Below are 70,711 nucleotides of genomic sequence, written 5' to 3'. Positions count from 1 at the left end.
ACTTGATGATGGAGTTGGATCCATGTACAGGTCTGCAATCGTGGGTGAAGAGGGAGTAGAGGAATGGGCTCAGCACACAGCCCTGTGGTACGCCTGTGTTGAGTGTGATGGTGGTTGAGCTGGTGTGTCCTGACCTAACATGCTGGGGTCTGTCAGTCAGGAAGTCTTTTATATTTTATATTTGAACATTTGTTATGTTTGGCTAAGGCTGGTATCAGCAACGAGGTGTTAAACATCACATGACTGCAGTGTGGGGTACAAACCAGTAAAGGCACAGCAAAATTTTACCAAGAGCTAAAATGAACAAAAGGACTTTATTGATTTTTAGCATGAAATGATAGTCGCCAGTCGCCACTTACTAGATTTTGTAATGAAGTCATTCATTGGTTTTGTTGGCGCCAATTTTGAACAGGAGTGCCTCCAGTGAACACAGGCGCTCTGATTTTGGGATCTATGGATTTCATAGTTATTTTTTTACAATATCAAAATCCATAAACTGGATTTTTAGGATTGGAGGCTCCACTTCTTAACAATATGTTATGAAATGCATGTGTGCAGGTAGTGAGGCTTCTCCTCCAGTATGGGTCAAATGCCAGTGACAGGAATGTTGGTGGCCTCAGTGCACTAGACATCGCAGAGGAGGAGAATATCAAAGAGCTGCTCTTAACTTTCCAAGAATCTCCTGTAATGCATAAGCAGTCTTGTGAGGCACCTGCACAATACACACAACCAGGTGAGCTACCTTCCAAATTCCATGCTGGACCTCAGAAATCATTTTTACTGTAGAGTAAATGTGATTGGAGCCTTTTCTTTTAATAATAAATAGGCTAGTTACAGCTCAGCAAATGCATCATATCTTATCATATGTTTTACTTAACTGACATGTTTTGAGTATAGAAAATGAGCACTATTATATTTTCATGTGTTATGCAATCGGTTAACTTGGTGTCCCTTGGCTATAACAGGGAACAATCATTACCACCCCATTAGGGTCTTATGCATGTACGTCTCAGCTATTTTTGAAGTTATTAGTTTAGATTAATTTTACAAAAAGTACAATTGCAAGCAAATGTAATGAATTTTTTTAAAGCAGTGCAGATATTCTGAGATTTTTAAAGCCTTTAAGTATGCACTAGTTTCTGAGCTGCAGTATCCTAAAAAAAAATCATTCAAGATAAAAAAAAAATGTTGATGATGATGTAAGAGATGAGTGACAGAAGTGGATGGATGTTCTTTTAATGCACAAGATATGATTACTTGATTGTGACAACTAGCAAAGTTGTAACTGACAAATTTATTTTGTTACATTTATTCAATTAAGTTGACACTTGATATCTGAAAAATGGATGTGTAAATTGTCTTGGATCTATTGGTTACTTCAAGGTTAGAAAACCTTAAGACTTTGAATTTCATCCTCAGAGACTCACTCCCACATACGGCTCTCCTGCCAGAATACCTTTAGCCCCAGTTGCAATGACACAGCAAATGTACAGGCCAGAGATTCAGATGACAGAGATGGAGCCAGAGAACCTGATGACATTCAGCTAAGAAAGAAGGACACCCTGACTGATAATGTGAGTGCACTTAACACTTACTATCTGCCTACCTAATACCTTTAGACTCAACCGTGCATTCGTGTCAGCTGAGGCTGGATTCAATGTACATAGAGAAAAAAGGTCTTTTTAACTATTTATGTTGCAGTTATAATCATTTGATGTTATCCTTCTCTTTAGGAGACATGCAGCATCACTTGATTGAAAGCTTCACTGGTTTTACAGTTTTGATGTAATACTGAATTTTTTTCACAAATGAACTTTTTTTCATAGCTGACTGATTCAGGGGCCATGTTATTGGAAAAGATGAGGAGGAAACAAACAGAAATATCAACTTGGCCTCTGACAGGTCCGGAGGATGCAGGTAGAGCAGCTACAAACAGTCCAGCCTGTCAAGTCAACTTAATTTATATAGCCCAATATCACAGTTAACAAATTTGCCTCATGGGCAGTGGTGGAAGAAGTGCTCATATCTATTACTTAAGTAAAAGTTTTAATACCACATTTTGTAAATTCTCTGTTATAAGTAAAACAGAGTTTTTATGGTACATAGTAGTACGTACATGTTGTAGTAAAAGTACAAAAGTATAGTTAAAGTTCCAAAAGTAAAAAAAGTAATCGTTTTTCAGAATGGTACATTTAAGTATATTTGTACATATGTACATTTTAGTATATATTACCCTGTTGTATAGTAATTATTATGCATGAATGGGTTCTTCACTTTAATGCTGCAGCTGGTGAAGGTGGAGCTCAGTTTAGGTTATTTATATATATTTTGTATATTACTTTACATACTGCTGGGTGGTTTATAATTATCCCCATGTGTACCAATATTACCTTATTGATTTAGTAAACCATCCATTGTCTGTACCGCTTATCCTTAAGGGCCGTGGGGTGGCTGGAGCCAATCCCTGTTGACGTTGGGTGAGAGGTGGGGAACACCCTGAGCTGGTCGCCAGTCAGTTACAGGGCCAACACATAGAGACAGACAATCATTCACATTCACATTCATACCTACAGACAATGTGGAGTCTCCAATTAGCCTGCATGTCTTTGGACTGTGGGAGGAAGCGGGAGTACCCGGAGTAAACCCACGCAAACACAAGGAGGACATGCAAACTCCACACAGAAATGCCCACCTACAAACCGCCAGCCAGCAGCTGTAAGGCAACAGTGCTAACCACTTCCTTGCTACCCCTGATCTAATAATATCATAATTTTACTGACTATATTTTATATTGTTAATGTGAATCTTCAAAGTAACTTAAGATGTCAGATAAATTAAGTACAATATGTTTATATTTGTTCCCTGTTAAAACAGGGAACAAATGGAGCAACAGAGGAGGGATTTTTTTCCCAGATAGACAGACATAATATTGGTAGACCAGTGTTTTAAACAATCAAGCAATCAGAATAGCAACATTATACATAAATTGCAAACATATATGAAGAATATCGATCTGGGAGGACATTGGACAGACCTGAGTCACATGACCTCTTGTCTACCAATATTATTGCTTCTGCTTCACTGGCAGCAGCAATGATATTCCTTTTACATTTGAATGCTTTAAGTAAATGCGAAGAGAATTATACACCATAATTAGCCAGTTGGATCACAGCTCATCAAGTGTGATGATATGAAAAACAACTACTACTAGTAGAGTACAACTACTGAATTTGTATTATTTACTGTAGTTGTGCTGTTTTTCAGGAAGATATCAAGCAGCTCTAACACAGATCCAGAATGTGCTGATTGAGGTGCTTGCCAAACAGCATTTGGAGAAGGATGATGTTTCCCAAAAATACAGGTCAGTTCAGGGACTTGTCTCATCCTTGACAAGTGAAGCTTTGTGAGCCAGAAGCAAAGGATACTGTCCTTACACAATGGTTTCATTTTCAGAAAATGGCAAAATGACATAAGTGAACTACTTAGTTATACTGTACAGTATATGCATGCAGTAAATAATTCCAAATAAAATGAAAACCTTTACCTGACATATTTTAAAAAATATCAACAAGTACACAGTGATAATGCTACCTGTCACAAAGCTGTTTACAACCACTGTACTGATTATGATATATTTGTTAGACTAAGCAAAGCGGTTGGTGTTAGTCAGACTACATCTGTCTGATTCTCAAACAGAAAATTGCTAATTTATTTACATTCATTTATTGCATTCATTTATTACTTGTAGGAATGCATGAGCCATTCCAGTTATCCTTTATAGATATTGCCAATGATACATTTTATGTATAGAGCACTATTCAAGTATATTTTACGTAACAAATTAAGTAAGTGAAAAAAACTAAAACAATATTTGGACAGCATGCCCAAACAGAAGTCTCAAAAAACTGAGCCCTTGGGCAATTTTTCACAAACACATGGTTTTGAAAACCATCAGCTTTTGAATAATGTAACAAGTTTGTGTCCTGGTGTCTCTTTAGCCTGAGGCAAGTGCTATATAATCTAAACAATTACAGGGCTATCACAACATGGCAGGCAGGGCTATCACAAAATGTCACTAATGTCACGCAAAGCCTGCCTCTACTGACATGTAGACTTTGTACTGTGTATATTCCTTTTATTCTATTTTATTCTTATTCTATTCTTATTTTATTCTTGTTACTATTTTCGCACCAATTGGAGTAGCACTCCTAATTTCATTGTACACACGCAATGACAATAAAGGCTCTTGATCTTGATCTAATGGTGAACAAAAATGTACCTAGCCCACATGTGTTTGGACTGCAGAAGGAAAGTAGAGGAGGACTGAACTGGACCTTGAGCCATTATGCCACCCCTCTGTACAAAATGTTCTCAGGGCAGTTCCCCTTAGTTAAACAATTTTCTTGAAATGAGTGTTAGTATTGTAACACAAGATAGAATAGGGCAGATTGCTGCACTAGGATCAGAGAAATTACACTTTCATTTGATTTTTGAGTGAAGTTTTAGGACTCAGTAATGTGCAATTCATTTTCTGAAACATTACTTCTTGACCGATTCCATTAAAATTTTAACTCACAAAAGTCATTGCTGACATCTGAGGAAATGGTGACTGTGCTAACCATAGCACCACAGCAGTGTGTACAGTTAAAGCACAAAAGTGGTCAGATAAGTTTAAAACAAGCCCACAGTTTAACCATGTTATCTAAACCACTGATGTGGAGGTGGAAGTGAGGAAAAGCTAAAGGCAAATTGAAGTTGTTCATGTGCTTTACATCTTGAAGATACTTGCAGAACATTTACTACCTGATTCAACTGATCCAGCTGCCATTACCATAGTTTTGCACACATCCCATGCACAATTTCAAAATGCAATGGATGATTGTTGTGAATGTAAATGTTTTAGGTGTATTAAGGCTTATTTTTACTTCCAAAAAGTGGTTTAAATAATGGTGTTAAACTGGGGATTTATTAGAAGTTGCATGATTCCATAACCAGATCTCTGCAAATGGTGAGTGCATTTTTAGAGTAAGAGGTATGAGCTTAGCCAATATTAAAACAAAACCCAGTGCTGGGTAGAAAACTACAGTAAAATGATGACGTGTTTTTATTGCTTTTTGCCTTCTTGCCGTCTTACTTACTTCTCTATTCACTTTCATCTATCCAGTACAGTTAAAAACACATTGAAGTTAGTTTCATGCTTTGAAAATCATTGTGTTTGCCATGCATTGCTGTAATGCTGTCTGTCTTTAAATAAATGCTGTTTGATTATCTGTGCAGGAGTGTGTCTGACCCCCTTCAGCAATGTTTGCTAAAAAGTCAACTCTTCTCCCTTGCTTCACGTCAGAGGAAATTGGTGGAGATCTTCCAGAAGCAAATGCTTTTGGTTGAGGTGTACATAACTACAAAGGCCAACCTGTCCACTCAGCCTCCCAACCATCAAACCAGCACAGTAGTGAGACAGCAGCCAGATGACTTCTCCACTGCAGCTTCCAAACTCTCCTGCTCTAAGGCTAGAGAAACACACTGTTGTAATTAAGAAAGTCAAAGAAAGGAAAATCATAGACCAATTGCACAGGCCAGTCTGTTAAGATTGGCATCTCCAAAAAATTCCAAGGTCCCTAGAGTGCCCATGCCTCCTTCTCCTTTACTTAACCAGGGGAAGACGGCTCCCACACACACTGAAGTGTGGAAATGGGAAATGGGAAAGCCTGTAGCTGTCAGAGCAGCACCCCACAACCTGGAGATACTTTACAACACTTTCAGATGAAAGGAAATAATGCACTAGTGCAGACAAGAGCTGAAGACAACAGCAAGCATCTCTCAAAACTCCTACAGAGGGGAGTGATGCCATCTGGAAGTACTCTACATCTGTTGTTGAAAGTTAGGCAAAACATTTCTCATAAAATTGAATCCTTGTGTAACAGCATGCTTTTGTCTTCAGATACACATTGCTAACAACAAGAAAGGTGATTACACTTTCCATGGGTGTGGGTACAGGCACTCAAAGTCTAGGAAAATTATTTCTCCATAGGCGCTTATGTGTGGAGCTTTCACATTTGATTGTGGCATAGCAGGTCTGTCTGGTCTGCAGTGAGTGCTAGTTGCAACCAGTACTACATTTTATGTATCAGTCGGGACCTGGTCATTGAGTACTATGTACTTTGTTCTAAAAAGGGAACAAATCATTGACTAATGAAACTACTGTCATCCCTGATTGCTACAGTATATGTGTTAGTGCAGTACAGCAGTACGACTTGTTGCTGTAGTAAATTAAGAAAACAACCTGTTTGTCTTGCCTCTGCAGGTGCTAGGTGATGACTCAAGAAAGGACAGGAAAGGCAAGTTGCACGTAGCTCCCGAAAAGTGGCGGGAGTCTATCTTTGGTAACAACATCCCTGTCAACTCAGCATATGCTTGGGACAAGGTTAGACACCAGGCCTTAATCTTATCACAACATTCAAACAAAAGACAGAACACAAAATACTCTTTTCCTTGTAACTCACATAAACAGCCGTAGGCCATGTTCAGAGTCTCTTCATTCATTGAAGACTGTGAGGTTATTGTTGCAGGGAAAAAAACCTTTAATCTGTTGAGAAGGAGGACAAAATGATTGATAACTAAAGGTAAAATCCTGCCCTGTAGTATTACCACTGAGCAGTGTTAAGGCAACAGATACAGTTTTGAGTACACTCAAAAGCTGTGTTCATGAACAACTCAAACGAACAATTTAAATAGCTCAATACAACTAATATTACAGGTAATTTCTCCAAACTCAACACGATCTCGCACTTTTAATGACTACTGCAGTCTCAAAATGAGTCAACCCCCTGAATAGAATCCCTCATAAGAGCACTCATTTGCAAATGGTAAATGGTCTGTATTTGTATAGTGCCTTTCAATTCATTTCTACTACTCAAAGTGCTTTTACATCACATCCTCGTTCACCCATTCACACATCATTCATACAAGAATCTAAGTTAGAGGAGACTTCACACATATTTCGCCCAGGCACTTAATTTGCAATGAGGTTGAAAAATTTTAAGTGCAATTGTAAGCTTTCAGACTTGTGGATATGTTTCTTGGACTGGCCTTCCTGGATTGAATTTCATTGTCTGACAACCAGTACCTGAAACAGCAAAATCACACCATTTTATAAATTTGATCTTTTAGTATTTTGGAGGACATTTTGTCTTTACTCATGTCATGAAAGTCTAGAATCAAAGAAAGGACATTGTAATCATAATATTTGATATGCATCTTAACCACAAGGCCATCAAGATACCCTGCATTTTTTTAAAGCTCCACTATTTATGGACTCATAAAGGCTAATGACCAGCCAGTCAGTTTGTCCTTTTGCACAAGACTCTGGTTTAGAGCAAGAGGCAGTGTATTGGAAACCGTCACCGTTACCGATCACTGTTGTCGCTTTATTGTGGATATTTTTATTTCCCAAGAGGATGAATCAAAATGTTCTGGTGACTCTATGACATTTCCTTTTAGTCCCACCATCCAATCACAATCAAGATTTGTCATCTTTGGATTGACATTTAATGCAACTTATTTTCCACAAATGTTTATAGTTTAACTTCTATTAGTTATTATTCTGGAAGGATTTACTTGACAGTGAAGAATCGTTTGCTTCCTTATCTGTTGATGTGGTCTGTTCACATTTCTGCTGTTTCCTGCCTGCCAGTAGGGGTCTGTGGAGACAAGGCAAGACACAGCATCTCCATATCTTCTATCTCATTAAGAACATTGAAAAAAGCCATAGTGTTACAGGGGCCTGTTTAATGGCTGCATGGTCCAGAGTACTGCTGAAAGATATCCGATAGGTCCTCTAGTGTCATGTACCCCACCCAGGATACTTTGACACCCTCATTAATAAGTCTTTATTTGTAAACAGACATATCAGATGTGTTTCTAATGAACTTGTTCAACTGTTCTTTCAGGTGATTTTCAGGGACAAATCTTTGTCTTGTTATGTATTGAACATCGAGGCTGAAGAAAACACCCCACCGACACGTCCTGAGGATGAGATTCAAAACTGCAGAGAGACCCTAACCAGAGGTTTGTTGTTCCTGTCTGCTGACATGCCTAACCCCTGCCTCAGCTCCACATGCATTGTTTAGACATTGTTTTTGCCTTATTGCTTTATTTTTTGCTTTATTCAAAGGAATAAAGAGGGAAGGCAGGCAGCCATGTTTTTTTTCTGTCAGTAATTAATGATCTGCCTCATACGTCTCCCACCCGGAGTTTCTGAACACTGTTGCAAACAGTAATTAAAATGAATTCTAATTTATATTGAAAGGGACTTAATATGTCAATTTTGAATGTATTTTGAAAGCCTTTTCTGTTTTTGCAGAGGCAGCAAGCCTAAAGCGAGTAATGGAAATCAATATGATCAATATGGTGGATGATGTGGAACTATTGCCCAACGCTATGATGGACTGCTACTGGGAGAAGTTCTTGAGGCAAGAGAATGCAGAGTCTAAAGACTGGGGGAGTGAATTGTTATAATTATCACATTCTGCCCATTACTCAGTTTTACTTATTCACTCAATTAATGATCAATTTACTGCACTCATTGTGACGGTAAGTAAAGGGGTGCAATGTGACTTCCACTCAGTGATCATATTAAACTCAAAAAACACCAAAAGGCATGAAAGGTATTTCAAGTTGTTCTCGTTGTTTCCCATATCACACAAGTTCGTTATTCTTATGTTTTTGTACTTCATGCTGCACTGTCAGTTTTGTACTGTCACGTTGTAACTGTTTACATGAGTTTAAAAGTACTCAAGCTCTGTTTGACAACGTGAACGTTGGTTGTAGTCGATATTACGTGGATACACTATATTCCTACATGCTCATTTCAGTGCTTTCCATTTATTGTATCTGAGCATTGTTCAGATACTTATAGTGTACACATTGTTAAATGTGGCATTTCTAACAATAAAGATAACACGTTTTATAAAAGTGGCTGTGGTTTTGGTGTGTGGTTAAAGGATTCTACTGACGGGTGGGAGCTGTCAGTATGAAAGCTAAGGGCCTGCGCCCCAGAACTACTGCACACAAACAAGAGTGTCCATGGAGAAACTGCTGGGGAAGTGGAGAGAAACCCTGCGCCTTGCCTCATTCTTGGATTTTGCATAGTTATGCAGAAGAGGGTTAACCATTAGTGAGTGGGTGGTAAATGTATCGGGTGGTGGTGATGTGCTGGATGTGCAGTGGGCGGACTGCTGCCGTATTTTTCTGCCCCTACCACTGCTCACTGAACAGGCGCCGCACTCCGTGATGGAGCCCCGGATATAAGCAGCTCTAGCGAAGCGGACTGTCTTTACGCATGTGGTGAGTTTTCTGCTTCCTCGCCCTCTCATGTGCTGTTCGACAAACTGGTAATAACGAGGACGTATAGTGATGTATAGAAAGTATTACAGGATAGACTGTGTGCCACATCATGTGATCCCTTTTGGAGAAAAGTTCATTTTGTCTTTTTCAGACGCTAAAGTGAGGCGCGATGCAGAAAACGTGAATGTGACAGCATTGTGTCTTTATTTGATTTTATTTTACTCTCTGTTTTTGCCCTTACACTTAATGAAGAAATGTTTCTCATTATGTTAAGGTTTTTATGTGGAAGTGTGGCAGAAGTTTGCATGGCACCAGAGCCACTCACAGTCAACTTTAGACAGCAAGGTAATTTAGACTAGACTCTACAAAGTATTCATCTCATTTCATTTGTTTAGTTTGACTTCTTTTCTATGCACAATGTGTCAATCTGTCAAGTGAGTTGATGTGTTTAAGTAAATTATGTTTTTTTGAAGTAAATTCTGTGAGAACAAGTTAATAGTGCTGTGTCCCATGACTCCCTCTGATTTAATCAGATACCCTTTAGTACACTGTTAACATTCATCCAAGAATTTCATGAAAATCAACAAAAATTAAAATATAACTCAAAGTTTATTAAAGTTATAGAATAATGAGCATTCAAGTGATAATGTTTTTTTTTATGTCTAAATATGTAACACTTAATGTTCTTCTCACAACTACCTTCAGCTGTTAACTACTTAATATAGCCTGATTACTCATCTCATGTCTTTTTTTGTCCTAGAATGAAAATAAGATGTGCCCACTACACAAATAGATTGAGACACAGGTGCTTCCTGTTTTCTCTGACTCTGCTGATGGTCTGTCTACTCAAGCTGCTCTACGTTAAGGTGGCCGTGAGGGACAGCATCTACTTTGAGCCCTATGGAATTACTGTTAGTTTATCCAGAAACCACAACCACAGGTATGATGTCAACTGCACTGCCATCTACGAGCTCGACCCGGTGGAGATAGGCAAGGCTCTTGAGATAAAACGGAAAGTCATTGTTGAAGTGGGCGATGATAGCACTGTGAGTTTAACTTCAGACTGTCAAACATTCATCAAAACAAGGGGTTACAATGAGGTTCCAGTATCGGATGCAGAGCGGAGCTTCCCATTGGCTTACTCCCTGGTGGTGCATAAGAATGCACCCATGGTAGAACGTATTCTTCATGCTATCTACGCACCTCATAACATCTATTGCATTCACTATGATCAAAAGTCCTCTCCAGCATTTATAAAGGCTCTTAAAAACCTGGCTCAGTGTACTAGAAATGTGTTCATTGCCTCGAAATTGGAATCTGTAGAATATGCCCACATCAGTAGGCTTAATGCTGACCTAAACTGTCTCTCTGACCTACTAAAGACAGTGGTCAAGTGGAAGTATGTCATTAATCTGTGTGGCCAGGATTTCCCCCTCAAGTCAAACTATGAACTGGTAATGGAGCTAACGCAGCTGAATGGCAGTAACATGCTGGAGTCCAGCCGTCCAAGTGAACTGAAGAAACAGCGCTTCAGCTTTCAGTATGAGTTGAAAAATGTGCCTTATGAGTACCTTCGCATTCCTGTCAAAACCACTGCGGCCAAAGATGCCCCTCCCCACGGTATTGAGATGTTTATTGGTAGTGCATATTTTGTCCTGTCATGGGATTTTGTGAATTACATTAGTAGTAATCAGGTGGCGAAGGATTTTCTGGCATGGTCAGCTGACACATACTCACCAGACGAACACTTTTGGGCCACCCTTGTCAGGGTTCCTGGGGTGCCTGGACACATTCCCAGGTCAGAAGCAGACATTACAGATCTCAGCAGTAAGACACGACTAGTCAAATGGAACTATTTAGAAGGAAATCTTTACCCAGCCTGCACAGGCACACACATGAGGAGTGTTTGCATCTATGGAGCTGCTGAACTTCGCTGGCTCCTCAACTATGGCCACTGGTTTGCTAACAAATTTGACCCCAAAGTGGACCCAATCCTGATTAAGTGTTTGGAGGAGAAGTTGATGGAAAAACGTCAATATGTGCAAACATGATATTGCAAAGTAACAAAGTAACAAAGTTCTTCTACTTCAAATACACAATGTTAATGACTATGAATGTTGCTAGCATAATGTTAGCTTTCTGGCTCATAGCGGAGCCAAAGGGTTCTATGAGCTGAATGGACTAGAAATACCTCCCTTTACTAATGACTGTAAGTACAAGTATGAGATGCAAACATTTGAGTATTTTCATTTGTTGAACTATACAACCTATTTCATTGGAATATATTAGACTTACTAGTATATGACATTCTCATAGCTTCTTATTTCTATGTAGATTAAGAAACACATCAGGTCATAAAATGTGCATTCATATAATGTAGACCACCGACCACTAAATGGAGAGGCACCATCTGAACCACCTGCAACATCAAAACACTGTATCAATAATGCATCAGCAATTGAAGAATGTGAAAAGGATCATTCTTCAAAATGACCTCTTTTAGGTTTTTGTTGCATGTTGCAAATATTTTTAAATGTTGATTGCTGGACCTTGTTCTAAATATTGTCAGTCTGTAACATTCACTGAACACCAAAGGCAGGAACAGTAATCAGTAACAGAAGGAAATCAAAAAAAGTACCTATGTCCAAAAGAATAATGGTTTATTTCAGGGAATGTCATCCTAAAAACAAATACCACTTGATATCACATCCAAATAGTGTCCATGCTGCTCTTGAGTTTGACTCAAGAACAACATGGACACTACGGTGACTCATGTTGTCATGTAAGTTTTTTTGTCATGATGATACAATTGATTTGAAAAAGTTCTGATGATTTTGTAATCTCTGTTTTATTTATTCCTGGCTAAATGTACGATGCTTCTTATGGGTTGTTTGACCTGTAGTTGTGGTCTCAGGTGACCATGTTAACAATAATCTATTTAAAGAGTAACAAATGACTTTTCACACAGCTTACCCATTCATTTAAAAGTACACTGTATTTATTGACCACAAGTGGTACTGTAGAGGTATGTCTTACAAGTGTGGGGGATTGATGGGTGTCATATGAGGGAGGTGATGACAGTGTGTGACAATAATATACCTACCAAACCTACCAAATAGATATATTCAGAGACACAATAGAGATTTATCAAATGAAGGATATTATGCTATGTTGTTTCTGCAGAGATAGCTACATTTTCAACATCTATTTAGTAGGTCATTACAGACAATGTTGCACATTGACCCATATACATGACATGACAAAAAATTGTGCTGTATAGAAAGAGATGAGACACGGTGAAATCTACAAATGAGGATCACTGTGCCCTCTCTCAAACAGCCTGTATTTGAAGGCAGTCATGGTATAGCTCTTTGGTACAGCAGTTGTAGTGATGGGAGTCGTTGTGAAGAATGAAGAAAGCTAGAGAGAGAAGTTAAAACCCTACCTGCTTCCTTACCTCCACACACTACTAATAAAACTGGCTGTGCTTGTGTGATTGTCTGTCAGCTGATTCTGCCCTGAGACAACAAGCTCTTTGTTTGAAGCAGGACTACTTTGTAGTAATAAAGGATTGAAGGTATCTCTACGGTATATCTTGATTTTTCGCATTTAAAGTGACTGCATTAACCAGAAAAAGACGCTCCTTCACAGAAAGAAGAGGTGACAAATAGCTAACTTTTTAGCTGACTTTATTATAATAGAAATTTGTGTGAACTGAAACCTTGAAAGACCAGGCCTTCAGCACCACTCTATGGACCTTGTCATTTAGTTGTTCAGTTATTTGGATCTCAGAGACTTAGAGCCTCAGGTACAAAATTTCTGTAAAAATCATGCACTTCATCCAGATATTGATGCTAAACCATCACAAAACCAATAAAATAAAAATAAGTCTTGGGGTCCATGTAGGCACATTTCTATTTAACCATTGGTTATTGAAGAGCAATACCCCTTTCCTTAGTATTTTTAGTGCCATATTTATATAGTGTGAAAATAATTTCCGTCCTAAGTTTCTTCTTTCCTGTCTGGGACTACACATCACAAGCTAGTTGTCTCACAAGTCAGGTGAAACCTAGGATACTGGTAGTCTGTTTCCATTCTAATAAAACATGACATGATGCTTACCAATTGATGTATAAATGTTAACGTTATTGTTATGATTTCTTTAATTCAGAAAAGGTCCAAGATAGGACGCATCCATAAGTTTAGGAATTGCCTCTGTAAGAGGAAGATAAAACTTTTCCTCTTTTTTGAAACTTAACGTAGGACAAGCAGGTAGGAAATATTTCTGTAATGAGGCCCCTGGGGCTGATTGCACTAACTGGTCTTTACTAAGCCTGGCCCTAACTGCTTAGTTGGTATTTGTTAAGACTAGTCTTTAGAATGGACTTTTTAGTTGGTTGCACCAACCAAACTTAAGCATACTCTTAACTACGTCTGGTATTCACACTGCAAATGCATGTGAATGCCCACACCATAATAGCTGTTACGAGAGTTGCTAGAATACATTGTTAACAATTGCCAGTTGACTTGCTAATTTGTTATTGATAATTCTTATTTATGGCAATGATATGGAGAATCTGAGAAAACGAAATGGAAATTTCATGGACAAGACGCGATGACTTAAAAAGCTCTGTTTTGTGTGGTGATCTGTGGTGACCTCTCAGTCAGCTCATCACTGTTTATGTATAAGAGAGTTGCCTCAGTCCCTACTTGTTCTCTTTCATCTGAATGCCCATTCGTTGTAAAGTCTGTGTACAAGATACACCATTGTCAAGCTGTGCTGTTACTGTACAAACAGCCTAGATTTTGACTTAACATCTGCCCCTGACTAGGAGGGGCTCATAGGTAGCAGATTCTTTTATTTAAGTGGACAAAATGTATGGCTCGCCACCAGCGGCCTTAGTGTTGGTTCATCTCCTCTATATTGGCTCTCTCCTCACAATAAACTCAATTCATGGCTGCTCTACACAGAGAGGTTGTAGAGGACAGGTGAAATTTGAATACGAAGCCTTTGCCCCCTCCGACATGTCTGTCTATCTGCAGGTATACAATGAACAATAAGCATCATTCTTTCTCTGTGGTCTGGTATTTTGAACAGATTTCAGGCTGAGCTGAGCTGTTTTTCTTTTCCTCTTGCACATTGGGATCTGTTTCCCAGAAGAAGTGTTCTGTCATCTCCAAGTAACAGGTTTTTTCTTGCCCCTTGGTACTCCCTTGGTATTCTAATTTCATTTGTGATTTGTTTTGTACTGTTTTCTGGCTTTTAAAATGCAAGATATCAAGAGAAGCTTTCCCCACCTGGCTGCTTGTTCCTAAGAGCAGTTCCATCTCTTTATCTTAACTAAATGTGTGAGAAACTTTTATCAGATGTTCAGCAAGTGCTCCAAATGAAATAAAAACACATAATTGCCACTCAGAACAGCATATGTTTTCTGATCAGATGCAGGATGACATCATTTGTCAGTACTGTCTGCTTTTACATCTCCATGTGACAATTCATTGAAATTTTAATTGTCAAGGAGTTTCTAAGTACATAGTGATAATTTTTTTCTGCAGTGAAAACTGCAGTGATTCGACTCACTATAAGACAGTAACAGAGAATGCAAGTCAACTTTTCCCCATGAGTGTTAGAGAGAAATCCAAACCCTTGATAAAAATACACATTGCACATTTAGCTAATAAAATTGTCCCTCCTTATATTAATTTTATTTGGTACTCGTGAGTATTTCTGAGCTACATCAGATTAAATATTTTGGCAAACCTTACCACTGGGCTGTGGATAGTAATATAATGAATGCTGTTGTAGAACTACTAAGATCTATTAACTATACTATGAACCTCAAAACAGTGGATGGACACTGAAAAAAGTAGTTGTTATTTCTTTCAAAGTATTCATCCTCTTTTGTTAAACAAAGTACAAGCTTGTTGTACATGAGGATAACTTATGACACTATGTCATATTTGGCAGTATGAAGAGTGCATTCTTTCTTTCAATGCAAATTGCTCAACCCTCACAGTGGTTATGCCCAATCAAGGGTCTCTAAGCATGTATCCAAATACCGACTCTGCCTGCTGTCATCAGCCCTGCCCAGTTCCTGTGGTTGCCTCTTACCTGGATGGACCAGGAGTACCTCTGAGTGAACAACATGTCTTTGTTCCTGTGAACTAAACCAGGACCTAACTACTGGATTAAGACTCCAGGGTTGGGTGGGGGATGGGAATGTTGTAAACAAGTTAGCATGATCTACCTGTGAATTTAAATCAGAGATTAGAAGTCAATATTTGACATGAAACATGCTGCAGAAACATGCAAATGTGAATGAGAAAATCGCTAAATATATCATTAGTATCATAACTTATGTTGTGTAAAAATTCATTAAAAAAAGATTTGGTGTGAGTCTTGGAATCTGTGTTCTGTCTAAAACATATTGTGACAGTCCCAGCTAGAAGATACCAGTAATTTCACTTTACTGATTCTCTTTTTCTCTCTGTCTCCCCTAGGCTGCTATTACACTTCAGCCTTCCCTCTCTGTTGTCAAACCTCTCTCACCTCAATGCAAATATTTGTTTGAGCACACCACATTGAGCAAACAAATAATCATGCTTTTGCAAATATAAATCAAGTGTGGGTTTTAAAAGTGTACACCAAGGGATATCATTTAGATCTGTGTCACTCATGGGCCTGCTGTAGAAACATTACAGCGATGTGCTGACACCAAGAAAATGGCTCTAATTTTACACCAAAATTGTAATGACGTAACCTTTTTTTCACTGCAAGCCAGTCACTTGTCGCTCAATCGTCCTGATAGATATGAACCTAATGTTATCATGGGCATGAAAAGCAAGCTTTATAATGAAAAAAACTGCCAATGGAGCACAGTTCTCTAAGCATAATGGGGGCTTTGTCTGTGCAGCCAGCCACTGGTTCCAAGCAACACCTCACTACATGAGGTAATTGCCTGGAATAACAGTACTTTATGTCATAACTTTTTTCACAAACTCCTTGCTTGGCTGCTGAGACTTATCAGAGACCAGTGACATGGTTTCATAAAAAGATTGATTGTTTCAAGGAGGAATATGAAATGCATAAAATATAATATGTAATATAAATAAATAGATATATCCCCCTCTCATATAAATAAATCTCTCATGAATAAAAATAACCCTTCCACTGTTCCCTTTACGCCCCACATCTTTTCCAGCTCCTCTTTCAGCCCTAGGTATTTCCAAACTTTTCAGGGTCCTTCTTCCTGATACATCTACATCTATCACCACTCCCTTCTTCTGTTGTTTGTCAATCGGCACAATGTCAGGTTGGTAAGCCGTCCTGGGACTTCCAGCCCATACTTTTAGTGCAGATGTTCCTGTACAGTATGCCAGCTACTTGGTTATGATGTCCCATCTGCCTGCATCTTACACCCTGCTATTATGTGCTCGACTGTTTCAGGAGCATCTTTGGGAGCATCCTGCACCTGTGGTCATGTCTGGTGTGGTAGACCCCTGCGTCTATCGATCTTGTACTAAGTGCCCGCTCTTGTGCTGCCCTGATTAGTGCTGCTGTCTTTTAACCCAGCCTTTTCCAGGCTGGTAGTGTTTCTTGACATCAGTCACTTCGTCTATCTGTCAGTGGTACATGCCATGTAGGGGCTTGTCCCTCCAGGAAGGGTCCTATGCATTACTAGGTTTCTGCTGCTTCAGGTATTCATTTAGCAGCTCATCTTCGGGGGCCATCTTTCTGATGTATTTCTGGATCTTGGTTGTTTCTTCCTGGATAGTGGCTCTCACAATCACCAGTCCTTGTCCACTTAGTGGACAGTTTCAGGATGCTGGACTCCCATCCCAACCCCCCCAACCCCCATCCCTTGGAGATTCCTTGGCCTGATATCAGTTTTCTTTATCTTATTATTTTCACATTGTGGATTGATATTGAGGACATCAAGGGGTCAACTGGGTTTAGGTCTGGTCACTGCAGAATGCTGTGGTAGCCATGCAGGTTAAGTGTGCCTTCAGTTTTGAATAAATGACCAACAGCATTGTCAGGAAAGCACCCGCACACCATCACACCTCCTCCTTCATGATTAACAGTAATAACCACCCGCTCAGCTTTTCAGTAACTTACAAAGTCACAGTGGGTGGAACCAAATATCTCAATATTTGGACTCATCAGACCAAAGAACAGGTTTCGACTAGTCTAGTGTTCCTTGTTTCTTGGCCAAAAAAATTCTCTTCTAATTGTTGTTTACACAATCTCCTCTGAACAGGTGATGTTAAGATGTGTCTGCTACTTGAATTCTGTGAAGCATTTATGTGGGCTCTAATCTGAGGTGCTGTAAATGTGAGGTTTCTGAGGCTGGTAACTCGAATGAACTTATCCTCTGCAGCAGAGGTAACACTTGGTCTACCTTTCCTGGGGCGAGCCACTTTCATCATAGTGTTTGATGGTTTTTGTGAGTGCACTTGAGGATACATTCAAAGTTTTTTAAATTTTCAAGATTGTCTAACATTCATGGCTTAAAGTAATGATGGACTGTCATTACTGGATTAGAACAGTAGTCAAATAGGGATATTCACTCTATAGAACTGTGTACCAACCCTACTTCTGCACAATACAACTAAATGGTCTCAAACACATTAAGAAGGCACACAAGTTAATTGAAAACCATTCCAGGTTACTACCTCATGAAGTTGATTTAGGGAATGCCAAGAGTGTGCAAAGTTGTCATCAAAACAAAAGGTGACTGCTTTGAAGAATAAGAGACAATGAGAAACATATTCTGGTTTTCACACTTTTTTGTTTATTACATGTGTGTTCCTTAAAAATAAAGAAAAACCAGTGAATGACAAGGTGCATCCATGTGACTCGTACTGTATACAGAGAATGGCATTTTAAAAAGATTTCAGGAAGATTACGATCATCCAGTTTACCCAGAGTGCACTGGGCACGACCTCCCTGCTGCAAAAACCACAAGGTGGTTTTGCTGGGCCTGCATCACCTGGTTGGTGGAGCTGATGACTTAAAATGTTAATGAGACGCTGGCGACACAGAAGACCACAATGAGTGGTCAGCAGTGGGAAATCCAGTCCATCCAGTATGAGAAAAGCACAGAAAGACTCCGGGGAAGTAGGTTCCACAGGAGAGGAGCCTGATAGTTGAAAGCTCTGCCTCCTGCACTACTTTTGAGGACTTTAGGAACCACCACTAGACCTGCATTGTAGTGTAGTGCTCTAGTGGGGTAGTACAGTACTATGAGATCTTTAAGATATAATGGAGCCTGACCATTAAGAGCCATGTAGGTTTTTACTGGAAGCCAGTGAAGAGAGGCCAGTATGGGAGAAATATGATCTCTTCTCCTAGTTCTCGTCAGTTGGGCCTGATTTTAGCAATATTACATAGATGGAAAAAGGCTGTCTTGGAAATATGTTTTATATGGGAGTTAAAGGACAAATCGTGATGAAAGATAACACCCAGATTCCTTACAGTGGAGCTGGAGGCCAGAGTGATGCCATCCAGAGTAGCTATATTGTTAGAAAATGTGTCTCTAAGGTGTTTAGGGCCAAGCACAATAACTTCAGTTTTCTCTGACATTAGCAGCAGAAAATTGCTGGTCATCCAGAACTTTATGTCCTTAAGGCAGACTTGGAGTTTAGTCAGTTCGATTCATCTGGCTTTATTGATAAGTGTAATTGGGTATCACCTGCATAACAGTGGAAATTAATGGAGTATTTCCTGATAATATTACCCAAAGGAAGCATAAATATGGTCCAAGCACCGAACCTTGTGGAACTCCATGTCTAACTTCGGTGTGGACGGAGGACCCATTGTTAACATGTACAAACTGAAATCGATCTGATAGATAGGACTTTTACTCCAAACCGGGAAAACAGTTCTTTATAGAACTGGTTTTGTGCATGAGGTCAGTGTCATATTCAAAGAGGAAAGGGGCAAATACTGTAACGAAATCAATTACCCCAAAGCATGCTGGCAGGGTTCTCGAACACCTACCTCAAGTAACTGAATGTAGATGCACCAGCAAATGAGATAAATGATGATCATGGTTTCCCTTTCTTACTCATTCATCTTATATTTCAAAATAAAAGCACAAAATAACTTCATCCGCAATTAAGAAATAAAGGCAAATAGTCCACTATTTGTTATAAAAATTTAATCCTATGAAAGAAAAACATTTGTATTAGTGTATTGGAATCAGTTCATTCTTAGTTTTTGCATTGTGTTTAGTACCACCTAGTGGCGAAAAGGAAAGTAGCTGCTTTGAGCAGGAAGTGAAGTAAGCAGGAAGTGATGTTTGCAGGAAGTTCTTTTCTTCCCATGGACTCCCATAAAGTAAACAAATGTTTGTGCCAGTCTGACGAATCCTGGCATTAAAGCCCAGCCATAGAAACGGCTTCATCGGTAAGTCATCCATTAATGACAGTTATGTTTACAAGTTTATGTGATTATTTTTGAGATTTAATATAGCAGGTTTAAATGATCAGAATCAGAATCAGAATCAGAATTCCTTTAATAATCCCCAGGGGGAAATTGCTTTTTGTTACACACAGCTCCAAAAGAATATAAAAGTAATAATAATGATAATAATAATAATGATACAAATAATACCACTACTAATAATAATAATATATAACAACATGTACACTCAGAGTGAGGAGCTGTATTATATAATTATAATAATAATAATAATAATAATAATAATAATACAAATAATACCACTACTAATAATAATAATATATAACAACATGTACGTCCTCTCCTCTCTGGTGAAACAGTTCACGTACTGGTTGAAGTTGGGCAGTGCCTTTGCCATGGTGACATGGTTGAAGACAGAGATAGCAGTGAGTGCACTAAGGTGTAGAGTCTGTACCCGGGCTATGGCGGAGTGGATGAGTCACCACAGTCACCACAACAACATGTGAAAACTCCCGTGACAGGCAATGTGGACGAAGACCAACAGCAACAACAGTTCAATGTCCGGGCTACAGATGCGCTCCTTGATAGTAATATGAGCAGGATTGCACCACCTGTTGTTCACCAGAACGGCAAGCCCCCCTCCTTTCCGCTTACCGCTCCTGGTGCAATCCCTGTCGGCCCGAACAGTTTGGAAGCCACCAATGGAAACATTGTCGTGGGGAATGTCCTGATGCAGCCATGTCTCCAAAAAGCACACCAGACTACACTCCCGGTGCTCCATCTGACTCCTGGCTAACGCTGTTAGCTCCTCCATCTTGTTTACCAGCGATCTCACGTTGCCCATAGTAACGATGGGATTTCTTTTCCTCCATACGCCTCCGTTGTCTCCTTCTGGTTTCTCTCCTCCGCTGGTTCTTCTTTCCTCCGCAACCTCGGTGTGTTTTCCTCCACAATTCTTCTGGAATTTGTGAAGATCTCGTGGTCAAGATGCCAGCAGGTTTCAGAGCCATCAGCTGATCACTTGTGTAGCCAAAACGGCTACCAACGGCTACCAACGGCCATATGTTTACTGCAAATGGCAGAGTTAAAGTAGTACTTTCACAGCAAAAAGATGACAAGAGCTCTCTTCACCAGCATGTATTGGAGAGGGAACGTCTTAAAAACATATTACCAGCAAAAAAAGTCAAACAAATAGTTAAAAAGATAGTTAAAAGTAAGAAAAAATAAGAAAACGAGCAGGAGCAATCGTAACAGGCAGCATATACTTCCGCACATGCGCACTAGAAACGATGGCTTGAATGATAGAATGATGGCTTGTTGTTAGCGACATAAATGTATATGCCGGTTTACCAATATTATTTAATACTTACCTGCTTGTATTTTGTGTTCTTTTTCAGTTTTACAAAATTAGTATGAGTATTTTCCTCTATTAAATCCTGCCAAATACATCACCCATCTGATCCATGGAGGATGCAACACTGGATAATATTGATATAATGTTAAGCTAGCTGTATAGCTAAAATACATTGCCTGCAACAACCTTTAGTGAGGACAGCATAATAAGTTTACGTCACCCTAAAATGTCATGGTCCATCTAGTTTGGGTTTAAGGACTTGCTGCTCTGCTTCAAAGAACCAAAATCAAGGCTTATGTCAAATCATCAACATTCTAATCTAGTTCATTTGGTTATCCATGTACAAAGAATGGGGCTCAGGTATGAATGGTTACACTTCATGACTTCATCCCTTCTAGGTCATACCTGTCTTCAAAAAGTTTTTCAGATTAGAAGGATGTTCTTCAGATTGGATGAACACAGGATACAGGCTGAGATGGGTCACTGCAGTAAACCCTGGAAATGGATTTCATTATACTGAGGCCTTTATTTGGGAAGGGTGCAGTGTGATTCTGTCTGGAGTGAGGGGCATCTTGGCCTGTAAGCCTCATTTCCTTTTCCTCAGGCTCCCCATACCAGTCAGTCATTCACACAGAAGTGTGTGTATCGTTTCTGTACCCAAGGGTACATTTGTTAGAAAAATATCCTGGATTTATCAGGTATAGAAACTGCCCTCAATTTAATTTGAAAGGTAAATAAATAATTGCAGACAATTACATACTTTTAATTTTAACAAACAATGATGCAGCAAATTGATTGCAAAATCTGGATTTAAGGAGTATTCATTTACAAAGAGTTGGTTTATTTTAAATAAATGAACTTTATGTGTGAAATCAATTTGCGATTTAGAGTTTTATCGCACTTACTGAATTGTCCCAGCAAGCAGGTTCTGGGTTCAAACCTGCTGGTTGGCTGGGGTATTGTATGTGCATGTGGAGTTTGCATGTTCTCTTCATGCTTACATGGGTTTTCTCCAGGCCTTCTGTCTTCCTCCCACAGCCCAAAGACCTGCATGTTAATTAGTAACTAAATTGCAAATGAATAGCTGTCTGTCTTAATGTGTCAGCCCTGTGATTGACTGTCAACCAGTCCAACATGTAGCCAGTGTCAACTAGTATTGACTCCAGAATAACTGGTATAGACAGTATTAACATTGTTAATGTAGAAAATGACACGTTACTCCAGTTCTACCGATTCTGTAACTTTCCAATGGGTACATTTTCATACCAGGGCATAAAGATACATTGTTGTAAGAAGGGGTGCAGAGGTGTACTTTTAGAGCACAGACCAGACAAAAATGTCCCAATGTTCAAAGATATAGTGCTCACCTGTACCATGATTTCTTAGTGTATTCTTCGTTATGTATTGAGACATAATGATGAATGTTTCATTCATTATTTGTATTGATACAGACACAGAACATTGGCAGAGGGAAGGAAAAGCTACTCCTGCTGCCCAAACAAAGTAGTGAAACACAGAAGCAAAGATACAGATATCACGAGTCTGAGGTCCTCTGGTGGACAGAACTGAAAGCACAGAAATAAAAACTTTAATGTACCACTTTATAAATAATACTTATTTTATTAATAAAAAAATAATATTGTACTGGGTTGTAAATATTAATAGTAACTGCCTAATCTTTCTAGAAGAAACATCATAATTTTTTGTCAACTACATTTGTCTAAATACATAATGATCAATGCATCATAAAATCTGACTTTCTTGTGTACATTTCTTTATTTTATTCCCAGCCTCTTTAGCAATGCACATGGCTGCATGCATGATTACAAAACGAATACTAAGACTTGATTTAAAAATCAGTGTCTGAAAAACAAATATTAGTAAGTTGTTTGCGTCTTGCAAGTTGCAAATTGTATTGTATCGTATTGTAATGAAATACAATGCAACACTTTGGGTCACTTAGGAAAGTTATGTTTAAACATGTTGAAAAGGCTAAAATTTACATGACAGCATTTGTAGAATGCCACCTCATACATCCACAGTAGTATTTTATTATGCATCGTAATAAAGGGGTTATTCTGTTGCATCATTAGTACTTCTTACTTGTAAAACATTAAGTGTTCCATTCTATACTTCAAGGATATCTTGCTGATAATGTGTTTATAATTTTACATATTTAAGAATCTTCCATGCAATTTTACTACTTCTTCCAACAGGGTGACGGTAATCACTTCAAAGCTTTTATGGACTTTTCATTATATTGATATTTCTTAGTCATACCTCAAATCTTCAAATTACAGTATGGTGTTGTTTTAAATAATGAACTTCTTAAATAACTAGACCGTGTATAAAGATTTTCTTTCACTTAGAAAATAACAGTTTGAAAAATGTATGAAAAGTATGAGTGAAATTATAATATAAATGCTATCTATGGTTGTGGTGCTCTGCTTGAACATCTTTAATTCTTGATTTGATCCTTAACTTCTCTCCTAACTTTATCTGAACTTCTTCCATATATGACGGTTTAACATTTATTCTGTTTTTTTTTGCTGGACTCTGTATAATATAGATATTATTCAAATACATATTCAAAAGCACACTCCAGGTTTATTTGAGATTATTGTTTATCAAATGAAAATATGCCATTCTAGATGTTTTGTGCATCACTTTGTACACATTTTCTAAAAATTCAGCTCATCATATTTGATATTTGTAAACTGCTGTAGTAGTCAAAGTAAAGCTGGGTTTGAAAAAATTTGCTTATCACCATATACTCACCACCTAAAAAGTTGTACATTTGTAAAGAAGTTGATGTGTTAAAGTCACTGACGGGTGGGGACACACACTAGTCTCACTGATTTTTAGGTGATCAGGAATTACATTGGATTATAGCTTAGTTACATAACTCTGTACAGGACGGTCTAAACTGAGCATGCGCAGAGCTTTGCAACTAACTACATAACAAACCATAAGCGTGTCCACGGAATTTAAAATGAAGAACAGTGAGAGTTGTTTCAAAGAAAGCCCTCGTGGGAAAGGTAGTGGTGAGTTTGTCGTCATGTTGCTTTGTGCGGTTCCCCTTCGTGTGTGTGTGTGTGTGTGCTGGTTACTGGGTATTCTCTTGGTGGACTTATGGAATTGGGAGGCAGAATCGAGAACAGCAAGGCAGGCTGGCATTAAAGATAGACTCACGCAGGTACATCCACTGCTCACAGTCTCAGTGGAAACGCAGACAGCTCTGGGAGTCTCTGCTGCTACATCCAGCTAGCTGGTGGGAGCGCTACACACTATTTTGTAGCTACTTTTTTTCTGGAACAAAATGTTCTGAACTCTTAACAGCCTAACATGAAGCTGCTGAACAGTCTCCTTGTAAACTTCAACCGTGCTGTCCATAAGCTATAATTCAGTACAAGGCATATTTAGGTATTATACGCTAGTTTCATGTATTTGCTTATTATTGGTTGTGTACTAGTTTTATTTGCCTGATTTAACACTATCACTCACAAAGACCTGTACCTTTGTTGAAATCATTTGCGTAGTTTTTATTACTTTTATTATCTGATTTCACTGTTGCAAAGAAAAAGTTGAAGAGCTAAATGGTCAACGATGAGTTTACATGTGTGAAATGTGTTGAAAAGTTTTTATTATCCTGCTGTCAGGACCTGGTTCATCACTGGAAAGCACACACACACACCCCTCACTCACTCACTCACTCACTCACTCACATACACCACACATCCCGCCCCACTATGACTTTGGAACTCTTTGTACTCTTTTACATTCAGGCTGTCACATTGTCAACAGATTCATAAGGACAGGATGTGCGCACTCAGCTTTTTGTAGCTGTATTTTCAGTTATTTTTTCAGCTGCTTACATCAAAGTCTGATATGGCATGTGAATATAACATTCTCATGTAGTGAAAAAAGAATGTTCCAAAGTTTTTGTGCTAGTTCTCTACAGAATGTGTCACTTCAAAGTAGCAACTAGGATGTTAAAGATCTTAAAAGTCAAACTCAACTGTAATTGTAGAAATCCTCTCTGTAAACACTGTGTAAATGCTGGATGCACAGAGCTCAACTCAAACTATTGTGGTTGGTCAATACAACCTCAGGTGTAGAACTAAAAAAGTTTAAAGAGCTTAGACTGGCTTACACTAGGGAATTAGGTCTGTAGCATACCAAAGACAATCTCGGTCGACTGAAATTCTACCTGCCGTGGTCGATTAGTGGCAAGCGTGATTTTTGCAGTGCATTCCTAATTTATTTACTCCACTATAAACACAGACATTTTCTCCTTCAGCTCTGTGTTCTTGTGCTTGTTGCGCTAATTCAGTCACTGAAGAAGTGCACAGAAGACAACAGGGGAGGTGTTGAGTGGAGGAATAATGTGTCCATTAGATCACAAAACAGATCTAGGCAACATATTTGTTATCTGTTGATGCATAGTTTATGCGTGATCCTGCGGATCATCAACTATAGTCCATTAAGCCACATGTAATAATGTCCTTAAATGAATCTGTAACCTCCAAAGAAGACATTTGTTTTGGGTGAATGCCACAAATTCTGTCATACACCAGTTACAGACAGGTCCGTACAGCCGGCACATACTGTAAAAAAAAAGAAGAAAAGAAGGAGCTTCACATGGACCGTCTGTACAGACCCCTGCTGACATGGACATACGACAAAAAAGACCCTGCCACACCTATGTGGAAAACTAAATTTGTCTAATGTGTTAGGTTAGGCTAATGCAGTATTAGCAGCAACAGAAAAGCCTCATTTTAATCTACAAGATAGGGCTGTAGTCACAAGATACATGGAAATAAATCCTAAATATGGTACTTTCATTATAGAGGTTCATGAAACATGATACAAATGGTGTATAGCTCCTTTGCAATTGAAATATTAGTGTTAATAATAGATTTTATTCAGACTTTTCAGGCCAGTTATTGGGAGTTAGGCAAGGTGCCCAATGTAGAGCTGTTTAACAGGCAGAAAGAGAGTGTTATTTGTAGGTGCATGTGTGGTATTCACTACTCCCTTGCCCGAGGGAGCACTGGGTCTGCTTCTTCACCAGAGCTTTGCATGAATCTCATGGATCTCACAATATAAAATTCGAATCTGTGCAGAACAGACTACCAGATGGTCGTGCCCTGTGTCAGAAGAGTTAATTAAGGTACTGTCAATATAAGACCCTGTAAATAAGTACTACAGGACATTCATTTAATAAGAGACTACTGTCGGCATGCATATGTACTTTAAATACCTGTAGCTTGTGCTACAGGTGTTAAAAGAGCTGAAAGATGCAGTACATATTACAAGCAAGTGTAGATGAAATTGTTAATCAACAAGATTGTATCTAAATGAGCAAAGACTGCTCTTATCACAGCAGCAGTGTGCAATTATGTGTGTACTAAGAGTAGATTTACTGTACTTCGTATTGGATGGATATATCTGTGGTATTCAAACTCTCAGTGGTTAGCTCTGACACACACACACACATAATACAAAATGGACCTAATACTTGGTTGGTGACGCTCATGAGCATGTGTGAATGCACTGTTGAGAGTGGGATGCATAATGTGTTGAGGACAGATGCTGCTTCAAAGTTTAACACTACAGCTCATAATCTTTGAAAGGGCACAAACTTTCAAGGAACATCCTAAAAGAACATGTACATGAACATGATTCCCTGGAACATCCTCCAAAGTCAGTTATGTAATGCCAGGAATCTGGACTATGTGAAGTTTCTGAACTAAATTGATATTTATACATGGAAGTTATATTTGACACTAAGATGTAGAGTAACGGAGTAATGGGTTAATTTGAGCAGAAAGGGAAAGGGGTGCAAAAAGAAAGCATGATAATGATAATGATGTGATTTTGCCTCCAGGATGTGTTGATGTTGTTGGCACACGTGAAGACATTGATAACCCCTTCGGATTAGTTTCCATGCTAAGGAAACTGGTCCTGCAAGTAGCTCACACTAAATCATCAAATCTTTATCACTGTGTATGTGAGCTGTGTTATTATTGAGTAGGTTGTTGTGTGCATGTTTTGTATATTGAAGTTGTTTAAGGCTAGAATTAGAATCAGCTGTATTGGCCAAGTATGGATACTCATACAAGGAAACTACTTAATTCACCATCATAGACATACAGCTAAAACATTATACGCACTATATATATATATTTGTGTATATATATATATATATATATACACACACACACACACATATATATATATATATATATGTGTGTGTGTGTGTGTGTGTGTGTAATTTGTAGGTACAGTACATGTTTATTGCATCAGTCATATTCTGACGCTGTATGACTGACTGAAGTTGTCATCAGAGTGGTCTGTGGTGTTGAGACCAGAAGCGCAAACAAGAAAACAGACTCAAATTCTAAATGTGAGGCAGACAGATGGTAAACAAAGGTGCAATTTATTGTTGAACACAATCACTCTTGTGGTTGAGGTGATTCATAACTTTTGAAAAACCTATTTTATTTTATTTTGCAGTTGGTTTCCTGCAGATTAATTCCATTCCCGATAGTTATGATCCACTGAAGTTATGCACAGTATAACATGAATAAATTCCCATTTTTGTTTTTTCCATCACCATCTTGTCTTAAGTCTGTTCCCATCAGATAGTGTTTCCTGTAGTAGTGCCCAAATAGCATAAGCATAGGAGAGAGGGCCTGGTGGAGATCTGCACTCTATTGCTATCTGCTATTAGGTCTCATTAGAGGAACTGAAATATAAAGATTCATTTAAAATGATCAACAATTAATTAAGCTAATTCGTTATTTAACCCTGCTCAAAGTATTTTATTTCATAAAAACTCTTAAATTACTTGTTGGTTAATTGGCAAATGTCCAATCATGTGCAGACACACTGATTGTGACACAGGCTCTAACCAAACATATCTGTAACTCTGTTTGAATCTATTGTAAATCACTGTGGATGTGTCCAGCTTAACCAACCGGAGATGACAGGCTTCATGTCAGGACGACGTCATCATTTAGGCATCATTTTTACATGTTAGATTCAGGTGCTCATTGAATGAGGTCACTGAATCTAACTCAATCAAAAACAGCAGAAGGGCCAAAGCAACCAAGGAGACTTTGGATGGCATACTAAACAAGCTCCAATCAAAAAAACAATAACATTAAAATAAGTAGTTAAAAAAACAAACAAAAGGAAAACACAAAGTTGGGCGACAAAGTTGCCACTTCTGCGTTGCCATCTTAAAGATTTTTGGAAAAAATTGCATTTAAAGGTACAACCAAATTTCTTCAATAACAAAAATTACAATTAGAAAAGTTATTATTGGGGGCTTTATTAATGGTAAAGAAATCATTTACTAACGGTCTATAGATAAGTTACATATAAATCATATAACCATACATAAAAACAAATGTTGGGTTGTGAAGGTCAAAATTCCTTTTGACTGGTGACATCACTCATTTCTAGCAAAGACAGATGATCCGAGCCAAAAATCCATTTGTAAATGATTGATTAACAATCAATAAAGCCATAATAGCACACTCTTTGTAAAGGGAACCTTATTAGGGAGAAGTGTTAAGTTAACATTTGTCTTTATGCAAATCTCAATGTGACTCAACAGGCACAGGTATGTTGATGTATTTCTGACTAAGGTTCTGAACACTGCTCCTTCTCACTGCTATGTGTTGTGTGTTGTGTAGGAATGAAGTTCCCTGTGGATTTCCTGGCTGAAGTTAGCCAGGCAGAGCTTGAACAGTTAGCCCGCAACTACATGAACAGCCTCCTCTACAGCAACCCTGATTCTCCTGAACACCTCATCCTTTCTGACTCCACCCAGGTAAAGCACACCACGCAATGTGTATCTATGGTGACCAGGGCTGTCCCAGCTCACTACTGACTGGATCAGTGTGCTGTCGTTCAACCATTTTTGCCAGGTCATTAAGGTTCGTACACGTCAACAAGAGCAGCATTTATTGTCATGAAGGCACTGTCTCAAAATCTTTGGGCCAGGGCCCGTATGTATCAAGCATGTCAGAATCACTGCCAGGAATCACAGAAAAAATAGTAGAACCCAAAATCCAATCAATGAAATCCACAACAGGACAGCACAGCATTTTTGAGTGTTACAAAAGTTAAAACACCATTTTAGATTTATTTTATAAGCAACAAATATGTGTGTGGTTATGTTTTTAATACAGGTTTTTCTAATTAAAACTTGTGTGTGTATGTCTGTTTGCAAAGTATTAATAGTTGAGTAAAAAGTCGAGTCTGTCACATAGTGTGTGCTTAGTGTGGCCTAAGGGAGGACATTTAAAAGTACATCAACTACAGTACCTAATACAACTAACACTTGTTATGTCTCGTCAAGTTTGGTAAGTTTAGTGAATGTGTTTTATGTCTTTAATGTTTTATTTTGGCATTCACTTCGTCCTGATAGTTTCCACCCGTTCTCCCTTCCCTTATGTACACTGCTCAAAAAAATAAAGGGAACACTAAAATAACACATCCTAGATCTCAATGAATGAAATATTCCAGTTCAAAATCTTTATTCATTACATAGTGGAATGCGTTGAGAACAAAATAACATAAAAATGATCAATGTAAATCAAAATTATTATCCCATGGAGGTCTGGATTTGGTCAAGTCAAAATGAGGCTCAGTAGTGTGTGTGGCCTCCACGTGCCTGTATGACCTCCCTACAACGCCTGGGCATGCTCCTGATGAGGCAGAGGATGTTCTCCTGAGGGATCTCCTCCCAGATCTGGATTAAAGCATCAGTCAACTCCTGGGCAGTCTGTGGTGCAACGTGGCGTTGGTGGATGGAACGAGACACGATGTCCCAGATGTGCTCCATTGGATTCAGGTCTGGGAAACGGGCAGGCCAGTCCATAGCATCAAGGCCTAGCATTGTCATGCATCAGAAGGAACCCAGGGCCCACTGCACCAGCATATGGTCTCACAATGGGTCTGAGGATCTCATCCCGATACCTAATGGCAGTCAGGGTACCGCTGGCTAGCACATGGAGGGCTGTGCGGCCCTCCAAAGAAATGCCTCCCCACACCATTACTGACCCACCGCCAAACCGGTCATGCTGGAGGATGTTGCAGGCAGCAGAACGTTCACCATGGCATCTCCAGACTCTGTCATGTCTGTCACATGCGCTCAGTGTGAACCTGCTCTCATCCGTGAAGAGCACAGGGCGCCAATGGCGAATCTGCCAATCTTGGTGTTCTCTGGCAAATGCCAGTTGCCCTGCATGGTGTTGGGCTGTAAGCACAAGCCCCACTTGTGGACATCGGGCCCTCATACCACCCTCATGGATTCTGTTTCTGACAGTTTGAGCAGAAACATGCATATTAGTGGCCTGCTGGAGGTCATTTTGCAGGGCTCTGGCAGTGCTCCTCCTGTTCCTCTTTGCACAAAGGAGGAGATAGCGGTCCTGCTGCTGGGTTGTTGCCCTCCTACGGCCCCCTCCATGTCTCCTGGTGTACTGGCCTGTCTCCTGGTATCTCCTCCATGCTCTGGACACTGTGCTGAAAGACACAGCAAACCTTCTTGCCACAGCTCGCATTGATGTGCCATCCTGGATGAGCTGCTTATTGTCTGTGCTTTCCTGTCTTGTGCCAGATCGTCTTGTCCTTTGTGTCAAGTGTTCCAGCAATCTAGTGTCAGTGTTAGTATCTGTTGAGAGTTTTTGAGTCGAGTCAGGTAGTATCAGTTGTATGTATTTTAGTCTTAAGTATTTTTTGATTGTGTCTGTTTGTTGATGCTTTTTCTTTGTTGTTCTGGTACAACAATAAACTGCACGTTTTTACTATTTGTTTGCCTCGCATCGAGTATTTGAGTCCATCATCTTAGGTGGCTCTGGTCGTAACATTACGATCTGGCCACTATGGATTCAGTCGACTCTGAGATCATGAGGGCGGCCACCCGCAGCGTCAGCGGACGGAGAAGTTCGGCTTCTCTCAGCCTGACCACTGAAAGAGCAGCTGATCGATTCAGGAGCTGACGAAAGATTAATGGACTGGGAGTTAGTTTGCCAATGGGATGTCCAGACGGTTCTTAGCAGGGATACTGTAGGCCAGTGCTCTCAATGACCACAAGCTTTGTTCCGTAACCCACCGAACAGTACCATTAAAAATGACATGTGACTTCCGGTTATGGCGTGCTGGTGAGAGGACACATGAACTTGGCTCACCAAGATTCCTGAAAGAACTCTCTTAAAGACGGCCGAAATTAATATTGTTTCGCGTTAGAAATCTTGGGGAAAGCTGAAAAGGGACTATGCCACCTAAAAATCAGAAACTTGGCCAACTATCTTTTAAAGCGGCGGTGCAAACCAACACGGATAACACCGCGGCTAACTACGCTATCGCTAACGCTGCTGACCTGAGTTCTGCTCCGGACGGAGATAAGAGTGACACCGTTCACAGTCGACACCAACAGTGAAATACTCGAACCAGTCCCCCCGGCCCAGGACAGTCGTTATGAAGTTTTTGATCTACAAAGACCGTGAGAAGACGCTGAGGGCAGCCAGCAGAATGAAGGAGGTGAGATACGGAAACCAGCGCGTGAGCCTCTACCTAGCCCTGTCGGCTGAGACCCGGCAGCGCCAGCAATGCTTCGATAGAGTGAAAACCCAGCTCCGGGCCCTGAATGTCCGCTACGGCATCCTCTACCCAGCTCACCTGATCATCACACAAGATGACAAACGCCTTATCTCTAAGACAGTGTCGGAGGCAGAACCATCTCCTCCAACGAAGAGCTGAACTACAAGTTTGGTTTTGGTTTGGTATGGTCGGATTGTTCACTATATATAGATGGCTTATAAATAATCTAAGTTTGGGAAGCTATAGCTGCATGTATGCAGTCTTTTTCCTTTATAAATGAAACCTGTGTGAATCAGATTCTTTACTATCAGTGGAGCCTTATTGTCCCTGCGTGGATACAGAGAGACACTTGAATTAATGGACATAAAAGGCTTGTGTAAACGACCCATCATTACATATTTTACATACTTTGTACTCTTCACTCTGTTACGATTCCCATGGTTTAAGAGATGGTCGTTGTATTCTTTTCATTTATTGGTGAGCCTATATGTAAGGATGTGTGCACACTCATACGTTACTACCCACAATGTGGATGAGACGTTCTACATAACCAAAGTCAGATGTTCATGGGGGTTAATAGGTGCATTTCGTTTGGGGAAATGTACAAAGATTTTGAGGCTGGGGGTCTTCTCTCAGCATCTTTGTATTTTTGTCAGCTATTGCAACTTTCTATACAGAAAACAACGGGCACAACACATTTCAAAGTTGGTCCAACCAAAATATTCACTTTTCTGTTGTATGCCAGATAGGTCAGATATAAAGATTTCCAGCTGGAATGTAAGGGGTCTAAATAAATTGGTGAAACTTTAACAAGTACTGGGCAGCCTTAAATGAATGGGATCCAAGATGATCTTTCTACAGGACACTCACTGAGTGAGAGATGATATTAGACGGATTGAAAATAGATGTCCAGGACAGGTTTTCTCAGCCTGTTTCAACTCCCATGCTAGAGGAGTGCTGATAGCAATTCACAAATCAATTCTATTTCTGTTAAAAAATGAATACATAGATCCATCAGGGAGGTTTATCATTTTGTGTGGTACTATAATTTCTGTTCAGGTTAACGTAGTGTTGATATATACTCCTTATGGAGATTATCCTTCTTTTTATTAGCATTTGTTTCTCACTTGTCTTCCTATAGTGGACATTACATAATTGGGGGTGACTTCAACTGCACATTGGATCCAATAAAGGACTTCCTAATGTTTGTATCAAGTATAACAGAGAAGTAGAAAGTACCTACTTCTCTGTTACACTTGATGCAAACATTAGGAATGTTAAGATTAAATTTGTGTAGTTTTACAGGAGTTATGTATATGTTTTATTGTATGTGGGACTGTGAGAAACTTCAGATTTTCTGGAAAGAGACTCAAGTTTCAAGATTGATAGAATGTGTTATCCCTGTGGATGCCAAATTATGTATTTTTCATATTTTCTCTGAGCAGTTTCAAGTCCCTCCCCAACACACCACTGCATAAGAGACCATAGATGCCACCACAGTCTCATAGAAGGTCCTCAGCAGTGGTCTGCTCACTCCAAAGGATCTGAAGTCTGATGTGTACAGGGTGAAGAGAAAAGGTGAAAGTACCTTTCCCTGGGGGGGCCCTGTGCTGCAGACCACCACATCAGACACACTGTCCTGCAGTCTCACATACTGGGGTCTGTCCGTGAGGTAGTCAGTGACCCATGTAGCCAGCTGGTCACTGACCCCCGCTCTCTTCAGCTTCACCTTGAGCACCTTGGGCTTCCAGTATCAAATCTGTTGAAAAACAGATTTAGCTTAATAATATAATAATAATATAATACATTTTATTTTTAGGGCGCCTTTCAAGACCCACAAGGTCGCCATACAGAATAAGCTTGTTAGCCCAGTCTCTGTCTCCAGGTTTAGGGTCCCTCCTACTGCTTTTGTCCTGCCCTGACATAGTTTTGAGACCTCTCCAGACCTCCTTCGCATTGTTCCGCTGCAGGTAATCCTCCATTTTCCTCCTGTAGTTGGCCTTGCACTCTCTGATCTTTCTTTTAAGATCCCTCTGCACCCTCCTCAGTTCCTCTCTGTCACCAGATCTAAAAGCCCTCCTTTTCTCCAGCAGTAAGGCTCTCAGCTCAGCAGTCACCCAGTGCTTGTTGTTTGAGAAACACCGCACCCTCTTGGTGGGCACGGTGGTCTCTACACAGAAATTAATGTAGTCTGTGATGCAGTCCGTTAAACTATCATTGTCCTGGCCATGTGGCCCACAGAGGGCCTCCCAGTCTGTGGTGTCAAAGCAGTCCCTCAGTGCCTCACTGGCCTCCTTGGGCCACTGTTTCACACACCTTTTGGTGGGGGGCTGTCTCTTCACTATAGGTGTGTAAACAGGGAGCAGATGGACCAGGTTGTGATCAGAGCGGCCGAGCGGGGGGAGGGGGAAGGAGCTGTAAGCACCCGCTGTGTTTGCATACAGCAGGTCCAGAGTTTTATTGTCCCTGGTGTAGCAGTCCACATACTGATGGAAGTTTGGGAGAGTGGTAGACAGGGAAGCATGGTTGAAATCCCCGGTGATGAGGAGAAAGGCTTTGGGATGCGCTGTCTGTAGCTGTGACACAACACTGTGGAGAAGCTCGCAGGCTGCGTCGGCGTTGGCCGAGGGGGGGATGTACATCATTATAGCGATAACATGTGAAAACTCCCTCGGCAGGTAGGCCGGATGCTAGCAGCTAGCAACTCAATGTCCTTAGTACACCGTTGCTCCTTGACATGAATGTGCCTGGGGTTACACCACTTGTCGTTCACAAACATCGCTATACCCTCACCCTTCTTCTTGCCACTCTCCCTCCTGTTTCTGGTCGGTCTGACGAGATGAAATCCGTCCAGCTGCACCAGGGAGTCCGGGGTGAGCTCATTCAACCAGGTCTCGGTGAAGTGAAGCAGACTACACTCCTGTTACTCCTGCTGTAGCCTCGTTAGCGCCGCTAGCTCTTCCATCTTGTTCTGAAGAGACCTCACGTTTCTCATGACAACAGATGGATGGCAATGGCTTGAACCTCGGTCTCCTTTCTCGGCGCTGAACTCCGGCTCTGCATCCCCTCCTCCTCCTCCTCCTTAGTTCTGCAGGGATCTCTGGTCTCTTCACGTGGGGTAGCCTAACTTGGCTCAACGCTAGACTTTAGACTTTAGACTTCTTTATTTTATCCCCCATAGGGGGAAATTTTCTTGTTACAGCAGCAACAATATAAACAGGGACAGTGAAAGAAACAAAGCAATAGAAAAGACAAAAAATAGCAAATATAAATATAAATATAGATATAAATATATGGATTGTGATGAAATGAAATAAATATTTACACCATAGGATATTTACACTTTAGACAGGAATGGAATGACATGGATGGTAGGCAGTATATTAACATCAGCCAGTGATGCTGGTGTTATAGAGTCTGATGGCTGATGGGAGAAATGACCTGCGGTAGCGTTCCTTCTTGCAGGGTGGGTGCCTCAGCCTGCTGCTGAAAGAGCTGCTGAGGGCCCCCACAGTCTCATGCAGGGGGTGAGAGGGGTTGTCCATGATGGACTTGAGTTTTGTTAGTGTCCTCCTCTCACCCACCTCCTCTATGGAGTCCAGGGAGCAGTCCAGGACAGAAGCGGCCCTCCTGACCAGCCTGTTCAGTCTCTTTCTGTCCCTCTCTGTGCTCCCTCCTCCCCAGCAGACCACTGCATAGAGGACTGCAGACGCCACCACAGAGTCATAAAAAGTCCTGAGCAGAGTCCTGCACACTCCAAAGGACCTCAGTCTCCTCAGCAGGTGGAGACGACTTTGGCCCTTCTTGTACAGGACGTCTGTGTTGTGAGACCAGTCCAGTTTGTTGTTGAGGTGAACACCCAGGTATTTGAGGGTCTCCACCCTCTCAATGTCCAGTCCCTGGATGTTCACCGGTGCAGTCTGGGATGTCTTCCTGCGGAAGTCAATCACCATCTCCTTTGTCTTGCTGGTGTTGAGCTGAAGATGGTTTAGCTCACACCAGTCAACGAAGCTGGAGACGACCTCCCGGTACTCCTGTTCGTCCCCCTCTGACACACACCCTACGATGGCTGTGTCATCGGAGAACTTCTGGAGGTGACAGCTCCCAGAGTTGTAACTGAAGTCCGAGGTGTACAGGGTGAAGAGGAAGGGGGAGAGTACTGTCCCCTGTGGGGTCCCTGTGCTGCAGACCACCATGTCAGACACACAGTCCTGGAGCCTCACGTACTGCGGTCTGTTGGTGAGATAGTCCGTTGTCCATGCAGCCAGGTGACAGTCCACTCCCGCTCTTTCCAGCTTCACCCTGAGCAGTGACGGCTGGATGGTGTTGAATGCACTGGAGAAGTCAAAGAACATGACCCTCACAGTGCTGCCGGTGTTCTCCAGGTGAGTCAGGGATCTGTGAAGCAGGTAGATGACTGCATCATCCACTCCAGTGCTCGGTTGGTAGGCAAACTGCAGTGGATCCAGATGTGGGCTCACCAGGGGGCGGAGGTTTTTGAGGATGATCCTCTCCATGGTCTTCATCAGGTGAGAAGTGAGGGCCACAGGTCTGAAGTGGTGGGGCTCCCTGGGGTGCGTTGTCTTTGGAACCGGAACCACGCAGGAAGTCTTCCACAGAGCTGGTACCCTCTCCAGACTCAGGCTCAGGTTGAAGATGTGCAGGAGCACCTGACAGAGCTGGTCTGCACAGTCCTTCAACAGTCTGGAGCTGATGCCATCAGGACCTGCGGCCTTCCTCGCCTTGGTCTTCCTCAGCTCACTTCTCACCTGGTCAGCTGTTATGGAGAGGCATGGGGTGTAGGGGGAGGGGGGTGTCAGAGTGCTGGGATGGTCCGTGCTTTGATGAGTGGGGGGAGGGGCGGGGGCAGAGTCAAATCTGTTGAAAAACAGATTAAGTTCGTTTGCCCTCTCCTGGTCTCCTTCCAGCCCCCTCTCATGGCCTCTGCTGTGACCAGAGATGGTCTTTAGTCCTCTCCAGACTGCCCTTACATTGTTAGTCTGCAAGTGGCTCTCCATCTTGGTCCTGTAGCTGGCCTTGCACTCCCAGATCTTCTTCTTCAGCTCCTTCTGCACCCTCCTCAGCTCCTCCTTGTCCCCAGATCTGAAGACTCTCTTCTTCTCCTTCAGCAGGGCCTTCAGTTCTGAGGTCACCCAGGGTTTGTTATTGGAGAAGCACCGTACTTTCCTGGTGGGTACGGTGTTCTCCACACAGAAGTTAATGTAGTCCGTGATGCAGTGGGTCATAGTGTCGATGTCCTCTCCGTGGGGGCTGCACAGCACATCCCAGTCCGTGGTGTGAAAACAGTCCTAGCAGCTGTTCCCGAGTGTAAACAACTCGGCCATTGAAGAAAGTGTCGGCCGGCGCAGCGTTTAACAGTCCAGAAAAAAGTAAAAAACACAACACCAGTCTCACCAGCTTCACATCTAAGTGTGGACGTGAACAGGAACGACTACTGCAGGCACAGAAAACGTTAAGAAAAGCAAAAAGTGCAAAAAAGTCAGAATAAACAAGGAGAAAGTTCAGAGCTGCAGTAACTGGCTGCCACTCACTTGGCGCCATCTTGGAAAAAGTAGTTTGCAGTTTGTTCATACATTGTCTGCTTGCATTTAATTTAGTTGACCAACTTATTTTTCTAACAGCCTAAGGTATCCTTAATGCAATGAATATGAAGTTCAGTGGAAAATCTCTAGTGTGAAGTCAGTCACAGGGCTGATATGAAGAGAAATCATTCACACTCTACTACTACTGAATGCATATAACAAGAGCCTACACCTCTGAATATTGTTTATTGTCAGTTGTCAGGCCTTTATCTGTATGGCCTGAGGATTATGTGATATGTGATGATACTGATACTGACATGACATGTCATGTCATGTCTGTCCTCAGGTCACCATAGACATTTCCAGTGTAGGCTTTGTCCCATTGTATGGATCCAGTGATAAACAGAAGATCCTGGCCCTCTTCTCTCCCGGTGACCCATTCACTGCTGTGGCTCTGTACCTGCTGGACCAGTGGTGGCCAGTGGACGAGATTCTCAAGACTGCAGATCCTGCTCGAGATGGAACTTTGGAGGTCTGAGATGTTTCACCAGTCCTTCACTATTCTCATTTATTCATTCTTATCAGAGAGATACACTGCACATAAACAATGAACATTCTTCACTGACTATATGAAAAAAGGTTTCTCACAGTGATCATTATTTGACTTATTTCACACAATATCATGACATTGCGCACAATATCATGGTGAGTTGAAAGAGAATCTGTATTTTGGTCTGTATTAAATGAGAGGGAATGCCTCATTCAAACCTTCAGTCAAAAAGAAATTGTTAAAAGAGTAGTATAAAGCTGTGTTTACATAAGTGCAATATGTGGGTCAAGTCATGAGTTGACATTTTGGTGACATTTTGTAGGGATATAGTTTCAGTACTTAGAATAGTTTGTTCCCTTTGAAAGGGAATGCTGCACAATGTTATAAGTTTTGTTTCTAGCAAATCTAGCAAATTCAAACATATGTTGCAGGGTGCTGTTCAATTAAAAATCTCATGTTTTTTTATTTGTGCATTTTTCAGGTGCAGACAGTAGGAGAGAGAATAGTTTTATACATCCTTAATCGTGTCATCTATAGAGCCAAGGAAATGAGCTCTGAGGAACGTCCCTTCCTCTGCCATGGAGAAAAAGATCATGCAAAAATCCTTTGGAATAATGGAGAGGCTGCTGGTTTCTACTCAGTCAAACCCTCAGGTAATGTGCATGATGTAAAATGCACATCTCCATAGATATACCTCAACTGTTGCCTTTTGTTTTTCAGTCTACTGTTTTGCTTTCAGTTTAAAGCAAAATTGTGAATGCTGACATTGTAAATGTTCTTCTCAATGCTAATTCTTATTACCTCTCAGTTATTTCAACTACTTTGCGGTGTTTGAGACTGTTCAGTCCAAAAAGCATTTGTAAATGCAATTATATCCATGTAAAACCTTCTTTAGCCTGTTTGAGATAAATTATTGGTTAATTCCTACCAATTTCCTCATGAGTTTGCTTATTTTTTCTATTTTAGGAAGTTCATGTAATTCTTTTTCAACCAGAAGCTATCAACTCCCGGTGATGGACTCCATATTTGTTAGAAAATGTCAGCGTGGTAAAGGCTTTGGCCTGCAGATGCTTGAGGACTTTGTGCTCAGTTTCAAAGAGGACTGTCTGGGGTTGAGGTACCCCCTCACAAAATCCATGTATAAAGGTACATTAGTCTACCCTGCAGCTAGTACACCTTACTGATATGAATCTACTTTCTCAGTTAGCATTGTTGGTATTACATACACTTATAACCACTAAATTAATGGAAGTTCAATGCACTCCTCTTTGTTTATAGTGTGTGAGACGTATCTGTGTCAGTACCCAGGAGACACAGGCCTGCTGTGGGAGGTAGAGAGCATAGGTGGGCCCAACCAGAGGTCCAATATTGCCAGCAAGATCCAGGCCATGGATATGACTAGTAAGAAACAACGTAAACTGGCATTGGTTCCAGCCCTCTTACGGCCCTTAAGACAATGGATGGATGGATGGATGGATGGATGGATGGATGGACGGATGGACGGACGGACGGACGGACGGACGGATGGATGGATTCTGTAGAATGTTTCACAAAATTTGAAAAAAAATCATTTAGTGTACTCAATTCAAATACTCCATCTCTTACTCTGTTTCTCAGAAGTATCCAAGAGTCTCTCATTCACAGAGGAATCTCTTGTGATCACTGACATGACTGAGAAAGATGTGGTGATGGAGACAATTGCCACACAAATAAAAGAAGCGGAATCTCTCAAATGCACAGTTGAAATTGTGGTACATCATTACTATACATTTTTCCTTTTGAAAAAACATTTTTGAGAAATAATCATTTCTAGTAAAGTAAAAATAATCCCTGTGATTTTGATTTGTAGGAGGATTTGACAGTTCAGAGGGATACCAAAGGTGAGCATTTCAAGATTTTCCATCTGCATTATAAGCATTTTTAATGTAATAATGTACATTGTACCAATTGTAACAGTTTCAGAGGCTGTGCCTGTTGCAGACCGGGGTAGGAGTAATGCCTCAAAACAAAGGAAGATGGGAGAAAAGCTCACAGAGGACAAGTCAGAAAATATTATTAGGTTTGTATAAATTAAACATATTTACTTTAGATGCTTAGATTATGACTACTTTATTCAAATTGCTTGAGACAAAGTCTAAAACAAGCTTTCAACTTGTGCTATAGGCAGTATGCCATCATAGTCTACTGTGAAATTTCCTGAAGAAAACTGCAGCCAATTTACCTTATGAACATTAAAGGCACGAGTTCATTGACTAGTGCAATGCGTGCGTCTGTGTGCCCAAGACATTTTGTAGAATCTGAGTTTTGTAGGACAATCTACTGTCAAGCCAAATTCTTAAGTATTTATCTCCATTCAGAGCATACGTTTGTAAACTTGTGGTGTGTTGTGATGTACAGTGTGATAGTTTTTGCTATCTCCACAATAAGAAGTGGGAAAAGGTCCAGAAATAGCACAATGTTTACTAGAATCCAGGACAAAGTTGATCAGAGTAATTTGATCCAGCTATAGTTTTTGATAATGTTTGCGATAAAATGTTATTTGATCCAGCACACAGGATAACAGATGGCATAGTCATATGGACTGGATGGAATAATGGAGACATGTCCCAAATCTAAGCCCTAGGATGGCAGAAGGTTTGAGTAGCTGGTAGTGAACCAAAGGAATTGGTCCAGGATGAGTTGAGGAGTTTAACAGCTTTGGGAAGAAGCTGTTTTCAGGAAAATACCTGACCTTGACAAGCAGGTCAAGGCAATGACATGCTTGTGCTTGCCAACATATAGCCTTAAAATTGGTTGCTGCAATAGTTGTTACACTCAAGACACCTGATGGATTCTGTAGACAATCTCCTGTAATATTACGTCATAGGATTATATTACTTAATTTGATGAAAACGTTAAAGTAACAATATTAAACATTAATGTTAATATAACACTAACTAAAAATGTTGAAGAATCTTTGCAACCGAGAAGAGACAAATTCGGCTTAGAGCATTACAAACTGTTGCCAATATTGTATGTTGACCCAATAGAGCTAGCAATTGTAGCCAAGTTGTATAATACATCAAAATATACTATGTGTGCCGCAATAATTCTGCAGTAATCATGAAGTTACTAGTGTAATTAATGTAACCTAAACCTGGCAGTGTAGGGTTAACAAACTGTAACCAGGGGTACACAGTTTTGATCAAACACATTTCATCATTCTAAACATCAGACAAGCATTTGAGAGTGCTACAGCGGCTGCCACTGTACACAACCTCTGAGTGACAGCCTCTCTCAGCCTTTCAGTCTGATAAATAAACAACTCTGTTAAATGCCACAATCATATAAACACAAGCAATACAGCCGCCATGACTTAAGGTCAGAGTTACTGGTCAATCCATACAGGGGCTGTGTTTTGTGTTAACAGATTAGCTCCATGGATGTATGGTTAGCCCAATAAATGAGAATCTGTTGCAGTACACAAATTTGAGAACTGTGGCTCTCCCGTTCCTCTGCTTCAACAGTCTGTCACTGAGCTGTGATTTAAAATTTTACCACACTTTCTCCACTATTCTGGTGCAACTAGCTTACTAGTTTTACCCTTTTGGAAAACTCTGGTCATGTGCAAGTAGGTAGTAACGTAGGCAGAGAAGCAGATTGGATGGGTTTATTGCAGAACTATGATTGTCAGACATTTTATTTATTGATTGCTGCAGACCGTGTTCCTGTAAAGAAAAATTATTTGGGTTACTATGTGTGTATTGCTGTAATGTAGATCCATACACTGAAATGCAGATTCACAACTGCTGGATCACAAAAAATATTTATTAGTAATTCTTATAAGTACAATTACAAATACAATGAAGAGGAAAGTAGTCATTTGACCCCTGTAACCAAGCAAGTTTATCAAGTTTGTCATAATTACTTGCTCCTTGTGCTACAAAATGCTTGAAATTAACAAGTATATCTAACATCTTTTAGAATCGAGGATATTGAAGCAGAAACCCCTAGAAAGGAGCAACTACATAATATTTCTGAATTGTTGCAGACTGAGGTATGTGTGTAAATGCAAATTCTTATATGTTTGTCTATATGACCAGTACAGCAACATGTTCAGGATTCCGTTTTCTTTGTTTATTTTTAGGGCATGTTCAGTGTGATTCCTGAAGAAAAAGGAAAGGATGTAGTTGATACTGCACCTAAAGAAGAAGCAACTACGATGTCAGACAAACAAGCCACTGTCCTAGCCTCACAAGACCTGGAAGAAGCTGATGTTACATTAGCACCAAAGTATGAGGAACCACAAGTAGAAGATCTAACACAGGATCTCAACAACACCTATCATGACTCACAGATAACCGTTGAGAATTTGGCATCAGAAACTGAGGCAGCAGTGGATGAGTGTCACAAGGAAAACGTTGCAGTGCTGGTAGTCTCTGAGGAAGTTTTAGAGGTAAACAAAAAATTTGAAACTCAAATGGAGGTCACTGAAAGGTTTGAAGAAAGCGTTACACAACATGAGATAAGTCTTTCAAGACATGCAACATCTCAGGATGTTGAAGCTGGAAAAACAGGAAGAACTGTTGTAAAGGCTATAAAAACTGTACAGAGTGAAACCCGCAGACAGAAATCTCAGCGGCACAAAAATCCAGAGGAGGAGGTAAAGGAGGAAGCCACAGCCCAGGAAGGAGGGAGAGTTTTAAGAGGAAGAACCATTAAAAGCAACCCCACACTCAAACACAAATATGGACAAAGCGAAGAATTAAAGAAAGAGGTCGATGAAGTGGCAGAGGAGAGTGAGGTTGTAGAGGAGCTAGCTGTAACTAAGGGAAAGGAACCAAAAGAAATTACCTCTTCCATAAGAGAGGATGCTGTTGCTGTGGAAGAATTAAGAGAAGAAAAAAGGCAACAGCTGGAAGGTGAACAATTAACACATGAAGAGGAGGCAGAAAAAAAAGAGGATCCTAGGGTGGAAGACACTGCTCTATGTGGAAGCTCTGTGGAACTCCACTTCACTACAGATGAAAAAGTAACAGATGAACATATGGGGGAACGCTTAGAAGTGGAACAAGAGGAGACTGTTGACAAGATAGAAGAAGGGATATCAACTGAGGATTTAACTGTTGTGGAAGAAGGTGCAATTCCAAATGCAGAAGAAGCAGCAGCTGAAAGTGTGGAGTTGCATAAGGAAATAACGGAAGAGAAAGAGACTGAATCAGTGATAAAAGAGATGAGAGAAGAAGAGATGAGACAAGATAACATGATACAAGAGCCTGGCACTGTTGAAGTTCTGAATGAGGCTGCCATACTATTAGCTGAAGAACCACAGGAAAAGGACAGTGGATTTGAAATCCCCAAGCTTCAGAAATCTCCAGTCATCATAGCTGACCTAAAAACAACCTGCCATCTTAGCATGAAGGAGGGACAAGTAACACTGGTTGATGAGGAGTGTGCTGTACCAGAAAAACAAATGAAGCAGATAGCAGCAGAAGAGGGGGGAGTTTCTAGCTGTGTTGCAGAGGAACAAACATCAGAACCAGAATTGCTGGTGCTGGAAGAGGAGAATAGAGAGAAACAGGAAAAAGGTACAGAAGAATCTGTGGATACAACTGCAGAGACAGAGACTGTCAAGAAACAAGAGCTTGAAGAAGACATTTCTGATCAAGACAAGGAAGAATTTGTCAATGTTCGTGAGGAAAAAAGTGAAGCAGACAAAGCATTGGTTATTGAAACAAGAGTCCTTAGAAATGGAAGAAAGTCAGTGGAAGCAAGCTGCATATCCACAATAAGAAGCAACCAACAGCAGAAGGAAGGCAACACAGGTGAATGTATTACTGAGAAGGAAGTGAATGAAGCTGAAACAGGCACTGTTGAGGTGGAAGCTATAGTGCATGATGCCATAACAGTAATGGTTTCAGTGGAAAAGAAACAGTCTGCTGTTTTACAGACATTTGTAGATAAAGAGTCAGAAGATGGTGCCGAAGAGAATCTTCCACCATCTGAAGTAGATGAGGCCATGAGCATGGAAGATGACGAAGCACCAGTTGTTGAAACCAGAGCTCTGAGAAGTGGAACAAAGGCAGTCACTGCTACACCAAGACACAGAACAACAAGAAGCAGAAAGCAAGCTGGTGAACAAGAAACACAAAACTGTGAAGAAGAACAAGTGGTGACAACAAGAACACTGAGATGTGAGACCGTGTCTGCCACACCTAAAGGCAATTCCAGAAGAACCTGTAGACAAATCCAGAAAGAAGAGCTAAAGGGAGAGCGGGAATATAAACATGTCAAGGAAACAGGAGTAGAGGAAGAAGAGAAATTTAAGGAAGCATCTTTAGAAACGACAGATAAAGAGAGGGAGAAAAGAACTGAGGATATAAAAGAAATGGTTGAGGAGGAAGTTGCTTGTGAAAGAGAGGAAAGCCTGGAAGTGGGTGAGGGGAAAGCCCTAGGTGAAATGGAGGTGAGGAAGGGGGAACTTGTCACTTTTGAAGTGAAAAAAGGAAAGCCAGAAGAAGGAACAATGGCAATGACTGTAGCGGAGGAGAGCACACCTGCCACTGACTCAGCTATTCCTAGACCCTCTACAGAGGAGCAACATAGTGAGGGAATGGTACCCCAGCTGTCTGACCTCCAAAGCGTGACTGTAGTTTTAGTGGACCTGATAAAAACCCATCATGAAGTCTTGAAAGAGGCAGCAGCTGTTGTGGAGGGTGAGATAATGGTTCAGGAGATGGAAGAAAGATTTGAAGATGAAGATGTAACTCAACAAGTAGAAAATATAGAACCAAAAATGGGCATAGAGAAAGTGGATACTGTTGCAAAGGAAGCTACTATTCAACAATATGCTCCAGGGGAGGGACACACCGGCAGTATTAAGACAGCAGATGAGGACGCAGAGGCTGCAGCTGGACAAAGTGCTGATGAGGAACAGACCTTGGTTGATGTTGCTGAGGAAGCAGTCACAATGCAAGATACAGCAGAGGGGGAGCAGTCAATCTTAACATTTAAAGTGATGGAAAATGTAGCTGAAGAAAGTGTACAACAGGCACTGTTGACTGCAAGGGATGACAAGGCAAAAGGTGTTTCTGAAGAGGAGGAAACACCAGTTATTACAGAAACAAGAGTTTTGCGAAGCGGTGAAAAGACAGTGAGAGCCACAGCCTGTAGCAAAATCACAAAAATACAAGCTGATGAGCACCAGGAAGAAGCAACTGGAAAGAAAAGCATGCAAGGAAATGAACCAGCAGTAGAAACCAGAGTTCTGAGGAAAGGAAGAAGGTCTGCTGTTGCCACCACTAGACATAAATCCAAAAGAGCTCGCACACAGTGTGAGACAGAGGAAGAGGGAGAAGACGAAACTACTCAAGCTGAAGAGATACAGGTACAAAAAACCAAAGCAGTGCTGGGAGAAGCTGAGGTGAAAAGAAAAAGTAAAGATGCCGAGATTGAAGAAAGTAATGAGGAAGAAGCTGCAGCTCAGAAAGAAGAAAACACAGAGCCAGAAGTTGAGATGGAAAAAGTAGAAGCAGTGACAGAGGAATCTCTCACAGAGCAAGAGACAGTGGAAGAGAAACAATCTGCTGTGACGTGTGCAGATAGACAGGGAGAAGCTTCTGTAAGGAACCGCTATGAAGAGTCACGTAATAGTGATAAGGGAGGCGTTAATGATGAGGAAGAAGGACCAGCAAAAGAAACAAAAGCTCTTAGAAAGGGAAAGATGTGTGCTCTTGCCACACCTTGTAAATCCAAACAAGTCCACACACAGTGTCAGCCAGAGGAAGAGGAAGAAGATGGAAATCCAGAAAAGAAAGAAAAGGCAGTGCAGGAATCACCTGAACACAGAGGGGAGAAGCCTCAGGAAGAAGATGTTGAAGAGAAGGACGGCATGAGTTTTGCAGGGGGAGAATCTGCTTTAGGAGATGCAAAGCAGATGAAGGATGCCTTGACAAAGAAAGCAGCAGTGCTTGAAAAGGAGGATAACAGGGTGGCAGCTATGGATGGGATCGGCACTGACACAGTTGAGATTTCATTAGCTGAAATAGAAGACACAATCCCAGGTGAGGAAGATGCAATTACAGTCACTCTTACTGCTGAAACAGAAGTGGGATCTGACACTGCCATTGCTGAAGAAGAGGCACTAGTTGAATTGCCTGAAGAAGCGCCACTCGTAACAACAAGAACACTTAGGAGCAAAACCATAATTTCACATGCCACACCTTCACCAAGATTCAAAAGACAGAAAGACCAAGGACCAGTGGAAACTCAGCAGAAAGAGGAAGAAAACCCTGAGGATGAGGAGATGTATCAATTGACTGATGGTTCACCTGAAACCAGAGAGCTAAATGCTACAGAACAAACAAAAACTGAGGAAACATCACCTACTGGACAGAAGGCAGGGGCTCAAGCTGAAGATGCTGCAGAGGGCCACACTAAGTTAACAGCTCATTTGGTTGAACCAGCTGGTGAAGAACCAGCAGCAGAAGAAACAGGATCACCAGGGGAAGAGCCATCAGAAAGTAAAAACAATGCTATTGTTAACTCCTTGGTATTAGACAGCAGAACTCCCAGAAGGAAAATTAAAACTATTGAAGACAAAACAGCAAAAATCCATATTCCCAAACAAAGATCCATACTAAAAAAACCAAGAGTTGATTACAGGGAAAATGATACGGATGATGAGGTAGGTGAGACTGAGGCAGCCACTGACAAAGAGGAAGAGGACAAAGTGGAATCAGATGAGGGCAAAGACAAAAATGTTGCAAATGGTTCAGATGAAGAGGTAGAATCAGTAGGTACAAGCCAAGTGAATGAAGGTGATCAAAATGTGTCAGAGGAAGGAACTATTGCAAAGAGAGTTTTAAGAGGGAGGTCAGTTCCGTCAGTAATAATAACACCCCTGTCTAAATCCAGACTCTGCAGTGCAAAAGTGCAAAAAGCAGATGAATCTTTTAATGAGGAAAAGATCCCTCAATCAGCTCAGAAGAGAACTCTCCGCAAGAGAAAAAGTACTGAGATAACACAAGCTCGAAAATCTAAGCGTCTCAGCAAAGTTTAGGATGTTCTGAATACTATGATTGGCATTGACAGTCACAAAACTTTTGATGAACTACTTTATGTTTGAATACAAACTGGCCCTCTGTAGTGTGCAGGTTCATTGTGTAGACTGAAACATTACTATTAGATTTTGCGAGATTACCTGTGGAAGTTTTTCAAAAAAGTGTTTTGCCTTTTCGCTGTTTGTATGTGAACATCAATTGTCTTCCTGAAACCCCAAGTTTGATCAAAAAGTCTGCACACCAATACACAAAATCTAAAGGGCCACAATGGATTTCTTTTGACTGTTTCTGAGAAAGCCATAATTTGCATTTTAATAAAAAATGTTGCAAGTAGTGATTATTATTGTTTATTGTAAATGATTTCCTATATTTTATTGAAATGTTAATGTCTTGCTTGTAATGTACTGACAGACAATTATGTTTTGTTTATGTTGCTTGAGATATTCTGGCTTCAGTTCTCTTTGCTATAGATTTTGATAATGTTTTTCCTAGAAATATGTAACAATATTCAATTAGAAATATGGTGAAATAAAATTAATTGGTCTCTTACAAATACAAACAGATTTTTATTAGACAAAAACAAATCAGTATTTTTTTAGAATTTGTATACTTTAGTTTAAAAAAAAAAAGTTGCAACTATCAGCAAAACTCAGGTCTTAATTTTAACATTGTATTTTTTTTTAGTATAAATTTTACATTTGGAGATTTTAACATGGAGACCTGTGGGTGTTAAAGTATGGCTAATATATAATCTTCTCACACTTCTGTCTAACTTTGTGAGCTTGATTTTCATACCTTTTGGAGAGGACGATTTTCATATGTCATCATGTAGCCAAAGTCCTCCATCATGTTAATGTTGTGTTTAATAATGTGATATTTAGTCAACATTACTATTATACTTTGTGTCATCAGTGTTGGTTAAGTGTTGATTTAGTTGTTTGTATCATTTGGTTCTTAGAACCTAACATTTATTCAGCTGTGATGTAAAACTGATCTTTAATAAATATATTTGTGCTCCATAGCAGTTGCCATGTAAGTCAGAAGGAAGCAGTAATCATTTAATGTCATTAACTACATTTAGTTTTCTTTCATTGTATTATGTGAACTTATCTTTCTCAGTAAAGTCAGTTTCCATGACCTAAAATGTTGTTTTTTGTTGTTGCATTCAAATATTTCTGAAGATATTATTTTTTCATTACATTCATTTTATATTATTTAATAATCATTCAATTTTTAAGCACCTACTCATCATTTAATGCAACCCAAGCCACATTAGCCCTGCAACATGGAAACACCAAGTTCAACAGACTCCCAACTGCCAATATACGGGACAACAGAAAAAAACATGTCAAATAGATTCCAAGTTAAAGCAACTCAACTGAAGTTATGCACATGCACATAGACTATATGTATACATCCACTGCATGCACATAGATATGCAGTGGATGTTTGTCTTCATTATGCATAAATTACTTTCAATGTGTGTTCACTCAAAATGTTGCATCATTGACTAACCGTTACTGAAAGGCACATCCTGGTGGAGGGAGCACATCCACAAACAATACTGCATCAAATACTTAAATAATAAACAATGAATAAGATAAATTAAATGAATATGCATAGGACCTACATGGATCAAGTTTTGATTTTCCATACTAGTTGATTTCATATTGAAAACAACACACCTATGTTGCAGGCAGTTTGAGAAACACTGTAAATTTTAAAATGTAAGTAACCATGTCACTTCGCGGACCACTAGGGAGCGCTCATAGGCCACCAGTGGTCCTCGGACCACTATTTGAGAAACACTGATGTAATGCTTGCATAGATTATCCCAGGGTAAATATACAGTGTGGACAATATCATGGTGAGAAAATGATGTATAGTTACAGTAAGTAACTATGTTTACTATCCTTATACAGTAAAAATAGTTATATCCATATACATATGAAATATATGGATTGAGGTGTTGGATAATCAACACAAATGTTGACTGTGATATAATAATATCATGTCAATACGTCATTAGATACAGTTATGAACAGGACAATATTCCTTTTGTTAAATGGGAGCAGTAATCATGTGAGTAGGTACATGAAATGTGCGAATTTGAGGGCAGAGCATACTGTATATAGCCTGTAAAGGCCAACATGCCATAATCTCCAGATTATGGCAACTAATGTTAACAGTGGGCTGCATATTGATGATGCTGAGATGATAATCCTACATGAAATAACATAGACTACAGTATGGATACAATATACGTAGACCACTGGCATATAGGCTGTGTGATGGCATAAGTGACGTGTGCGTGTACAGTTATATGATATTTTCTGTCAACTGTACTCCATTAAAAATTATCCACTTTATTCAAAATAACGTCAATGACTTTCAAATATTTTTTTTAAATACCTGCATAGAATCACACTCAAGCTATTTAAAATGAATCTAAAAACCTGTGCGAAATTCATCAAAACATGACACAATAAATTATCATGTCATTTATTATGCATAACATGTGTTATCCATCAGTTATTTTTCAAAAGTTCAAGTTTTAGGCAGAGCCAGTCGGTAAACGATGAGGCTGATGATGTGCTCTGATCCTACTGCTGCCAGCCAATCAAAGCCAGCAACACGATCTCTATCGTCCTTCCATTGATGTCAGCGCCCTACTCAATCACAAGAGGCTCACTTCGCGGTGTTAAGGTTACAACAATTATGTTTTAAATTAAAGAACTTTTTTGACCAGAAGGCTTGAACATGTGTTGTTCCAAATTGTTAGCTATCAAGTAGATGCATTTCATGTTGACTCTGTCTAACACAGGGAAGACATTACCGTCTCTCAGAGGATCAGGAGGACTCGGTTTTAAAGCTAGATTGAAGTTACAGATATCACCCGAAACTAGACGAATCAAGGCATCCATTGCTACCATCAACCTGTCATGCTAGCTTGTCAAGGGGGATTATTAACGCTCCGACCTTGTGCTAAATGTTGGAGAGGGGAAAACTGGTATGCCATTTTCAGAGTGGTCCATTGACCCCTTACCTCGAAATATTAGAATGAAAGTGGGTTCTACAGGTACAGATGCAGCAGGTGGATCAACACATAGATCATTTGCTTCCTGCAGTGACAGAGATGTGGGGAAACTCTGCTCTGAATATCTCTTCCATCTGAAGGGCATGTCAGGTAAGTTATAACAATGTCCTCAGCAGATCCTAACAATCAGTACAGGGGCCGATCCAAGCGTATTTTAATGGATTGGTATTGACTGGAATAACAGTACATCAAACAAGAAAAAGACATCAATTGCAGTTCTGAAGTTCTCCAGGGTCTACCAGTGCAGCTGCAAGAAGATGACACATCTGTTCTACACCTGCAAGGTGATACACACTTCACATGAGCAAGCAATATTAGGCTTGACATTTAATAGAAAATGTATTAAAACCAATATTGTAACTCTCTAACTGACTTGACTTAATTTAAGTCATATTGATACGTGAAAAAATATTCTCTAAGAAATAACGTTGTTGACACCCTAAACAAGGAGCTACTGACAGTCTGTGTGTTGTATCTTGCTTCATTCCAGGCACGTGACTTTTGTCAGTCGGCATCATTACATCTAGCACTTTCATGTGATGTACTGAATATAGTATTCACAGCAAACATGGATTGTTAGTATTGTAAGTGGATTGTAACTTAGTGTTCTAGTTTCTGGATCTTCAGGGACACCAATATTAAAGGATGTGTAAAAGTGTCATGATAACTTCTCTCAGATATAATGGTAGTTTACTTGTATAATGAACATAGAGAAATACTGAAGACAGAAAGATGGGCATTGTTACCTTCTGTTACTGACGCTGTTTATTTTTTGCATTTTAGTTGAGGAAGTGGCTCTTGGAGTCCTGATAGTAAAAGTACCTTTTGACCTTCTCTTTAATTAGGCTCATTTTTGGCAGTACTGGCAAATCAGTAACACTGATTTGCCAGCAGGTGTCACCTACAAAGTTATGCAGTTTAGTGTGGGAATGTTAAATCATAGTGGTTAATGCATTTTGGTTGAAGTTTTACTGATGAATTTGAGTCCTGATAGTAAAAGTACCTTTTGGCCTCTGTGAGATGAACTCATGTTTTACTATTGAGGTGAATTTACTTAACATAAGCTTTCAGATACAAAATTCTGCATGGTTTAGTATAAGAATGTAAAATAATAGTGGATGATATAGTTTGGACCAGGTTTTTTTTTCCTTAATAGCAGATGGGCATTGTTACCTTCTCTCACCGATGTTTATTTTTAAATTTTAGTGGAGAAATTGGCTCTTCCACCTGATTTCAGATGTGCCATGCATGTAATGTTATTACAACATTAAATGTATGGCATAGCCCAACATACCACTGCAACTCATTTTAGTCTGAAGCATTCCGTCTTGGTCCTGGGTGGGATGAGTCGATGACTGAATGAGCTGCCCAGCTGCCACAGCTCATTGTGGAGAGGGTGAGAGGGTTTTCAGGATGAGCTTGATCTTGTCCGTCGTCTTCCTCTCTGCCACTGTCTCCAGACTGTCCAGCTCCAGTCCAACCACTGAGCTGGCCTTCCTCATCAGCTTGTTCACCTTGTTGGCATCACCAGCCTTGATGCCTCTGTCCCAGCACACCACCGCGAAGAAGAGGGCGCTGGCTACCACAGACAGATAGAATGCCTTTAACATTTTGTTGCACACACTGAATGACCACAGTCAGGAGAACCAGGACCAGGATCCACAGGAACCTGAGAGATGAGAAAAGTACAGAAAGATACCATGTTAGTAACAGACATTAGATTCAAGATTCAAGATGTTTATTTGTCACAGTAAAAATACGGTGGTAACACTGAGCAATGAAATTCTTACTTTGCTAGTTTCCATTCCACATTAGACAAAAACAATTATAAATATATAAAAAGGGAATGTACAGAAGAATAATTTAAGAAGAAAAAGAAACAAACAGTGTATTAGAGTTTAATTGCAGTTCACCCGTGCAAAAAAAGGATAGTGCAAATATAATGTGCAAAGATGTAGACATTTAAAAAAAATATTCAAGTATTTATGGGTTGCAGAGGTAATGTACAGTGTAGAGATCAATTGTATGCAGGTTGCAGAGATATTGCAGTGTGGTTCACAGCTCCAGATTATATGCCCTTATTCAAGAGTCTGATGACCTGTGGATAGAAGCTGTTGTTCAGTCTTGTTGTTCTGGCAGTGGCGCTCCTGTAGCGTCTGCCAGACGGAAGGAGTGTGAAGAGTGTGTGTTGTGGGTGTGTGCTGTCTCTGATAATGTTCTGTGCCCTCTTTGTGGCACGGCTGTCGTATATGTGATGGAGTAGTGTGAAGGCTGCTAAGCAGATGTGCTGTGCAGTTTTAATGACACGCTGGAGAGCCTTCCTCTCCTGTATGGTACAGTTCCCATACCATACTGTGATGGAGTTGGTCAGGATGCTCTCCACTGTACATCTGTAGAAGTTGCTGAGAAGTTTGGTGGGACATGAGACATGTAGCATAAGGATGGAGAGGAAGAGGAGGATAGAGAATAGAGAGGGGCCCAGTGCATCATGGGAGTCCCCCGGAAGTCTAAGCCTATTGCAGCATAACTAGGGACTGGTCCAAGGCTTGAGCCAGCCCTACTATAGGCTTTATCACTAAGGAAGGTTTTTGGCCTACTCTTAAATGGAGAGAGGGTGTCTGCTGGCTTACAAAAAATTACAAAACACTGCTAATTGTTTCATTCCTCGTCTGTAGTATATATGACCTATAAACTCAAAAATGAAATGAAACTAGAGGCACTCCCTCAAAATAAAGTGCTCAAATAGAACATCTGTTGTTGTACAGTAGCCATTTTGATTCATTGAGACAGGAGAGAAAATAGAGGCCTGATATGGCTGTTAACTCAGCAGAGTTAAGAGGGTAAGAGTTAAGGGGCTTTCCGACAATCACTCAGCAATGTAACTCAGCAAATTTTCATTACTTGGAACTGGCAGCAGCTCCCTGCCACCCCTGATCCGACCAGCCCGTATAGCACCGGCTGCTGCTATCCACTGTCCACCTAGTATAATTCAGTTTAGTTCGAAAAACTTTATTTAACCCCATGAGACAATTCCTGAGGCTGTAAACTCATCACTCAAATGAAAAAAGCAGGTTGTGGTTTAAAAAAGAAGAAAGGGTTAGCAATATGACAGTGAATCATATTTTGCTGACTTGTTGATTATTTTAATGAACACTGGAAACAAGTCAGCAGTGACTGAGACGTCAGGCTGATGAGAACTTGCGCTCGCCTGCTTTGGATCAAGGCGACCACCAGATTAAATATATGCATCTGTAAAAATGTGAGTCAGATATTCTCATGTTGATAGCACAGCAGTGTTCATGTATTTAGTCGTGAGTTTTTAGTTCTGTTCAGTTGCTCCAAGTTGTTTTCTGTCGTGATATATCAGAGCTGCTGGCTTATAATGTGTACTGCATTTTGCTAGCTACAGTTACGGTGCATTTCAGTCCTACTTTATGAATGGAATGCTAATCGCTGTTGCTAGCTTATTACTGGGTCATGACTTGTTAGTTAGGTATGCTAGCTGTTGCCTGTTTATACACCCTCGGTCTAACTTCGCTTCGCCTTTGCTGTCTTGTGTCAAGCGAACATACTATTCAATATTCACCTAAACCATTCGAAAATTCTTTGAATTTTCCCCTGCTGATGGCTGGAATATGGAATATATATGTTTAAAACAAGATGATGATTATAGAGATGATGAATTCAGTGATTATATGAGTATTTAAAATCAAGTCATTCTTATAAATCACCCTGTCCTTTAGTGTTTTATTGTTGCAGAATCTCAATTAACTCAGCTGTCTTAGACTTTTGCATTTTTACACATTAATTTTCTCAGAGGACTCATTTCACACATAAGTCAGCCTTGACTTACATCAGATGTTTGGTGCCTTACTGTTATGATAAGTTGTCCTCTTATGCCGCGTTTCCACCGGCTCAACTTGGCCCGACTCGACTCGGTACGCTTTAGGTAGCGTTTCCACCGGCCCTAGTACCAGGTACCAGGTGCTATTTTAGTACCTCCTCGGCCGGGGTTCTAAGCGAGCTGAGTCGAGCTGTGAAGGCGACGTCACCAGACTGCAGGCCACTGATTGGCATGGGAATCGCGTCACTGGATGAGTCATGAGAGCGACTCGTTCACAAGAATCAAACCCGCCATTTTTAAAACACTTGCAACAGCGACCAGTTTTTATCACTCAACGAGTAAACGTAAACGTAAACACCATCACCTCCATTTCCTCCATGTTTTCTGTTGTTTGGTGTGGTGCGGTGTATTGTGTCGCATACAAATGACACCACCGGAATTTCGCTCCGCCTTGCTATGACGACCCCGCCCACGTTTGAGGTGGTACCTGGTGTAATGGAAACACAACCGTACCGTACCGTGTCGAGTTGAGTCGAGTAGGGCCAAGTCGAGCCAGTGGAAACAGCGTAACCCTCAGCCAAATCAGCAGTGTCTCTGTCCCTGTCTTCCTCGAGCCACCTCTTTGGTCACTTCTTTATACCCTTTTGACCATCCATCCCAACATCTGGTTTTCATCCATATAACAGTTCTATTCTTTGTTTTAGGGGTAAAAGGATATATTAGGACACCATCCCCCAGTATCTAGTGAGGGGGAGCAAAGGTCAGATCTCCCCTGCCTAGGTCAAGCAGTTCCCAGTCGATCTGTCTCCAGATAATCGATCACAGATCAGAAACATAGAAACAATGGCCAATACTACATCATATGCCCTAAAGGCACATACCAAACACTACATACTTAGTTATACTCACTACAGGCACATATCAGACACTACATTAGCTCTAAATCATGACATGTTAAAAGAAAAAAACAACAATCACTGTGAAAAAATAAATCCACTGCTAATATCTACACTAATAGTGTGAAACATAAACCTGAGAATATCAAACTCACATTTTTACAAGTGCACAAACTAAAAGAAACGTGCAGCTAATGGTTACCTTGTCGGAGGTTATCTGCAGGCCTCACTCACTGCTGCAGAGTGTCACACAGAGGTCACTTATACAGCCATGATCGTCATCTGGCAGCTGGCTCTGGGCTTGACCCACCGACACCCCCCCCCCTCCCCGCCCTTGCCTTTGATCTTTCTCCGTCCATGTTAACTCCGTGTGACCACAGCGCAGCACAGGGATCAGCGCGACTTAAGATCTTGCCTGACTTGAACCAGGATGACCATCAGATGTGATGATATGATGATAAAAATGTGAGTCAAATATTCCCATTTACGGTGTTAATGTATTTTTTTTCATTGTTATTCAGTTGTTGAGACTCAGAATAATTGTTTTCTGTCGTTAACATGATGTGATTCAGAGCTAGTTACTATCTTATCGTGAGCACTGCATTCTGCTAGCTAACGCTACAGTTTCTGTGCGTTTCGTCGCCATTTTCTGTTGTTTTATGTACGGAATTCTTGCTAATCGCTATTGCTAGCTTATTACACACTCAGTACAAGTTAGCTCTGTATGCTAAATTATCTGTTTATCTAGACTATTATCTGTTTCAAACAAAAAAAGTCGATCACTGTCTACTGGCATCCAGCAATGACCAAGCGCTGAAGACACAGCGCAGTGAGCACACGAACTGGAGTGAGGGAGAGACAAGAGAGCAAGAGAGAGCACTGCTACAAGTGAGACTGCAGGCAGGACAGGTGAGAAACATGAGCAGGGGCGCCCCCAGAAATTTTTCACAGGGGGGGCCAGATAGGGCCAGTGAAAATCCTGGGGTGGCACACGAAAACCAAAAACAATAACGGAATTTCAAGAAGAAAAGCTGTTGTAAGTATTGAGGCTAGTCAAAATCAACGTCAGTATGAGAGTTAAGGAATCATGTACTCATATACTTTCTAATTTTACAGTTAATGTTACTGAGATGTACATGGACTAATACAGTACAAGCCTGTTTTATTAAGTGTTGGTTTATTTATGAGTTAGGAAAGTCATTGTTCTAATAGGGTAGTTGTATTATACAGCTTTACTATTAGGGAGTACATTCATGTAATGAACTAAACAGTTACAGGGAACAAGTCTACTCAAGTTTAAAAGCACCACACAGGGGCCTTTGATTATTTTCAATACAGCTTTATTCTGCTGTAAACATGTAAACAAAGCATTGTCTTTGACAATAGACATTTTACCATAGCTCTGAGAGTATTGTAGCCATGTGTGCGCACTGTACCAGTCTTTCTTGAAGCCTCGTCTTCTGTCCCCTTGAAGAGTACGAGGGAAAAACTTGAGATGCTGCTGTTTGGGCCCTCTGATGTTGACTGGGAAATATCTGTGATGAAACATGAGGACACTAAGTTACTCTGAATTTAAAATAGCAGCAGCAAAACCAACAATAATAACATGAGTAGCTCTCCATAGTAATCTCAGATTACAGTTGTATTATGGACCCACAGTCAGTTCAAACTCATCTACCAGTAAACATGAAGCTTTCTGTTGTTGCACCAGGATTCATAACTCAGTGTTGACACTTTGCTACCACACGTTTATCCAGGTGAAGTTACTCTCTTGCCATTCATTTCCTCATGAGGGACCCTGTTCTCAGCTCACCTGTTGGTCCAGCAGTAGGATGAACAGCTGTGTCCTGTCCTGCCTGCTGCCTTACTTCTTCCCTGTTCTCAGCTCACCTGTTGGTCCACAGCAGTAGGATGAACAGCTGTGTCCTGTCCTGCCTGCTGCCTTACTTCTTCCCTGTTCTAAGATCACCTGTTGGTCCAGCAGTAGGATGAACAGCTGTGTCCTGCCTGCTGCCTTACTTCTTCCCTGTTCTAAGATCACCTGTTGGTCCAGCAGTAGGATGAACAGCTGTGTCCTGTCTGGCCTGCTGCCTTACTTCTTCCCTGTTCTAAGATCACCTGTTGGTCCAGCAGTAGGATGAACAGCTGTGTCCTGCCTGCTGCCTTACTTCTTCCCTGTTCTCTGGACGTGTCGCTGCCTGAACCTGCTCCTCTGCACTGCCCTGCTCTGTCTCTGTCCCTGTCTGTTCATGGGTTTGCTCGGCGGTGTTATCTTGGCCTGCATCATCACACATATGGAAGAGATGTCCGTAGACTTTCTCTTCATTGTCTGCAAATTGACGTAGCATCACGGCACAGGTGCTGGTGATCCGACGCTAGCGGCCAACACAAGCTAATGAGATGAGTAACGGAGAGCAGCCAGCAAGAGGTTCAGCACAGACACAGTTTACCAAACACACACTATTTGTTCTAAAAGTAAGTAGGCCTACTGTTTGACTGACTTACCTGTTGGTAGTCTGGTTGTCTCAACAGCTGCCGTTGAAAATGACTTCTGCTGTCCGTCTCTGAGTTTGGGCAGCAGCTGCTTCAGTGCTGCCTTCACTTGCACTCGGACAACGTAGTTACAATTTCCGAAATTTTCAAACATGAACTTGACCTATCAGAACTGGGGGGGCCACTGGGGGGGCCAAGCATTTTTCAGGGGTAAATTTATTGAAGCAACAAAAAAAATCTGAGGGGCCACTTGGGACCCAAAAGAGCCGGCTCTCTAAAAAGAGCCGAAATTCCCATCACTAGCAGATACGAGTTAAGCTAACACAGCTTGTACTGAGGGCTCCTTCCAGCTAATGGTCTAGTAGATGAAATGGGATTCCCTACTCCCTAAACTCCCTCCCTAAGCATAAAGAAATCAGAGACTGTTTGTACCCACATCTTTACAGAGACCTGACATCGCCTTTACAGCCAGGATCTATTTATTACTCTGGCAAAAACAAATTTTATAATTTTATGACTAATAATATTCGAAAAGTATGACCCATCCCTACTAATCATCTTATTGTGTTCTATTATTCAATAATCACACACTGTGATGAACCTTTGCATTTTTATACCTTTATTTTCTCATTAAGCTCACTTCACACACCTTTACCTGTACTTGCTTTTGATATAGATTAGCATCCTAAACTCTAGACGTAGACGCTGCATCTTCTTTTCACACCTGAACACCAAAATAGTCTTGTATGCATTTTCTTACACAAATTTTTAGCAACTATTTTGTAAGGACTCGCATTCTTTTAATGGACAGCCCTTGGGGGGAGGTTCTGGCCAGAGGAGCTAAGAATTGGGTTTTCCAACAGATTTTAAAGTACCCTTAACAATATCACACGTAACCATTGTTTGATTGGATGCTAAGGTCCGTACTAATGATGGGAGAAAAACAAACATATCGGCTCCCGATCGGATCAGCTCCCAATCAGGACCGACACATCACTAGTCCGTACATCAGTCTCCACCAGCCGTCAGCGTTGTCTGCGTAGGCATGTATCTAGCAGGAATATGTTTATAAAACAAGAACTTTCTGTTTCTTACAATCAAGATATTACATCTGCTGCTTAAAACAATAGAGGAGACACCAGTCTGTCAGGTCACACTGACCTGTACAACGTTTGAGGAACATATGAAACACTTTATGATTTAAAGTTCTAATTAACATTGAAGACATTTTGTTGCAATATCAGAGTTTCTAGTTAACAATTTCACCCCAAGATGTGCAGTCTAGATGAGGGAGACCCAGAAGGAGATGTGGATCACCCACACAGATGCAGTTACCCCAGTACTTCTCTGGACTATGAGGTAAGGTAGCCTATTAGGCACCGCAGTCCTGCCACACAATTTACTTCTGCTGATGTTCTCAGATGTATTTGTGTTATTAAGGGGAACATGACCACCTATGCAACGTTTTACAGTCATGACCTCTAGCTCCCCTGTAGCTTATCGTGTCATGTCATGCATGTAATGGTACACACAATAAGATCAAGATGTCCTCAACAGCTGTTTCTACTTGTAAGCAGACACAGACACAAGTTTCTACATTATACACATTGAGTATCGATGGCCATGAAGGATGAAGTGATTTTTTAATCAAGTTTCTTGTGATTGTTTGTATGCAGATGGGTTGTGATTTTTGAATACACATGTGACACAGCAAAAATAGAGTGAAAATTAGCTGTGATAGATAGATAGATAGATAGATAGATAGATAGATAGATAGATAGATAGATAGATAGATAGATAGATAGATCCCTTTTACTGTCATTGTAAATAAATACAATGAAAGTCAAAGCTCAAAAAAGTGAAACAAAACCATAAAAGTACAAAGATACAAAAACAACAAATGCCAAAGAATAAATTATATTCCACTCAAATTATTACACAGGCCCTATGTTTTAAGTGCATTATTTAGTTTGGTGATGGCTTGAGGATAAAAACTATATAACAGTCTGGTGGTGCATGTTTTAACTGTCCGGTAGCGTCTCCCTGAGAGGAGAAGGTCAAACAGGGTTGAGATGTGTCTTCTTTCAGGATAGTGTGTCAGGACCACTGCTCCTCCTCCTGCCTATGGCCAGAGGTGGCACTGTTTGTCTGTCTCTGTGTCTCTCTCTTTCTCTGTGTGTGATTGCAGGAGCGGAGGCAGCTGTGTGATCACCTGCAACTAATCAGCCTGTCTGGTTCAGGCATTCACCCCCTGTCAGTTTGTCAACTCTGCTGTTCCCTCTCAGACCTGTTCCTGCCCTGACTACGACCCCTGCTCTGCCCTGCCTTGCCTTGCCTGTCCTGGATACCGGCTCCTGCCTCCAGCCTCAGAACCTTGTTGAGCTCTGATTGCCTAGATCAGCCCTTGCACACAGCAGCTAAGTTTATGGATTATTTTGTTAGCTGTTCACCTTTCGTTTGTAGTCATCAGCCCCTGTAACTCGGCAGCTAAATTTTTGTGTTTTGCTTTGTTAGCTGTTCTGTCGTTTGTTGGTTTTCTATTTTTGCGCTCTGCCATTGTTCCTTAGTTGTTCCCCTTTTGTTCATGAGGAGTGGCAGCCTCGTCGTTTTTGTATTTTCCTAACTCTGTTGTTAATAAACCCGTGTGAACCTGAGTTTGGGTTTGGTCCTGTGTCCACATTTTGGGTTCTCGGTCCAGTTCTGACAGTACAAACTGACCAAGATGGACCCAGTGGACACGGATGCCAATTGGGAAGCCACGTCTGGCCCCTCGGTACGCCAGGCTGTAGCCAGCCAAGGGGTGCTGTTGGGGCAGCACGACCAATCCTTGAGATCCTTGACGGAAAGTAATGTAGCCATGCTCCACCAGATGGCGGCGCTTACCAGTCAAGTTACGAATCTTTCAACTCTAATAGCGCAGCTTACACCAGGTCAACCCACAGAGGCATCTCGGTCAGCACAGTTAGCATCAGCCCCCCCCCGTATCACCTGCTCATGGTCTAAATTTGACTCAACCACTCCGTGAGCCTTTTGTTCCGGTGCCTGAGCGTTATGCAGGAGACATGGGTACGTGCAGGGCTTTTTTGACTCAGTGTTCCTTGGTGTTTGGACAGCAGCCGGGGTCATATGGTACAGATCACGCTCGCATAGCTTACCTGATTAGTTTGCTGAAAGGTTCGGCCCTTGAGTGGGCTACAGCGGTTTGGAATAAGCAGTCAGAGTTCTGCAACTCGTATGAAGCCTTCACACAGCAGATGTGTAAGGTGTTTGACCACCCCGTACGGGGCAAGGATGCCTCCAGGCGTCTTTTTTGCTTGCGCCAGGGCTCCCGCAGTGTGGCTGAGATGGCGGTGGAATTTAGGACTCTTGCTGCAGAATCCGGCTGGAATGACGAGGCCCTCCAGGGAGCCTTTTTGCAGGCCCTTAATGACTCTGTAAAAGATGAGCTGGCCTGCCGGGATGAGCCTAAAGAGCTGGATGAACTTATCACTCTCTCCATACGCATTGACAACAGACTCCGTGAGCGGCGGAGAGAGCAGAATGTTGGTTATCGGCCACTGACGAGCGGCGGGTCCACTCCTCGCCGTCCTGATCATGCACCGCCTCCTCCAGCCTACAAACCTGCAAACCTGCCAGAACCAGAACCCATGCAGATTGGACGTGCCAAGCTGTCACCGGAGGAAAGGACACGGCGTAGGGAGTCCAATGCGTGCCTGTATTGTGGGAAGCCTGGCCACTACCTGTCTACCTGCCCCTCCCGACCAGTAAAAGAGCCGGCTCATCAGTAACCCGGGAGATTCTGGTGAGCCCAACTACCTGTCCTCCTCCCACACGTTTCCAGCTTTCTGCCTCCCTCTTGTGGGGCAACCAGGCATTGGCTCTCTCGGCTCTCATTGACTCTGGGGCTGAGGAGAGTTTTATCGATCAGAGTCTGGTGGCACAGCTAGGGATAGAGACAGTGGAGCTCCAGTGTCCATTAGAAGCCAGAGCCCTCAATGGCCAACCTTTAGCCCAAGTCCACCTGAAAACCACCCCGGTCACAATTTTGCTTTCTGGGAATCATCAAGAGACTTTACACCTTTACGTCATCGACTCCATTCACACACCACTGGTACTGGGATATCCATGGCTCCGGAAACATAACCCCCAAATTAACTGGTCATTAGGGAAGATTAGTTCCTGGAGCGGGTTCTGTCATGCTAACTGTCTGCTCTCTGCTCAAGCTCCCCTGGACCTGAAGGAGTTCCTGAACCTCCTGACCTGAGTGGTGTCCCTGTGACCTATCATGACCTCGCTCTGGTTTTTAGTAAGCATCAGGCCTTGTCCTTGCCGCCTCACCGCCCCTATGATTGTGCGATAGATATGCAACCAGGTGCACCTCTCCCTAGTGGCCGGCTCTACAACCTCTCCAGACCTGAACGTGAGGCCATGGAGAGATACATAAAAGAGTCACTTGCTGCTGGGATCATCCGGCCTTCATCCTCTCCAGTGGGTGCTGGGTTCTTTTTTGTTGATAAGAAGGATCGCACCCTCAGGCCTTGCATTGACTTCCGTGGACTTAACAACATCACCATCAAAAAATAAATACCCACTGCCCCTCATCAGTTCTGCATTTGACCTCCTTCATGGCGCCACCATCTTCACAAAATTGGATTTGCGCAATGCATACCACCTGGTGCGCATCAGAGAGGGCGACGAATGGAAAACAGCATTCAACACACCGCTAGGGCACTTTGAGTACCTAGTGATGCCATTCGGCCTAACTAATGCCCCAGCGGTTTTCCAAGCATTGGTGAATGATGTGTTGAGGGACATGATTAACAGATTTGTCTTTGTGTACTTGGACGACATTTTAATTTTTTCTCAGACCCCAGAGGACCACACACAGCACGTCTACCAGGTCCTCCAGCGACTCCTGGAGAACAAGCTGTACGTTAAGGCGGAAAAATGTGAGTTCCATGTTCCTTCTGTGTCATTTTTGGGCTACATTGTGGCACAGGGCCAGGTACAAATGGACCCAGCCAAGGTTGCAGCAGTCGCCGAGTGGGCCCGACCAGGAAGTCGGAAACAACTACAGAGGTTTCTTGGTTTTGCCAATTTCTACAGACGATTCATTAAGGATTACAGTAGGATTGCGTCACCCCTTACTGCACTTACCTCTACATCCATCACCTTTAGATGGACTCCCGAGGCGGAGACAGCCTTTCAGACTCTAAAAGAACTCTATAGTTCAACCCCTGTTCTCATCCAGCCAGACCCTGCTCGACAGTTCATTGTGGAGGTGGATGCATCTGACATCGGAGTAGGGGCAGTCTTGTCACAACGCTCACCCACTGACAATAAAATACATCCATGTGCTTTCTTTTCTCGCAAGCTCTCTTCCACAGAAAGGAACTATGACGTTGGAGACCGGGAGCTGCTGGGAGTCAAACTTGCCTTGGAGGAGTGGCGTCATTGGCTAGAAGGGGCAGAGCAGCCGTTTATCGTGTGGACAGACCACAAGAACCTGTCGTACATCCAAACGGCCAAGAGACTAAACTCCAGGCAAGCTAGATGGTCCTTGTTTTTTGGCCGATTTAAGTTCTCTCTGACTTATCGTCCAGGGTCCCGGAACATTAAGCCCGACAGCCTCTCCAGACAGTTCTCGCCAGAGGAATCCTCCAGAGACCCAGAACCAATTCTACCATCCACTTGCTTGGTGGCATCTCTCACCTGGGAGATTGAGACGCTCGTCCGGCAGGCCCAGGCCCTACAGCCAGATCCAGGTAACGGCCCCACTAACCTGTTTGTGCCTGATGCGGTCCGTTCCCAGGTGCTGCTGTGGGCCCATTCCACCCTGTTTACCTGCCACCCAGGAACAGCACGGACACTAGCTGTTCTTCGCCAGAGATTCTGGTGGCCCACCATGGAGAAAGACACCCGGTCTTTCGTTACTGCCTGCTCCACATGTGCTCGGAGTAAGGCCTCCACCCAGCCGAGCCCGGGGCTCCTCCGCCCCTTGCCGATTCCCAGACGGCCATGGTCCCACATAGCCTTGGACTTTGTAACTGGTCTGCCTCCATCTAACGGTAATACCGTTGTTTTAACTGTTATTGACCGATTTTCGAAGGCAGCACACTTCATAGCTCTTCCTAAGCTTCCCTCTGCTAGGGAGACAGCAGACATGTTAGTCTCAAGTTTTCAGGCAACATGGACTGCCTTGTGATGTTGTGTCTGACCGAGGCCCTCAGTTTACCTCGCAGGTCTGGAAGGCTTTCTGCTCTACTCTGGGTGCTACTGTCAGCCTGTCCTCAGGGTACCACCCTCAGACTAATGGTCAGACTGAACGAGTTAATCAGGAGATGGAGACTGCCCTGCGATGTGTTGCCTCAGACAACCCATCCTCTTGGAGCTCCCAGCTTCCCTGGGTGGAATACGCACACAACACCCTGCCTAATGCGTCTTCTGGTATGTCTCCTTTTCAGTGTTCTCTTGGTTATCAACCCCCTTTGTTTCCCAACCAAGAGCAGGAGATTGCAGTACCTTCAGTCCAGGCCCACATCCGCCGGTGTGAGAGAACCTGGAGACGGGCTCGCTCTGCCCTTGTCCGCGCATCTGCCAAGACTCAGACCCAGGCCAATCGTCACCGTACCCCGGCCCCGAAATACACCGTGGGGCAAAGGGTTTGGCTCCGATCGAAGGACTTGCCCTTAAGAGTAGAGTCTAAGAAACTCTCTCCTCGCTATGTGGGACCCTTTGAGATTGAGACTATCATTAACCCCTGTGCTGTTCGTCTCAAGCTCCCTACTTCTATGCGCATCCATCCCACCTTCCATGTTTATGTTTCCCAGGTTAAGCCCGTTCGCACTAGTCATCTGGCCCCCCCTGTGCCTCCCCCTCCGCCATCCAGGGTGTTGGATGACCTGCGGCGATTGCTGGATGTGCGCCGTCGGGGTCTGCAATACCTGGTGGATTGGGAGGGGTACAGTCCTGAGGAGCGTTGTTGGATCCCACGCCGCCAGATACTGGACCCGTCGCTCATCCAGGACTTCTACCACCAACATCCTGACAGGCGTCCTTGTGCGCCAGGAGGCACCCGTTGAGAGGGGGGTACTGTCAGGACCACTGCTCCTCCTCCTGCCTATGGCCAGAGGTGGCACTGTTTGTCTGTCTCTGTGTCTCTCTCTTTCTCTGTGTGTGATTGCAGGAGCGGAGGCAGCTGTGTGATCACCTGCAACTAATCAGCCTGTCTGCTACTTAAGTCTGGTTCAGGCATTCACCCCCTGTCAGTTTGTCAACTCTGCTGTTCCCTCTCAGACCTGTTCCTGCCCTGACTACGACCCCTGCTCTGCCCTGCCTGTCCTGGATACCGGCTCCTGCCTCCAGCTTCAGAACCTTGTTGAGCTCTGATTGCCTAGATCAGCCCTTGCACACAGCAGCTAAGTTTATGGATTATTTTGTTAGCTGTTCACCTTTCGTTTGTAGTCATCAGCCCCTGTAACTCGGCAGCTAAGTTTTTGTGTTTTGCTTTGTTAGCTGTTCTGTCTTTTGTTGGTTTTCTATTTTTGCGCTCTGCCATTGTTCCTTAGTTGTTCCCCTTTTGTTCATGAGGAGTGGCAGCCTCGTCGTTTTTGTATTTTCCTAACTCTGTTGTTAATAAACCCGTGTGAACCTGAGTTTGGGTTTGGTCCTGTGTCCACATTTTGGGTTCTCGGTCCAGTTCTGACATAGTGTCTGTTTTCTGGAGACAACGGGAGGTGAAGATGAGGCCTTTTTGTCTGCTGTAGAGCTGCACCAACCACACCAGACCAGGATGCCGTAGGTCAGTACACTTAGGACAGAGGATTGGTAGAAGGACAGCAGCAGATGTTGTGACAGTTTGCACTTCCTGAGAACCCTCAGGAAGTACAGTCGCTGCTGTGCCTTTTTAACCAGAGAGTTTGTGTTTTTTCCCCAAGTGAGGTCCTCTGAAATGTGTGTGCCCAGAAACTTAAATGTTGGAACCCTCTCCACACCTTCCCAGTATATCTCCAGTGGCTGATGGTCATTCTTTTTCCTCCTGAAGTCAATGATCAAAGGAGACTTTGTCTTCCTGGTGTTCAGGGACAGGTTGTTTACTGTACACCACTCTGCCAGCCTGTGGACCTCCTCCCTGTACGCCATCTCGTTTCCACCACTGATCAGGCCCATCTGCAAATTTAATGATGACATTGGTACTGTGGGTGGGCATGCAGTCATGGGTGTACAGTGAGTACAGGAAGGGGCTGAGGACGCAGCCCTGTAGGGCTCTTGTACTCGGAGACAGGGAGGAGGAGTGGTGGGGGCCCCTCCTGACTGACTATGGTTGGTTGTTTAAAAAGTCCTGTATCCATAGGCAGATGTTGTGGTGGAGGCCTAGGTTGGACATCTTGTCAAACAGTCTGCTTGGGATGATGGTATAAAAGGCAGAACTTTAATAATATGTTTCATCATACCATCATAGTCATCACACCAGAAACATTATGCATTTTCAATGTCTCAATCATAGATTATGATTCAGACATGGAATAATTTTTCAAATCAACATTTCTTGTATTGGTTTGAAATTAAAAGCCCCATAGAGTTTCTGTGGACAGAATCCCTTTTATTTGTTGGGAAGATTTTTATTTGATGTCTATTATCAAATTGAACTCAAAGCAGAGATAAGCAGGCTGGCTGAAAACACTACAGCAGCACCATAGTGTAGCAATTCAGCGAGGTAGCCATCACACACAGGTAGAGGTAGGCATTCTGGCCCCAACATTAGAATAAGATGCAGAATTTGAAATACACATGGTAAACCTAAGCATATAATCTACAAGTGTAACGCCCGAGGTGAATTGTGTTTCCAGGGACTGATAGACTTACATTTTTTGCCCAGAAAACACTCAGAATAGTTAAAGATGATGAATTACATTAGTAAGATCAAGTTTCTTAAGATAATTTGTCTGTATTCAACAGTGTCCATTTTGGCTTTCTCTCACCATTCTAAGCCTATTTTAGACACAGGAGGTGAATTGTCTTTCCAGGGGCTGGCAAACCTGAACTTCTGTACAGGAAACACTAATGTAATTCATCATCTTGAACTATTCTGAGTAAGATCAAGTTTCTTAAGATAATTTGTCTGTATTCAACAGTGTCCATTTTGGCTTTCTCTCACCATTCTAAGCCTATTTTAGACACAGGAGGTGAATTGTCTTTCCAGGGGCTGGCAAACCTGAACTTCTGTACAGGAAACACTAATGTAATTCATCATCTTGAACTATTCTGAGTAAGATCAAGTTTCTTAAGATAATTTGTCTGTATTCAACAGTGTCCATTTTGGCTTTCTCTCACCATTCTAAGCCTATTTTAGACACAGGAGGTGAATTGTCTTTCCAGGGGCTGGCAAACCTGAACTTCTGTACAGGAAACACTCAGAATAGTTCAAGGTGATGAATTACAGTAGTTGGATGAAGTTTCTTAAGATAATTTGTCTGTATTCAACAGTGTCCATTTTGGCTTTCTCTCACCATTCTAAGCCTATTTTAGACACAGGAGGTGAATTGTCTTTCCAGGGGCTGGCAAACCTGAACTTCTGTACAGGAAACACTCAGAATAGTTCAAGGTGATGAATTACAGTAGTTGGATGAAGTTTCTTAAGATAATTTGTCTGTATTCAACAGTGTCCATTTTGGCTTTCTCTCACCATTCTAAGCCTATTTTAGACACAGGAGGTGAATTGTCTTTCCAGGGGCTGGCAAACCTGAACTTCTGTACAGGAAACACTAATGTAATTCATCATCTTGAACTATTCTGAGTAAGATCAAGTTTCTTAAGATAATTTGTCTGTATTCAACAGTGTCCATTTTGGCTTTCTCTCACCATTCTAAGCCTATTTTAGACACAGGAGGTGAATTGTCTTTCCAGGGGCTGGCAAACCTGAACTTCTGTACAGGAAACACTCAGAATAGTTCAAGATGATGAATTACAGTAGTTGGATGAAGTTTCTTAAGATAATTTGTCTGTATTCAACAGTGTCCATTTTGGCTTTCTCTCACCATTCTAAGCCTATTTTAGACACAGGAGGTGAATTGTCTTTCCAGGGGCTGGCAAACCTGAACTTCTGTACAGGAAACACTCAGAATAGTTCAAGAAGATGAATTACAGTAGTTGGATGAAGTTTCTTAAGATAATTTGTCTGTATTCAACAGTGTCCATTTTGGCTTTCTCTCACCATTCTAAGCCTATTTTAGACACAGGAGGTGAATTGTCTTTCCAGGGGCTGGCAAACCTGAACTTCTGTACAGGAAACACTCAGAATAGTTCAATGTGATGAATTACAGTAGTTGGATGAAGTTTCTTAAGATAATTTGTCTGTATTCAACAGTGTCCATTTTGGCTTTCTCTCACCATTCTAAGCCTATTTTAGACACAGGAGGTGAATTGTCTTTCCAGGGGCTGGCAAACCTGAACTTCTGTACAGGAAACACTCAGAATAGTTCAAGATGATGAATTACAGTAGTTGGATGAAGTTTCTTAAGATAATTTGTCTGTATTCAACAGTGTCCATTTTGGCTTTCTCTCACCATTCTAAGCTTATTTTGGACACAGGAGGTGAAATGTGTTACCATGGACTGATATACTTACATTTCCGCCCAGAAAACACTCAGAATAGTTAAAGATGATGAATTACATTAGTAAGATCAAGTTTCTTAAGATAATTTGTCTGTATTCAACAGTGTCCATTTTGGCTTTCTCTCACCATTCTAAGCTTATTTTGGACACAGGAGATGAAATGTGTTACCATGGACTGATAGACTTACATTTCTGCCCAGAAAACACTCAGAATAGTTCAAGATGATGAATTACAGTAGTTGGATGAAGTTTCTTAAGATAATTTGTCTGTATTCAACAGTGTCCATTTTGGCTTTCTCTCACCATTCTAAGCCTATTTTAGACACAGGAGGTGAATTGTCTTTCCAGGGGCTGGCAAACCTGAACTTCTGTACAGGAAACACTCAGAATAGTTCAAGGTGATGAATTACAGTAGTTGGATGAAGTTTCTTAAGATAATTTGTCTGTATTCAACAGTGTCCATTTTGGCTTTCTCTCACCATTCTAAGCCTATTTTAGACACAGGAGGTGAATTGTCTTTCCAGGGGCTGGCAAACCTGAACTTCTGTACAGGAAACACTAATGCAATTCATCATCTTGAACTATTCTGAGTAAGATCAAGTTTCTTAAGATAATTTGTCTGTATTCAACAGTGTCCATTTTGGCTTTCTCTCACCATTCTAAGCCTATTTTAGACACAGGAGGTGAATTGTCTTTCCAGGGGCTGGCAAACCTGAACTTCTGTACAGGAAACACTCAGAATAGTTCAAGAAGATGAATTACAGTAGTTGGATGAAGTTTCTTAAGATAATTTGTCTGTATTCAACAGTGTCCATTTTGGCTTTCTCTCACCATTCTAAGCCTATTTTAGACACAGGAGGTGAATTGTCTTTCCAGGGGCTGGCAAACCTGAACTTCTGTACAGGAAACACTCAGAATAGTTCAAGGTGATGAATTACAGTAGTTGGATGAAGTTTCTTAAGATAATTTGTCTGTATTCAACAGTGTCCATTTTGGCTTTCTCTCACCATTCTAAGCCTATTTTAGACACAGGAGGTGAATTGTCTTTCCAACGGGTTTGGAGGCGGATCAGACCAAAAAGAGGCAGTTTGGTGTCGGCTCCAAAAATGGAAACTCCCGCGGTCAAGGTTTTTTTCAAATCCCCCTTCCTCCACTGTTTGGGCTGACGGCTGTTTGCTGGCTGATTTACCACATTAAAAGTGATCAATACCTGTTTTCCAACGGGTTTGGAGGCGGATCAGACCAAAAAGAGGCAGTTTGGTGTCGGCTCCAAAATCGGAAACTTCCTTGACCCCGCGGTCAAGGTTTTTTTCAAATCCCCCCTCCTCCACTGTTTTGGCTGACAGCTGTTTGCTGGCCGATTTACCACATTAAAAGTGATCAATACCTGTTTTCCAAAGGCTTTGGAGGCGGATCAGACCAAAAAGAGGCAGTTTGGTGTCGGCTCCAAAAACGGAAACTTCCTTGACCCCGCGGTCAAGGTTTTTTTCAAATCCCCCCTCCTCCACTGTTTGGGCTGACAGCTGTTTGCTGGCCGATTTACCACATTAAAAGTGATCAATACCTGTTTTCCAACGGGTTTGGAGGCGGATCAGACCAAAAAGAGGCAGTTTGGTGTCGGCTCGATAAACGGAAATTTCCTTGACCCCGCGGTCAAGGTTTTTTTCAAATCCCCCCTCCTCCACTGTTTGGGCTGACAGCTGTTTGCTGGCCGATTTACCACATTAAAAGTGATCAATACCTGTTTTCCAACGGGTTTGGAGGCGGATCAGACCAAAAAGAGGCAGTTTGGTGTCGGCTCCAAAAACGGAAATTTCCTTGACCCCGCGGTCAAGGTTTTTTTCAAATCCCCCCTCCTCCACTGTTTGGGCTGACAGCTGTTTGCTGGCCGATTTACCACATTAAAAGTGATCAATACCTGTTTTCCAACTGGTTTGGAGGCGGATCAGACCAAAAAGAGGCAGTTTGGTGTCGGCTCGATAAACGTTAATTTCCTTGACCCCGCGGTCAAGGTTTTTTTCAAATCCCCCCTCCTCCACTGTTTGGGCTGACGGCTGTTTGCTGGCTGATTTACCACATTAAAAGTGATCAATACCTGTTTTCCAACGGGTTTGGAGGCGGATCAGACCAAAAAGAGGCAGTTTGGTGTCGGCTCCAAAAACGGAAACTTCCTTGACCCCGCGGTCAAGGTTTTTTTCAAATCCCCCCTCCTCCACTGTTTTGGCTGACAGCTGTTTGCTGGCCGATTTACCACATTAAAAGTGATCAATACCTGTTTTCCAAAGGCTTTGGAGGCGGATCAGACCAAAAAGAGGCAGTTTGGTGTCGGCTCCAAAAACGGAAACTTCCTTGACCCCGCGGTCAAGGTTTTTTTCAAATCCCCCCTCCTCCACTGTTTGGGCTGACAGCTGTTTGCTGGCCGATTTACCACATTAAAAGTGATCAATACCTGTTTTCCAACGGGTTTGGAGGCGGATCAGACCAAAAAGAGGCAGTTTGGTGTCGGCTCCAAAAACGGAAATTTCCTTGACCAAGGACCAAGGTCAAGGTTTTTTTCAAATCCCCCCTCCTCCACTGTTTTGGCTGACAGCTGTTTGCTGGCCGATTTACCACATTAAAAGTGATCAATACCTGTTTTCCAAAGGCTTTGGAGGCGGATCAGACCAAAAAGAGGCAGTTTGGTGTCGGCTCCAAAAACGGAAATTTCCTTGACCCCGCGGTCAAGGTTTTTTTCAAATCCCCCCTCCTCCACTGTTTGGGCTGACAGCTGTTTGCTGGCCGATTCACCACATTAAAAGTGATCAATACCTGTTTTCCAAAGGCTTTGGAGGCGGATCAGACCAAAAAGAGGCAGTTTGGTGTCGGCTCCAAAAACGGAAATTTCCTTGACC

At 41.7% G+C, this 70,711-nt stretch overlaps 2 protein-coding genes across 2 annotated transcripts; both read left to right on the top strand.

Moving 5' to 3' along the window:
• Positions 1 to 10,106: 10,106 nt before the first annotated feature.
• Positions 10,107 to 11,552, top strand: LOC139204410 (beta-1,3-galactosyl-O-glycosyl-glycoprotein beta-1,6-N-acetylglucosaminyltransferase 4-like). Its single transcript, XM_070834434.1, has one exon. The coding sequence runs from the start codon at positions 10,107 to 10,109 to the stop codon at positions 11,394 to 11,396; it is 1,290 nt and encodes a 429-aa protein (XP_070690535.1). The 3' UTR covers positions 11,397 to 11,552.
• Positions 11,553 to 24,089: 12,537 nt separating this feature from the next.
• On the top strand, positions 24,090 to 46,132 carry LOC139203630 (soluble lamin-associated protein of 75 kDa-like). The gene is made up of 13 exons (XM_070833453.1): positions 24,090 to 24,169; positions 28,832 to 28,968; positions 37,632 to 37,817; positions 38,317 to 38,488; positions 38,802 to 38,981; positions 39,114 to 39,236; positions 39,453 to 39,586; positions 39,685 to 39,715; positions 39,816 to 39,894; positions 41,799 to 41,871; positions 41,962 to 42,613; positions 45,416 to 45,877; positions 46,047 to 46,132. Exons 1-13 carry the CDS (start codon positions 24,118 to 24,120, stop codon positions 46,130 to 46,132), a joined length of 2,367 nt encoding a protein of 788 aa, XP_070689554.1. The 5' UTR covers positions 24,090 to 24,117.
• Positions 46,133 to 70,711: the final 24,579 nt, after the last annotated feature.

The sequence above is a fragment of the Pempheris klunzingeri genome, chromosome 7, assembly GCF_042242105.1.
Source record: "Pempheris klunzingeri isolate RE-2024b chromosome 7, fPemKlu1.hap1, whole genome shotgun sequence".
Taxonomy (NCBI): domain Eukaryota; kingdom Metazoa; phylum Chordata; class Actinopteri; order Acropomatiformes; family Pempheridae; genus Pempheris; species Pempheris klunzingeri.
The sequence above is the reverse complement of the archived record's forward strand: the minus strand, read 5'-3'. Positions and strand labels throughout refer to the sequence as shown.

What these genes read in the sequence shown, in the direction of transcription:
- LOC139204410 (XM_070834434.1), top strand. Translation starts at nt 10,107, where the DNA reads ATGAAAATAAGATGTGCCCACTACACAAATAGATTGAGACACAGGTGC.
- LOC139203630 (XM_070833453.1), top strand. Translation starts at nt 24,118, where the DNA reads ATGAAGAACAGTGAGAGTTGTTTCAAAGAAAGCCCTCGTGGGAAAGGT. An exon ending in CTCGAGATGGAACTTTGGAG is followed by an intron (nt 37,818 to 38,316) that starts GTCTGAGATGTT and finishes TGCATTTTTCAG; the next exon opens with GTGCAGACAGTAGGAGAGAG. An exon ending in AAGTCAGAAAATATTATTAG is followed by an intron (nt 39,895 to 41,798) that starts GTTTGTATAAAT and finishes AACATCTTTTAG; the next exon opens with AATCGAGGATATTGAAGCAG.